Source organism: Mixophyes fleayi, chromosome 6 (assembly GCF_038048845.1).
Source record: "Mixophyes fleayi isolate aMixFle1 chromosome 6, aMixFle1.hap1, whole genome shotgun sequence".
Lineage (NCBI taxonomy): Eukaryota > Metazoa > Chordata > Amphibia > Anura > Limnodynastidae > Mixophyes > Mixophyes fleayi.
The window spans coordinates 126,244,430-126,316,518 of record NC_134407.1 but is presented as its reverse complement, the minus strand read 5'-3'; the positions used below and the strand labels follow the sequence as shown (position 1 = coordinate 126,316,518).

General features: G+C 41.9%; 1 protein-coding gene across 3 annotated transcripts; it reads right to left on the bottom strand.

Moving 5' to 3' along the window:
- Positions 1-15,428: 15,428 nt before the first annotated feature.
- On the bottom strand, positions 15,429-53,032 carry LOC142161578 (zinc finger protein 692-like). Of its 3 annotated transcripts, none has more exons than XM_075217311.1 (12): positions 52,930-53,002; positions 45,602-45,720; positions 39,764-39,915; positions 37,649-37,680; positions 36,210-37,031; positions 35,792-36,004; positions 35,556-35,682; positions 33,563-33,616; positions 25,370-25,448; positions 21,713-21,827; positions 20,056-20,176; positions 15,429-16,189 (listed from the first exon to the last, which is right to left on the bottom strand). In XM_075217311.1, the coding sequence occupies exons 2-12, from the start codon at positions 45,632-45,634 to the stop codon at positions 15,778-15,780; spliced, it is 2,160 nt and encodes a 719-aa protein (XP_075073412.1). In that variant the 5' UTR covers positions 45,635-45,720; positions 52,930-53,002; the 3' UTR covers positions 15,429-15,777. The 3 variants fall into 3 exon arrangements, with proteins under 3 accessions (XP_075073412.1, XP_075073413.1, XP_075073414.1); XM_075217312.1 differs by having other exon boundaries at positions 20,056-20,155; positions 52,930-53,001; XM_075217313.1 differs by lacking the exon at positions 45,602-45,720 and having other exon boundaries at positions 52,930-53,032.
- Between the last annotated feature and the right edge of the window lie 19,057 nt (positions 53,033-72,089).

Below are 72,089 nucleotides of genomic sequence, written 5' to 3'. Positions count from 1 at the left end.
ACTTCTGGCTCACATCGCTGGGGTCATGAGTTCAATTCCCGACCATGGCCTTATCTATGTGGAGTTTGCGTGGGTTTCCTCCGGGTGCTCCGGTTTCCTCCCACACTCCAAAAACATACTAGTAGGTTAATTGGCTGCTATCAAAACTCATCCTAGTCTGTCTCTATCTCTCTGTGTGTATGTTAGAGAATTAAGACTGTAAGCTCCAACGGGGCAGGGACTGATGTGAATGAGTTCTCTGTACAGCGCTGCGGAATCAGTGGCGCTACATAAATAAATGATGATGGTGATGATAGTGCCCCCGCGATTATACCAATGTAGTCCAACATGTAGTCTATTTTACTTTTATTGTTCACCTTATACTAGTAGTTCAAGCAGCAGTGACCCACCGTTAACTATTGGTCCAGTAAGGTGAAAGTGTTACATAGCTTCACACCATTGTTTAAAAGGAGATGATTAGGAAGAGCAGAGGCTGCCAAAAGTGAAATGAGGGCACCAGCTGTTATGCTCCCACAGTTCAATAGAAGAGGAGCTCTCATTCCAGGAAGTAAGAACCTTGTTGGACTGCAGAGACATGGGGCACCGAGAATCACACTCTCACAACTGAGCAGTGCACAGGTATACAAAACTTCTCAGTGGGCCTTACCCGGAACCTGGGATTGTGCAAGAAATTTGGGAGTGTTGCTATGATTTTAGCCTGTATTTCAAAATGAACCCTTCTTACCCTGCCCATCAACAAAATTACTCAATTCTCTTACAGCTCTGCCACACTGCTTTAAATTGTAGCGCTGATAGGGCTGTGCCAAAGGTATATACCCTGGGGGCCTCTGTTGCAATATACAGAAATAACAAGAGGGTGTGCCCACTAGTGGTAGTGATACAATATAACAAACAGTGAAACAGAAAAGAAGCACCATACATAGTGTACCAAAAATAAAACCATCAGTTATTTTTCAGACACAAATAGTGTAGCCTCATACCAAGTAAAGAAACAATGACAGCTTATCTGATGTATGCAATCCCTTCAGGATAGATTTGAAAGGTGAATCTTCTTAGTTTCCACAAATATGATTCCTGGGAATAAAATTAACTAAAACTCAAGAGAAAATGATACCATAGCGTAGTATGTTTAAATCTATAGTTATATAAGATCAAAAAGCAAATGTACCATATTAAAACTTAGTAAATTACATATCAAGATCCAGCTGCAGATAAAGATCATTCCTTTATTACAAAATCTAGGATACCATAAATCAAATGTCTGTATATTAAAATAAAAAGCTAGAGCTTATCTGTGTTCCTCCAAGATGTTAAACTCCTGGCCAGGATGATCCTATTTAGTATGGAGGTCCAAAAGAAGGCTTCTTTCCTCCATTCGTTTTCTTCAAGGCTTCAGATATAAAAGGTTCAGGATACTTTCTCTCCCTGAACCTATCAACATATATTTTAAGTTGCTCATTGCATGTATCAATATTTGAGCAATTGCATTTAATCCTACTAAATTGTGTAAGGGGAATGTTATTTTTTCATTTAGTTAAATGGTTACTACCATAATGGAAATAACTATTAATTCACATTTTTAATAATTTTTTTTGTCTCGATTTTTCCTTCTTTTATTTCCAAAATCAGATCTAAAAATTCAGCACTTGTCTCCCCCATCTTGGAGGTATATCTGAGCTTGTACTGGTTATCTCCTATGTAGTTTAAATTTTGTAAAAAGATATCTGTTGACCCAGTATAAACAGAGCTGTATACAAGGAATTCTACAGTCCAGAGATCATGCAAGTAATAGTTGTGCAGGATTTCTGACTTGGAATAGTAGGTACTGGTACAACCAGCGCCGGACTGGCCCACCGGATACCAGGAAAATCACCGATGGGCCCCGGTGTCTTACGGCCACACCCCCTTTTCTTCATTCATAGGAGGGGCCCATCCGGCTCTACTGGGGGCCCACTGCCCACTGTGTGACATATGTGAATTTCGGGTACTACTGCGTGGCATAATGTGATTTGGGGGCACTACAGTGTGGCATAATGTGAATTGGGGGCATTACTGTGTGGCATAATGTGAATTGGGGACATAAAACTGTGGCATATGTGAATTTGGGGCACTAATGCATGGCATAATATGAATTGGAGGAATTACTGTATGGCATAATGTGAATTGGGGACATAAATCTGTGGCATAATGCGAATTGGGGGTAACATTGCCTGGCATTATGTGAATTGGAGCACTATTATGTGAATTGGGGGCACTACTGCATGGCATAATGTGAATAAGGGGCACTACTGTGTGGCATAACATTGGGGCACTACTGTGTGGCATAACATTGGGGCACTACTGTGTGGCATAACATTGTTTGGGGGCACTACTGTGTGGCATAATATTGTTTTTGGATCATTACTATGTGGCATAGGGGGGCTGCCTATATATTCTAAACTATAGGGGGGCTGCCTATACTAATCTATAGGAGGCTGCCTTTCTATACTAAACTATACTAAACATTATGTACGGCGCTGCGGAAACCTTGTGGCGCCTAACAAATAAATGATAATAATAATAATAATAATAATATAGGGAGGGGGGCTGCCTATACTAAACTATAGGGAGGGGGGTTGCCTATGCTAAGTTATAGAGAGGGGCTGCACAGAGACCACTATAGGGAGAGGAGCTGCTATAATATGTGAGGGAATGGAGGGGCTGTCTTAATAGTATATGGGTGGAAGTTTGGCTATTAATTTAGTGGTGGAGTTTAGGTAATGGGCTAATTATTTAATGGATTCTATTTTATTTGTGAGGTGATAGTGGGGCAATTTAATTTATTGGTGGGGCCTATTAAAATAAGATGGGGTGATTGGACCTTTAATTTAATTCTGGGGTGGTTTGGGTCTATAATTGAATGTGGGGCTAAGTGTGGGGAGGAGGGCTCTCTATTAAATGTGAATATTTATTATTTAATACCAGGAATGGTCGTGGGAAGTGGATGTATTAAACGTAAATGCTATTAATTTATTGCTGGGGCTGTTTGGAGAGAGGTTAATAGGTTTATTTATTCAATGGGAATACTATTAATTTAATGTTGGGGTCGGTTGGAGGGAAATAGATCTATTTATCAAATGTGAGTACTATTACTTTAATGTTGGGGCTGGAGAGAGGCCTAATTATTCAATGTGGGTGCTGTTGATTTAATGGCAGAGATGGTTGGAGTTTTCTAGATTTCATGTACCCATTTTATTCCTCCAATAGGGCCTCCAAGCAACAAGCAGCAGCTGATCTAAAGACACCAGCAGCCACAGGTGGTGAAAGTGAGAAGTCAGGTAGGAGAGAGCAGGACAGTCTGCCAACTGTCCTGAATCTGGTGGGGAAGTCCGGAATTTGGGTGACTGTCATGCTTAGTCAGGATTTGGTCTGACTACAAGGACAGTTGGGAGGTATGTCCTGCTTCACACCGTACTGCTCGTGAAGGCAGAACTGCATGCACCTAACAGCAGTGCACACAGTTTTGCCTGTGTATTAGTCTAAAATTTGTCTAAAATGATAATAAATGTCTTAAGTGCACCAGGCTCCCCAACACCCCCTTTGAAGCGCTACATGGTATTAGGTGGTCCCCAGTCATTGGTTTCCCCAGTGGGCTCTTCATGCCCCAGTCCGACACTGGGTACAAACTGTTGAGCGATGTTAGAACATAATGCAGAAACAGAAAGGAGATTAGCATCCAGATCTAATGTATCAAATAATAATGCAGCAGGCAAGGTAGAACTAAATTTACAGGAACCTGTGAACAGCAAATAAACTGTCAACAGTCCAGAACTCAGATAACAACTAGCAGCAGTTATGTTCCAGAGATAGAGCCTGATATATTAAGAAGGAATAAACAATGAGCAAACAGTAGCAGAAGTCCAGTATACAGTAAAAGATAGCAGCGGTCAAGTTCACAGCTGAAGTTCAGTTTGCAAATATTAAATGAGTAGCAGTCAGGATTGCACATAGATTGTAAGCTTGCGAGCAGGGCCCTCTTTCTTCTCTGTATGTATTACCCAGTATCGTTTTGTTACTGTTTGCTCCAATTGTAAAGCGCTACGGAATCTGCTGGCGCTATATAAATAAATGTTGATGATGATGATGATGATGATGATGATGATTATATAAGCAACATTCAGAATTTGCAGCCATAAACTGAGATAGAGAGAACACAGCAAAGTCCAGTACTTAAGTACTTAAAGTCAGTGGTCAAAATCCCGGTGAATATCCAATTCACAGGAACAATGGGGCAGTCAGAGTTACATGCTGAAGTTTGGTTTTTCAGGAGACAGATAAGTAATAATCAAGTTCACAGCTAAAGTGCAGTTTTTCAGAAAGGATTAATCAGTGGTTATATTCACAGCCAAGGATTGAATCACAGGTAATGGAAAGCAATGGTCAGGGTTAAAAGCCAGGGTATGATACACAGGAGATGAATAAGCAATAGTCGTGTTCACAGCAGAGGTCTGATAATGCAGGAAAACTGGAAATGGTAGACACTGATCCAAGGGACTCAATAATCTGGCAAATTGTGCTTGCCGTTGCCAGATACTTATAGACCCTGCTGAATGTCCAGCAGCTGTGATGACATCACTACTTGTTATTATTATTATTATTATTATTATTATTAATTTTTATTTATAGGGCGCCACAAAGTATCCGTAGCGCCGTACAAGGATGGCACAGTACAAGATGAAACAGCACAGTACAAGTAACAGTAAGCACTATAACTCTGGGGGCTCAGGCACAGCATGAAAGAGAGGGAGGGAGGATAAAAGTGAGTATAGGCAGGTAACTATGGCCCAAGAGGGTGGGCACGGATGATAGGTTGAGAGTCACTGAGGGGAGCGGAGAGAAGCGAGAGGAGACAGAGGGCAGAGGGACTGAGAGGAGGTGAGCTGAGTAGCTGGAGAGCGCAGTTAAAAGTGATGGAAACAGGAGGTAGGAGAGCCCTGCTCAAAGGAGCGAACAATCTAAAGGGAGGGGAAGACAGACAGACATATGGATGAGACGGAGAGGCGGGAGAAACGGAACGGAGTCGAGGAAGGGGGAGAAGGGAAGAAGGGATGAGAAAGAGAGGTAGCCGACCAGTGGGAGTTTAGGCATGAGACTGGAAGCCTTTAAGGAAAAGGTGGGTTTTTAATGTTCGTTTGAAAGAGGACAGATTAGGGGAAGTTCTGATGGAGCGGGGGAGCTTGTTCCAATGGAGGGGAGCGGCGCGGGAGAAATCTTGGATACGTGCGTGAGAGGAGGTAATCAGAGGGGAAGAGAGGAGACGATCGTTGGACGATCGCAGTGGGCGGGAGGGAGTGTGAATAGAGATAAGGTTAGAGATGTAGGGAGCAGTGGAGTTGGCGAGGGCCTTGTAAGTCAGAGTGAGGAGCTTGAAAAGGATTCTGTAGGGGAATTGTTAGGAAACCAATTGCTAACCTGTCCCAATCTGGAAGCTAATGTAACAAAGGGATATGACTTACACCTTCTGGACAGTATTCTGCAGGGCCGGACTGGCCATCTGGCACTTCTGGCATTTGCCAGAAGGGCCGATGGTCAGTTGGGCCAGTCCGGTCCCCTGCGCAGCGATCATGATCGCGTCGAGGGCAGTCAATATCGGACAGCCTGTCACCGACAGGCTTCCTGGTGGCTGGGTCCTCCCCAGGAACCAGCTACCAGATGAAATGTGGCGCGCGCAGCGCTGCACATGTCCTGGCCGGGTCATGCAAGCTGTCAGAGGAGCAGACAGCAGAAGAAAGCAGAAACAAGTAGAGAAATGAAGGTTAGTGCATTAAAGGGGGGGAGGAGGATGTCACATAGAAAACAGGGAGAAGAGACAGGATGCCACTCAGGGGGGAGAAGAGACAGGAGCATGCCATTGGGGGTGGGAGGAAGGATGCAGTATAGTCCATAATTATTCCTAATGAATATATAAACTCACAGTGTATATCAATATAATTTAGTGGTGTCAATATGTTCACTCTGTGGCATAATATGATTTGGGGGCACTACTGTATGGCATAATATGATTTGGGGGCAGTACTGTGGTATAATATGATTTCTGGGCTCTATGGTGGCTTAATATCAATTGGGGGCACGTACTCAGGCATAAGGGAAGGGGGAGAGTGTTCATATAATGTGGGAGGTAGGCTATTAAATTAATGGTGCAGTTTAGGTGGAGGGCTAATTATTTCATTGGTGCTATTTTATTTGTGGGGTGATGTGGATCACTTTAATTTAATATTGGGGCCTAGCAATTTAAGAAGGGGTGATTGGACCTTTAATTTAATGTTGGGGTGGTTTGGGGGCTATTAACTGAAAGTGGGGCTCTTTGGGGAAAAAATAATGTGTATTTATTAAATGTGAATATGAATTATTTAATGGCAGTGATGGTTGCGGGAAATAGGTATATTTCTTAAACGTAAATGCTATTTAATTTATTGCTGGGTTTGTTTGGAGGTAGAGAAATAGGTTTATTTATTAAATGTGTATACTAGTATTTTAATGTTGGCCGGAGGGAGGCCTAATTATAAAACATGCGTTGTATTGATTAAACACCAGGGCTGGTTGGAGTGTTCTAAATTACATGTACCCATTTTTTACCCAAATAGGGCTTCCAACATTCCAGGATCCAGACAAGCAGCAACTAAAGACACCAACAGCCACAGGTGGTGATAGTGACAAGAACAGGTAGGAGAGAGCAGGACAGTCTGCCAACTTTCCTGAATCTGGTGGGGAAGTCCCAAATTTTGGTGACTGACTCGTTAAGCGAGATTTGGTCCAACTACAAGGACAGTTGGGAGGTATGTCCCACTTCACACTGTACTGCTTGTGAAGGCAGAGCTGCTCGCAGCTAACAGTATTGCACACAGTATTGCCTGTGTATTTATCTACAATTTGTCTAAAATGATAACCATGTTACATAATAGGGGCTCCCTGTCTTAAATACCCAAGGCCCGACAAGCGTTAATCCAGCTCTGGTTAGCAGGAGGGAGAGGATAGCTGTTCCCAGTCCCTGGATAGGACTCAGCCTGCAGAGCAAGCTGTGGAGCTCTAAGTCTCACAAGATTTGGTAATCTGCTAAATCCCTGCTCACTCTACAGGAAGTTCCCACCCTGATGGATGTCAGCAGCACCAGAAGCATAGATAAGTACAGTGGGCTGGGGGTGTCATAATGTGTTGGGGGGATGGCGTGATGTGGCTGGGAGGGCGTGATAAATGTTATGTTTTATTATGTATGTAACACACCCACAACACAGTGTGGCCACGCACTTGTCGGCGCCGCTGCGTGGTGGCACATCGTTTCTTTCCTGCTGGAACTGAGGTGGGCCTGCGTACTTTAAATTCTAGGGCTGATTTTTAGTCCCAGTCCGGCCCTGGTATTCTGTATATACTTTTAACAACATAAGTAGCCCTATCCTTTTGTACATGCACAGGAACTACTATTGCCATGGTTTGTGACACCCTGAATCATTCCCTCTTTCCCTGAGTCCTCCCACCAGCCAAGTCATTCAGGCTGATCACTAGCTTCACTTATCTCCCGATCTGTCTTTCTAATGATATGATTAACTTCATGTTGCTTTATCCCTTCCCACTCAAAAACTGAGGACACTCCTCTACAAAGGAGATGAAGATTGAATAAAATAAGATGCTCAGGCCCTAGTCAAACTCACCATCTTTATACATGGCACTGCTGCAAGGGCATAAGGTGTCAGCTAGTGGTGGTTTCAGCCTTAGTACAGAGTTGGGTGCAGGTACTCTTATATTCTCAAAGTATCTTGAACCATGACTCTGTATACTGATGAGTCTTGTGGATCTTGTGCAAGCCTAATAGCTAAGAGGTACGTCTGACCTGTTTACACATTAACAATGGGAGAGAGGGAAGAGACACACCAACCAATGTTGTCAGTTGGCACTGTGCAGCTACACAAAGGCTCTCTTTTGTGTTGTGGGAAAAGGACAGGAAACAAAGCAATCTTGGCTTTTAGACTTAAGGAAAAGGAGTGACATTTACAGTTTACTGTCCCTGTTATATGAGGAAGAAGCCTCTTCCTGCTCAGCTTCTGTTTCCTTACCCCGGTGAAGATGCTATAATATGTGCACATATGTCTTCTTCCAACTGCAAAAATAAGTCCCAGTGACACCAGAAGAGATCCGATTGCTCAGCCCCAGTGCCACCTGGCTGGATCTCTTCCAATTAAGCCTTATATTTAGTTACAAATTCTAAAGGAGGCAATGTTTACCAGAAATTGGGATCAATGAGTAATGATGTTATGAGCAGGTAAAGTGAGGTTTTGAATGTAATGCCCAGGGCTGTAATACAAATGTCTGGAGTAGCTGTGATGTGTTCTGGTAAAAATACATAACATGACCACTTAATGCATGGCACTGAAAATGTTTGTGTGATAAGACACTAAAAGCAATATAAAAGTGATAATGACTAACAAGAAAACATTATATGACAATTGGTGTCCATTTGTCAGGTAAGCCTACAAGTCAATGTTCAAAAGACTGAGCGCATAGTGCCTGAAGCTTTCCTTTATGCACAAATAGCAGCTGACATTCATTTTGCTGGCCTGACATGCACTCACTATTCATTGTAAAAATCTAAATTTACATACCTCTATATAGCTCATGCTGTCTGACCACCAACCATAAACAGAGTCACACAAACAAATGTCCACTTATTCCTGAAATACAATTATGAGCAATGAAGGAAGTTGTATCAGCTGGAGAGATGAATCCACAATCATACTATCAGAATAGACTAGCTGATGGTGCTGGTCGTCATCATTATGGGAGTGTATTTGCACCTGCCTTATAGCACCCACAGTAGATACAGCTCCTGACAGCATGTGTCTCCGTGCTGGTCTGCATTGGCTGTATACGCCTGTACTGTGCTCAGCCTCATTTAGACCACCACTCCCTTCCCCTGTTCCGCCTCTCCAGTTGTAAAGAGGCGCAAGTGTCAGATGTGCGCAACTTTGCAGGTGCGCATATGCGTGCTCTTGTTTGTGGGCATGCACAGTGCAATTTTGTGGTTTTTTTACGCTAAGCAAACACGCATACATCCAACACAGCATCAGGCCCTTAATCTTTATAATGTTTAGTGCAGATCCACATTTTCCCTTCAGAGCTCCACGATGTGTTTGATCATTGCGCCTTTGAAGGAGAAACTGTAAGTGTATGGAAACATCACCTTGAGCATGACATGCTCCTTGTATATTAAAAATGTTCTTTTTCTCCCAACGTACTGCTCATTGCTCATTTATTCTTTATAAATATCACAATTCATTTTAGATGACTATTTTGAGAAATGTCTGTTCTGTATTCTCCTTCTAGTGAATGCAGCACAGCGCATTGTACTACAGACTGCACCTATGACTATGTAGCCTTATATTCCGCTAGTGTCTGTGTGGTCAGTGAATGCATGTGGTGGTATAATGTTATCTTGTTTGGATACAAAACAGACTCAGCCTCCTCAATCTTCTACAAGACAGCTCTCCTGCTGAGATGGTAATTTCTTTCACACATCCTAAAAACACAAACTTCCTCCCTTCTGCTACATGTAATCCTTTCTAGCAAGGAGGCAACTAACCATTTTGCAACCTGTTGTGACAACTATTGTGGCACCTTCTTCATTCTTTGTACAAAACACAGATTGCTTTGTGGAGTACTATCAAATGAGGGGGATGTTATTTTATTCATTTTTAAGTCTCTCAACAAAGGGAGAAATCACTAATTCAACCAATGCTAGAAATAAAATATTGCATCTTGGGTCAGAGGTATCAAATATTGCTGTATAATTTTTCTTCGCGTTCTGATATCATTATACCTACATGACTTCTGTTTTATATATGTTGTATTTTTTCCTTTTGAAAATTCAATAAAAAGTTTAATTAAAAAAAAAAAACCAACAAGAAAATATTGCATTTTACAAACATAATTTACAACAAATACTGATGTCTTAGTAAAGGACCTATCTGGCCTCCTTAGTGCCCACTTACTACTACATCCTGCATATGTCTTCTTCCTGAAATATGTGTGTGAGCAATTGCATGGGGTGTAGCAACTATGGAGCCCAGTGGTGAGGGGGCACTATGCCAATTCGCCCGCTGCAGAGGCCCTCGCTCTGTTCTTCTGAGCAGTGGCGGATCCAGGCGGGGGGGGCGATCGGACCCAGGGGCTTGCTGCCGACAGCTGCACACTGTGCAGGTCCGTTCAGCAGTGACAGTATGCTGCCCGGCCGCTCTGATTGTGTTTTAAACACAATCAGAGCAGCGGGACAGCACACTTTCACTGCTGAACGGACCTGCACATACTGTGCAGCCGCCGGCAGCCTTAGAACACAGAAAGGGGGCGGGGCCTAAATCCCCCCCCCCCCCCCCCCCCCCCTAAAATCGCCCCGGGTAGGGCAAATGTCTGGGTCCGCCCCTGCTTCTGAGTATGTGTGGAGCCAGCACATGTGCAGTGAAGCCCATTTGCACTTTTGACTCCAGGGCATCCGGAGGAGATGGACACGTATATATATCCAAATAAGCTGCACAAAGCTCTAACACTCATTTTTGAGTTTCATTGGCTAAGTTTTTTGAGACCATTTTGCAGGAAGGGGGGGGGGGGGGAGAGGGTATTATTAAAATTGTGGCACAGATGAATGGGAGAACATTCAGTTCTTTCCCAGAATGGGAAAGAATCTGATTGCTGTGGTTTAGAGCACTTTTTCCCTTTATCGTTATACGTGCACCAGTTTTCATAAATGCCCCCAAATGTTTTACACAAGCTTTGCTACATAAACAAATTGTGTAAATAAATCAGTAATTCTTGGTATTGCCATGAAAACATCAGCATTTTTCCATGATTTGGATCCATTTAAATATACAGCAATATGCCAATGTGGAGCTGTTTTATTATGTAGTGATATTATGTTTCATTTTGGCAGAAAACCTAACATGGCAGCTCCCATTCATGTTCGTTTATGCTGACTAGCAAATACTTCTATTGGATGCAATCATTTTCTTCTCATCAATCACTCCAACAAAAGTTGTTTAAAAGTAACAAAAATCATAGAAGCTATTCAAGACCAGTAAGAATGTAATAATTGGTTTAGTTACATACTTATAGTTATATATGCTAAAGAAGTAGAAAGTGAGTTCATTTTGCAGAGACACAAAGGTGTTGTAATGTATATCCAAACTAACCAGGTGTGTAGGAACCAGGGGGTGGAGTGGCCAGTTACCTCCCCATGACTTCTATTGGGTGGACAAAGACTATGTTTTGCCCCCCATGAACCTCTACACAAAAGCATTCATGCTACTTTCCGAAGTCATGGTATCTGTTCTAAACTTGTGAAACTTTTTTAAATTATAGATTGTCTTAGTATAATTACCAAATGTTCTTTAATATAGATTGCCTTAATATAGATTTAATACAGACTGATTGATTTTTTTATTTAAAAAAACTCTAAGTGCTTCATTCATAAACATTTAAGAAATAACCTGTATTGATGATGAGCAACTATTCACTTTACGTTTACCCTGAATTTCGTGCAGTCTGTCCAGTAATAAACATGAGATTTAGCAATTTAAATTTATAGCACATACTATAACCAGAGAGGCAGTGACTATAGATTTAAAAATTCTCCCAATCAAATGAGATTAGGCTGTCAACTAAATCTGAATAAAAACTAGGTTAAGGACTATTAAAAATTTAAATTTTTAATATGAACAATTGAATTTATTTATCTTACTAACAGCTATTGTACTAATTGGTAGTTAATATTAATAATAAAGTGTATTTAATAATGTATAAATAAATTGTTATAGTAAAATAAAAAGGAAACTGGGGTTGGCCAACCCCTGAATCACTGACAACAATTAACATAGAATTGAGAGTCTTTGTATATGTAGTCACTGTTACAACTGTCTTGAACAGGGCCGGTGCAAGGTTTCTTGGTGCCCTAGGCAAAATTTCAAACTACCCCCCCCTTCAGCCCAAGACACACCAGATACCCACTTCCCAGACCCTCACACACTTTGCTTTTGTTAAAAAAAAGAAAAAAAAATATAAGCCTAACCTCCTCCAGCAGTCTGGGTGCAGTGATGTTTCATATAGAACGCTGTCCAGGCTCCACTGCTGTCCAGGGGCGAACAAAGGATTTCTAGAGGGGAAGTATCCAAGTGTTAGATATGGGAACAAAAAACTGAGAATGACCCATCACACTGCTCGCCCTGCAGCACACTGCCCTCCCCCTGCTTGACCATGTCCCCCCGACAGCACACCACCCCCCACTTGACAATATCCCCCCGCAGCACACCACGCCCCCTGTTTGACAATGTCCCACCCTGCTTGACAATGCCCCCCCTGCAGCACATTGACCCCACTTCTTGACCATGTCCTCCCCTGCAGCACACTGCCCCCCCTGCTTGACCATGTCCCCACCCTGCAGCACAGTCCTCCCACAGCACACTGCCCCCCCTGCTTGACCATGTCCCCCCCGCAGCACACTACCCCCCTGCTTGACCATGTCCCCCCCTGCAGCACACCGACCCACCTGCTTAACCATGCCCTCCCCCCCGCAGCACACCGCCTCCCACCTTGTTGAACATGCCCCCCCTCCCCCGTCCCCTGCAGCACAACACACACACACACTTGTACTTACCAGGAAGTTTTCTCCATGCTGCTGCTCTGCTCCTCTCTGGCAGGTCCCTCACTGACTGTCGGCACGTGATGATGACGTCACTCCGACAGTCAGTGAGAGGAGAGAGGGGCTGGAGGTAGTACGTCCCAGCGTTAGGGGGTGGGCGACGGTGATCGGTTGAAATCGTGCACATCTATAAAGCTGTGCGGCGGCCGCTGAGTTTAACTTCCATGCCGCTGCACAGCTCTATAGATGTGCACGATTTCAGTGGCGCCCCCCCAGAGCCCGACGCCCAGCTGCCTAATGGTAGCGCCAAGCCTGGTCTTAAAACAAAATACCAAACGCGAGATAAAGGAGCTCCGAGTCCTGTAGTAGTCCATGGCATTTCTGCCCTTCCCATGAACATTTTCATTCCTATAGCCCAGTGGCGCACGCAGGGGGGGGTTTCTGAGTCTCTAGAAACCCCCCCCCTGCGCTAAGTGGCCACTGTCCTATACAGCAGCCGCGGCGCTGTCAAAAAAGCGTCCGCAGCGGTGCTGTATTGTATACAGCACCACCGCAGACGCTTCTTAGACAGCGCCGCGGCTGCTGTATTGGACAGCGCTGCGCAGCAGCTCTCTCTCTGGTTTTTTTTGGGGGGTCGGGGGGGGGTTTCCTCTGTGCGCCCCTGTAGCCCTGAAAGTAACATATTTTGATCACTGTTTTGATATTTTGTAAGGGTTGTTTAAGCAAAAATAAGTCCATGGGGTAAATTTATCAAGCTGCGGGTTTGAAAAAGCGGAGATGTTGTCTATAACAACTAATCAGATTCTAGTTATCATTTACTTAGTATTTTCTACAAAATGATAACTAGAATAAGATTGATTTCTATAGGCAACATCTCCACTTTTTCAAACCTGCAACTTGATAAATATACCCACTAGACTTCCCAAATGAAGGGCTAATACTGCGTCATTGTACACCTCAGAAACAAGGCAAGCAGTAGTCATTGTTCAAATATTCACAACATTTATCTGCTCCTAATTACATGTAGTCAAATCAAGAGTGCATAATCTGTGGTAACAATAAAAGAATTTATACCATTGCACAAATGTGCACCACAATTATTAAGGGAGATGTATAGCTTTAGATTTGTATCTGTATGTTTATGGGAGAATGTGGCAAATGTGGCTGCTGAAATAATGTCAGTATTAAATATTGTGTTTCAAAGGGGAAAATAAAAAACTAAATTGCAATACATTTTATTTAGTGTAAGCAATACTAGATTCCTGTTCCATAAAAGTTTCATTATTTCAATTCACAAGTTTTTAAAGTGTTTTATTTTTTACTACTTTTATATATCAACACATGTACTATTGTTTGTATCACTTTGTTTCCATAAAAAGTTGAAATAAAACTTGTAGTTCAAAAACATTCTGAGCCCTCCTATGAGAAAGGAAAATGGAGAATTATCATGAGCTGTGGACTGGAAGATCCTGGCTGTACCACTTTCTCCCTCAGAGAAAACAAATATCATCCAGACCACCAGCTGTTACTTGGTATCTTTATCTTCCTGTCCTTGTTTATGTTGTGAGGATTGTGGTCGGGGGTTGAGGTCACTCTCCTATCCCAGTGAGATGTCCTTCTATATTCTACCATCAAGATTCCTAGCAGTTGATTACAACAATGTTGGTGCATGTGTTGACAGTGTACAATAAACAATGTATTACATTGCTTAAAGTAGTTAAGTGATGGATATTTAAATAAAATATCTCTATACTCTATACTGTTAACGGATGACGGAAGAAATATTTGTACATTATAAAACTGAAGTTAGTAAGATTGCTGTGATTATATAGTATGAAACTAATGTGCCCTCAAATGCATAGACTTTTCTTCTTCTAGTTCAAGCTGTGTAGATCACTAGGTCACCAAAGCACAAGTTGCCTTCCACTGGGTTACCTAAGTACAAGGCCTGAGTTGTCTGTCACTGGGTTACCTAAGTACAAGGCCTGAGTTGCCTGCCACTGGGTTACCCAAGTACAAGGCCTGAGTTGTCTGTCACTGGGTTACCAAAGTACAAGGCCTGAGTTGCCTGCCACTGGTTTACCTAAGTACAAGTCCTGAGTTTCCCGCCACTGGTTTACCTAAATACAAGGCCTGAGTTTCCTGCCACTGGGTTACATCTTAATATAATTCTGTGTCAACAGAAGCATGTGCCATGCTCTGAGGGTAAAGCCTTGACCAAAAAATGCTACCATATAATGGCTTTATCCAGAAGTCTATTTTCCTGAATGGTAGTGGCTTATCTCCATTTTGTCCAAGGCAATGTAATTAAAGACCTGCCTAACTTTTCTTATTGTTTCAGTGAGACCAGCTTAGTATAACAATATTCTCCAGCTGGTGACAAGGACTCCCCAGCTACTGCTGAACTACACTGGTAAATATCATCCAATTTGTGGATTACCACAATAAGCAGATTATGTGAGAAATTCTGCATAGAGATGGAATTTCTTGAGCTCACAAACCGTGAAAGGCAGTTGGAACAAGGTAAATGTTCTGCAGAACATTAGACGGCTTAGTTAAAAGAAAACAATTAGTGTAAAAGGCTTATTCTGCAAAGATGGAAATATGGTTCGAATGGATAACTTGATATTTTTTACATCTTAGATAGAAAAAAAATGGCTCCATATCATTAAATCTGTTTTGACAGCAATGATGCGAGCACATCTGTCAACGGTTACTGTAGGCACTCTTTGGACAATACAAATAAGAAATAAATACACTGCACGGTGACAAATACTATAAGAGTGATTGCATTTTTATTTTATTTGTTCAATCCAATGCCAATTCATTCAACAGCTGACTCACTAACGTAAGTCTTTATATGATATCTTGATAAAGATCTGTCCTTCAGACACAATGAAATGGCAGTGCTCCTACTTTATGTCCTCCCGCGATGTCTGTGTGAGGGCAGGCCATGGTGATTGGCTCCCGGAGGCAGGCACATAATAATAATAATAATAATAATAATAATAATAATACTTCTCTCCAGATGATAGAGATTGTGTGATGAGTTTCACTTGCTAAGAGATCACTTGTTGTCACAGGCTGGAACAATATGAGCTGTCGGGTCTGCTCTAGAAAAATTACAAGACAATCACTAGTGATATCTCTGAGTTCCCTGAAACTTGAGCTGGAGGTTGGGGTGCTCCTTGGACGTTTTCTGTCAAGTCTAGATACTCTGGGAAGAGAGTCTCTCTTACACTTTCCGGAGGGGTCTGCACAATCTCCTCTCTTTCTGGGCAGTCAGCCTTACAGCTTGCTTCAGTTTCACATACATTTTCTATGGAGGGAGTGTTACAGTGGGTAGTGCATGAGATAACGGTCACTTGGGAGGCTGGATGCTTGCGACTCCTGTGTGCTGCAAGATTATCTCTCTTCTCAAACCTCTGGCTACATATATCGCAGGGGAAGTTGTACAGTGAGTCAACATTGTGTTTCTTCATATGCCAGTTCAGTGAGGCCTTCTGTCTGCAGGTGAAACCGCAGAACTCACATCTACAGGGGAGAGGAAGGAGACATAAAAATTGTGAATGGTTCTGACCTGTGATGGATTAATGATAGCCCACGAGATATATATATATATATATATATATATATATATATATATATACATACACATACACACGCACATATACATATATATATATATATACATACATACACACACATATCTCAGGTTAGGGTTGCCATCTCCTGGGGTAAACAGCAGCAATTCTCATGCAGCAGCCAATCGATAGCACAACAGTCCAGTGCTGCAGTACAAGTAGCTGCAGCTGGTTTTATTTAGCCAAATAAAGTAAACAAAACAAACAAATACAAATCCTAGCCTGTCTGTCTGGCTCTAAAGAACATAATCAGAGAATTCCCTCTTTAAGGTGGAAGGACCTAATGTCCCACTAACACAGAGGACAGAAGTTACATGTAATAGTGGCAGTGTCTCTCAGCAGGCCTCTGACCTGTTCCCCAGGCAGTGAGAGAGTAAGGGAACAGCCTCACAGCCTTTTAACTACACCTCATAGGTGCAACTCCTGATTATTCAGCAAAGTTTCTGTTAAGTTGGAAGCCATAAAATGGACCTAATGAATGGAGCTTGCCTTTCTATCTCCATTCACAACCCCAGGGACCCTACTCTGGCTCTTTCTGCAGTCGAAACTATGTTTGGGAAGTTCTTTCCCAAAACAAAAGCTAGGGTTTTAAAACACATAGAACAGAAACCTGGGATACATACTCCAATCAGCCACAACATTAAAACAACTGACAAGTGAAGTGCATAACAGTGATTATCTCATTACAATTGCACCTGTCAATGGGTGGGATATATTAAGCTGCAATTAAACAGTCAGTTCTTGAAGTTGATGTGTTGAAAGAAGGAAAAATGGGCAAGCTTAAGGATCTGAATGACTTTGGCAAAGTGTGATGGCTAAATGACTGAGTCAGAGCATCTCCAGAACAACAGGTCTTGTGGGTTGTTCCCAGTATGCAGTGGATAGTAACTACTAAAAGTGGTCCAAGGAAGGACAACTGCCGAAATCAATGACAGTTATGTGCGTCCAAGGCTCACTGATCCATGTGGGGAGTGAAAGCTACCCCGTCTGGTCAAATCCCACAAAACAGCTACTGTAGCACAAATGAAAAAATTAATGCTGCCTATGATAGAAAGGTGTCAGAACACACCGTGTATTGCAACTTGCTGCGTATGGGGCTTTGACATAATGTGGATGGCTGGGTGCATGTGTCCTTTACCTTGGGAAGAGATGACACCAGTATATACCATGGTAAGAAGGCAAGAGGCAATGTTTTGCTCTCGGCAATGTTCTTCTGGGAAACCTTGGGTGCTGGCACTCATTCTGATGTTACTTTGACACGTGCCACCTACCTAAACATTGTTGCAGATCAAGTACAACATTATACCCTGATGGCAGTGGCCTTTTTCAGCAGAATAATGCGTCCTCTCACACTGCAAAAAATGTTCAGGAATGGTTTGAGGAACATCACAAAGAGTTGGGCAGCACAGTGACTTAGTGGTTAGCACTTCTTCCTCACAGCACTGGGTCATAAGTTTGATTCCCGGCCATGGTCTTATCTGTGTGGAATTTGTATGTTCTCCCTGTGTTTGCGTGAGTTTCCTCCCACATTCAAAAAACATACTAGTAGGTCAATTGGCTGCTATCAAATTGAACCTAGTCTCTCTCTCAATGTTTGTCTGTCTGTGTGTGTGTGTATGGTATGGAATTTAGATGGTAAGATCCAATGGGATAGGGACTGATGTGAGGGAGTTCTCTGTACAGCACTGTGGAATTAGTAGCTGTTATGAATCCCAGTGCATTCACGAAGAGCAATGGAAGTGTAAGGCAAAGTGTCTTTATTCAGGTAAATATATTAACAAAGATAACTCAAATCCACGTATAGCAGGTTCCAAAAGAGGCTGTATAGTAAAATGGCACGAACAAGTATAATAAGTTTACCCCAGTCCAGAAGGCACAAGGCTGTCTAGGAAAGCACAGAGTCCAGGGATCAAATAGAGACCAGACAAATAAAATCAAAATAGCCAGGCAGAGATCAAGCAAATAGGCGAGGTCCAGAAGTCTGTCCAAAAGGTTAGGGCAACAGGCAAAACAGCATGGTCCAAGGTACAGGCAAACGATTCGGGGTCTCAGGCAAGCAGGCAAGGTCCAAGGTACAGGCAGGGGTCATACACAGAAATACAATCCAGCAGGTATATACCAAACAGAACAGGAGCAGGTTATCAGTAGCCAGGAACAACGGATGAACTGCACAGAGCACAGCTAGAGGCAGGTACTTAAAGCAGTGCAACAGGTGCAGTTCTAATTAGCATCAGACAAGGAGATTAACTCCTTCAGGCATGTTGCAGAGTTCAGGAGCAGGACAGCAGCACCTCTGATGGATTATAGGTACTGCTGCCAGATACAAAACAAAGGCAGTCATAACAGTAGCGCTATATAAATAGCTGCTGCTGATGAAGATGACGGTTTTTACTTGGCCTCCAAATTTCAAAGATCCCAATCCAATCGAGCATCTGTGGGATGTGCTGGAAAAACAAGTCTGAGCCATGGAGGTCCAACCTCACAACTTACAGAACTTAAAGGGTCTGCTGCTAACATCTGGGTTTCAGATACCACAGGACACCTTCAGAGGTCATGCGGCATCCATGCCTCGACACACACACACACACACACACACACAAACACACACACACACACACATTGTATTAAATGACCTTATTACCATCTTTAAATGAGCTATAGTGATTTTGATGTTGAAAACTGAAGTTTTTAAAGTAAGGACTGGTTCTGTCTTGCACAGCAAGTTAAGCAATGCACTATAATTTAACTGGACAGAGAAAAGGAAATGGGATAGGAAAAGGAAGGGATGGGAGTGTTTAAAATAGGTGCTGCAGGGCAATGTGTTTACCTCTCAGTGGCATAGGTGAGAAACATAAGACACAATGATCCTGGGGCTCCATATCTTTAGAAAAAACTCTTGGGGGGAATTCAATAAGCGTAATGAGAATACAAATAGTAAAAAATAAAAAAACAGGTGATTAATTAAATTGAGAATATCTGCATTTAATTTCCCCAATAATTATTAGAATTAGATTTTAATTAAATTAATTAGGGGGTTGCTTTCTTGTTAAAATTGTCCTGTAAAAACTGTACACGTATGAGCACTAGTAAAAAAATTATTTAAATGAACATAAAAACTAAAATGCAAGCCCTTATAAATCACTTATAACATTTATAAATATATGTGTAAAATTTTAAGTGGAAAAGGGTAGCTTGTAGTCAACTACATATTAAAAGTAAATTAAATTTCCAATAACTTAAATTCTGTTGTGCAATGGAATCTTTCACATTGGCATGTGTGCCAATCTAACAAGATGTCTTTCGTACTGGATCAAAATATATGCCAACTGCTCAGCAATATTATGGCAAAAATGAATGTCACAGTGGTTAGCATTGGGTAGGCCCTGAAGGGCCTCAACTGTGTGGCGTCTGTTATGTTCTCCATGTGCCTACATGGGTTTTCTCTGGTGCTCTGGTTGCTTCTCACTATAGATGAATTGGTTTCTGACAAAAGGGACCCTAGTTTGTAAAGGAGAATTTAGAGTGCACATCCCACTGGGGATGTATTATGTAAATTAATGACAATAGGAATTGTTGATAGCAATTCAAATGAGCAAAGAAAAATGTGAGTAGATGGAATGAGAATAATTATTATTACAAATCTGTAATTATAATAATAATAGAAGAGAAACGGGGAAGGAAAAAACATCATGGAAGCAATCTGAGTAAGAGACAGAAGAGTCCATGTAAAGTACACGGAAAGCGGCAAGTACTTACTGAAGCGGTTTCTCCCCTGTGTGAATGCGACGGTGGATGATGAGGTTACTACTGCTGCGGAATGCTCGTGCACAGAATTCACAGATGAAGTCTCTTCGATCTATCAATAGAAAGCAAATACCTGTAACGTGAAAATGTCTTTTACAGAATTGAAGTTTCCACATGTAAACACACATACTTTGCATGTATATTCTTTATTTGTATATGAAACAGCAGATCATAGTACATATGGGAGAATAGTTCTTTTCCAGGTCCTGTGCAATGAGCCATAGTTTTGAATCAGTCTCCCTTTCCTTTGGCTGGTCTAACCCTCCTGGAAAAACTGAACTGTTCATTCAAAAGAAGTGAGGTCTGATTTGCTTTCGGGGAGAGGATCACAGAGAGGTAGAGGACCACTGAATTGGTAAAAGATCTGGAAGGGAAGTTTCCCTTTACAAGGCAGCGCCGCTTTAAATTTAAGCGCTGAAGACGCCGAACTCGCGGGTGTTGAAGAACCCGAAGCTTCATACATTTACCCCCAGATTGCAGTTTGTAGCAATAGATATGAGAGAAACTTTATTATCTGTAACCCCCTGTCACTGTGTGCGAGGTTCTTGGGTGCATGGGTGGGGCTTGCACTTTCCTCTGCCCTGAATAGCTTCTGGGTGTGGGCATAAGTGACCTGAGGGTCCCTTGCACAGCAATGTCTGTTAAGTAGTGACACAGGTGTTGTTGCGTGGTGGTACAGTGCAATAGTTGTTGCAGTAATTTGGGTGCCAGACCATCTCAATGCAAAATAGTAACTCTTTATTTGCACTTCTCCTTCAGCACCATACTTGGTTTACAGATAATAAAGCAACTAAATACATCTCCTGTCTCTTCCTCAGCGTACATTCTCTCTCAGCAGTGTTTCTCTTCTGAGTGGGTAACATCACTTGCGTAGGCTCTGACACTTCCTTGCTAGTGTTCACTCAGGCCTAACATCACGTTTGCTGCCTCTCTGCTCCCAGCAAGATTGCTCTGGGTTACTCATTCAGATGCTGTGTCTCAGTCATACCATTATATTCTGAGGTAATGGCTAATATCCCCCCTGACTGAGCTCTCCTCTCTATCATACTTTCTGAGGTCAATTCTCTCTCAGATCTGTCCTATTTCACTCATATTCTCCCCGTTATGTACTTTGGCTCTTCGTGGCAGCAGGCCACAGATTGCCGGATGATCACGGGACATTCTTCCAGCATCCCCGGTCCTTGGCTGTCAGTCTTTAACTACACATTTATGTTAAGCTTATACCAGCTCTATGTTGCTATGCAACCATTCCTGTGGGTAAATGTATTAATCTGTGATTTTAGCAAATTCCCGATATTTGGAGACTTTGCCGGCTAAATTTAAGGCAATGTGTTTAAAGTTTGGCCTTTAAACGAATTGCCCATTTAAATTTTGCCGGCAAAGTCGCCAAATATCGGAGATTTGCTAAAATCACAGGTTAATACATTTAACCCCTGGTATGTCTCCTCTGGGTCCTGAAGCTGGGCCACAACCTTCAGTCACCAGGAGGTGTGAATAACAACGCCAGAGGGGCAGTTACATATATATGACACTTTCAACAATTAATGAAGAAATATTTGAAGTGTCAAATTAGCAGCGAAATTGTAATGTTTAATGTATATAATCTTACCACTGTGTCTCTTTTCGTGCTCCTTAAGATGCTTTTTGAAATTGAATGTCTTCCCACACTCAGAGACAGAGCAACGGAACATGCGCTGGTACATGTGCTGATATTTTTGGTGATACTGAAAAGGAAAATAAAAACAGAGCTTAAAATACAATTGTGTCCCTTTCTTTTAAACAGAACCCCAAAGGATACCTTTAGTACAGTGGACTTAGGTGTCTATGTTGATAGAAAATAACTATTGAAATGATATTTTCATTACCAGATGAAGCTACTCTTATTTTTGTAAACAACTAGAATGTCTACTGAATCTGTTGCTGACAGAGGCAGCATAATGACTTAGTGGTTAGCACCTTTGCTTCACAGTTAAATTCCCGACTATGGCCTTATCTGTGTGGAGTTTGTATGTTCTCCTTGTGTTTGCATGGGTTTCCTCCGGTTGCTTTGGTTTCCTCCCACACGCTGAAAACATACTAGTGCTAATAAATTGACGTGTGTGTGTGTTAGTAATCTCCAATAGGGCAGGGACTGCTGTGAGTGAGTTCTCTGTACAGCGCTGCGGAATTAGTGGCGCTATATAAATAGCTGATGATGATGACATTACAAATGGTTTTTTTGCAGAAAACTGGAGTGATAATTAATAAAAAGAAACTAAAATAATATGCACACAGCAAGCTTGAGTTATAAAATACATTTACATACCATAGAATAAAAAAATATTAACCCTTTCGGTGACTCACAATGCAGATTGCACCTTATGGTTTTTAAAACCTTTTATTTTTGTGAGCTAAAGTTGCTTAGCAGTTTTATTATTATAATTAATCATTGATTTGTAAAGTGATATAGTGCAGCGCAGGGCCAGACAGTGGCGAAGACAGGGATATGCAGGGTAGATTTAAATAATATAGACATGAAAACAAAGTGTAGGGAGTATATTAACAGAGCAGGTTAGTCCCTTACTAAAAAACTTTTTATTTTAGCCCAAAATGGCAAACTGGGTGGAGAAATGTCAGGTTAGATTTAATGCAGTTAAATGTAGGGTTATGCACCAAGCCAAGTGTAATAACAACGCTACTTACACATTAAATGGAATATAATTGAGGAAAACGGAGATAGAAAAGGAGTTGTTGATGGAACGCAGAGTGCCTGGCAGAGGCTGCAAAGCAGAATAAAATCATGGGCTGTATATAAAAGTGCAACTAGTTACTAGGTAGACCCAATCATGGGAGTTACATATACAGTAAATTGTATCAATTTACAGCCTTGTTATATTAAATTAAGGCTAAGTTTAGTCACATAAAATTTGTTTTAAATACTGAACTTATTTCATATCAGTGATGGGGATATACTGTATGTCATGGCCTGTCTCATGCTTTGGTGTGACGTACATTCCTACTTTGATTGGCCGCAGTTATTACAAAGCTGTGACACTAGCTAGCATACATGTAAATAAGAAGGAGGACACCCAGTTGCTAATTAGAAATATTGCATCATAATGGAGTCCAGGGTGACAACAGGAAACACCAGTGAAGTAGTCACTGATGTTTTCTGCAGGAAACAGATGATCTGGGTTTAGTAAGACCAGTGTTTACACTTTCAAATTGCAGATTTCCTGGTCTTGACCTATTATTTCTTGGAAAACCGGGAAAAAAAGGGAGGGGAAAAACCTGTTAGTGAAAAACAAAAGAGTAAGACCCAGATCACCTCTGCCACAGCACCCCTAGTGTAGAGCATGCATTTACATGCTCTACCACAGACTTCAATCATCATCAGCAGCTATTTACATAGCGCCACTAATTACGAAGCACTGTAGAGAGAACTCACTCACATCAGTCCTTGCCCCATTGGAGCAGGGTCGTAACTAGGGCTGTGCGAGAGGAGCGACTGCCCAGAGTGCAACGCTGAAGGGTGGCGCAGTTTATGAATATTTTAGGTGCATTTTCTTAAAATTGAGGGCTAGGGAGGCAGCAGTTTTCCCTCTCATCCCAGGTGCTAATGTTTTAAGTTACAACTCTGCATTGGAGCTTACAGTCTAAGCTCCCTAACATACATACACAGACAAAGAGAAACTAAGGTCAATTTGATAGCAGTCAAATAACCTACTAATATGTTTTCAGATTGTGGAAGGAAACTGGAGCACCCGGAGGAAACCTGTACAAACACGGGGAGAAACAAACTCCACACAGATAAGGCCATGGTCGGGAATCAAACTCATAACACCTGTACTGTGAGGTAAAAGTGCTAATCACTAAGCCACTGTGAATGTCTGTGATTGGGGATGGAGTCGAAATGTCAACAGTAATAATGTCTACACATTCAAAATGTCGACGTCTAAAATGTCTACATATTTAACATAATGGCTATAGAGTTATAATGTCAACATTCAAAATGTCGACAAAAATAAAAAGATGTAAACAAAAACGACAATAAATGTCATTATAATGGCACTATAACAGGGAAAGGCGCAGCGTGAGGTCCCCCTGCCATAATGCCAAACCAGCCCCAGGCTAGCCAGCACGTGGCTGGAATCCATAGGAAGATTGGGTCTGCAAAAAAAAAAAAAAAATGCAGACACCCATCCCCTCTAGGTTTAACCAGCACCGTACTGATAACAATAGGGCTCCCCCCAGAGCCCTGGGGCGGTGGGTGTGGGGTAATATTAATTGCGTAAGTGAAATCCATTTTGTCCCTGGTGCACTACAGGTCCCAGCAAGCCCAGGTTGCCATGAAGTGTTTAGGCATGCTGAACACGTGTAGAACTACAAGCACCAGAATAGCCATGGCTGCCAACAAATGCTTGAACTCAAGCCCCAAGTTCAAACTGGGAAATCCCAAGGAAATACAGCTCACCGGCCTGGGGCTGGTTTGGCATTATGGCAGGGGCACCCCATGATGTGGGCTTCCATGTTAAATAGTGCCATGAGCCCAGGCTGGCAAAGCCTAGTGCTGGCAATAGTAAAATCAAGGTAACCCCATGCTTTTTGACCCTCCGGTTTTGCTAGTAAGGTTGATTAAGCTGTATGTGGGGGGGCACATCGTTTGTTTGTTTATTAACTTGAATTGCATTTCTGTGTACATCACTGTAGACATTATGACAGTGTGTACACATTTTACATGTTGACATTCTGAATGTGTAGACATTATGACTGTCGACATTATGGTATATGCATTTTGAATGTCGACAATATTAATAAAAACATTTCATATCCAATCCTGTGATTGTCCACTTTCCAGTGCTTGACACACTAGGGATTCGTGCCTATTTTGCACATCAGGGGGCCACACCATTATTTGCATTATGTCGACATTGCCAACCGACTTTATTATATTTTTTACTCTTCGCAAGAGAATTGTATTTTTTATTTTTATCATTTATTTTTTGGGGGGGCAGATTATGACCCAAAATGCTGCCCATAAACCCAAGAGAAAACACATAATTGGTATCCCTGTACCCATTAGATGCAGAATAAAATAATGGATGACATTTTTGTGTTGAATTCATATTGTGAATGTAACTAATTGAAGAAAAAATATTTTTTACACAATTTTTGTGACTAATTATCATTCTTGAAGATGGATGTTTTTTACCGTCTGGAAGCTTTAGTCAACATTCGGCACAGGAAATAGTGAATCATTGTAATAGGAACACCTCATCATACTCACATTCAGATACTGCCTTTTAGAAAAGATCTTTCCGCAATCATCAAACTCACACATAAGCAGCTCCAGTGGTGTGGCTTTCCTGCAAAAAAACACAGTTGTCTATTACATGGAGTCATGCAGGCTTCCTGCCAGGCTTAGCGGAGAGAGAGGGTACAGATATCATGAGATAGTATTACGATCACAAAACCATGTGGATAAAACACAAATTTATTTTAAAGGGAGTCTAGTGATTTGTTTAATTGATCCTATCCCATTTGCTTTCTAACGTGGTTTATTCATACCTATTAACTTCTGAGATCTCCCCTCATTAGCGAGTCATAAGAGCGTGCCCACATGGATCATATCATTAGGCCCCACCCCCTCCGCTGAACATCACCATTTTAAGCCTATCACAACAGGGGTCACGAGGATCACGTCATTAAGCCTGCCCTCACCCACTTCACTAACAAAGTGGGCATGATGCGGGAGGTTACCCTGCTCTCCTGGGAGGACTAACAGAAAATCGGGAGTCTCCTGCACATTCTGGGAGAGGAGGCAACTATTGGTGTATTAACAATAGCCATAATTATATTTGTGTTGCTTCAAGCCCTGCTGCTATTCTCACAGCTCTGACTGCGTTCCCTGGTTCTTATATTCCCACCATTTAAATGGCTTGGACTGTGATAGCACTTTATAGTGCAGTTCATATTACAATACAATTCCATAGTATAGCACATTATCATGTCTCCCAACATTTATCTTAAACTGTATCTTATTTAACTGTTTAAATACAACCATGCGGACATTGCACTGGGTAGATGCATAGAACAATCAGGTAAACGGATGTCAATTAAGTCCACTGGAACTGTTCCCACTGATTAATGTAAATTGTCAAATGTTATGTTCTGCCATTGTGAAAAGTGATGCACTTTCCGTAACGACTATGGGAAATGCAGTGACACTACTGGGTATATACTAGGACAAGGCCGAAAGAGAGTGTGAGGAAAGTCAGGATTAGGTATCTCCCACTATTTGGTCCAGTACAATCCGAGTATAAGTAGCAACTGAGATGTCAGCTCCTATTAAATTAAGGTTAAGAACCTTAATTACATTTTATTGAATCGCTCTGCACCTTGCACACTTATTATAGTGTAATTTGCCATCCTCTCTTTGCAAAAATTCATTGTAACAGTCCTGTAAAACTATGGTCTCACTAACCCCTTCTGACTGAAGCCTGTATGATGCAGGGGCATGCGGAATGTTTAACAAAGGGGTGATTCAATCCATTCTATTTATTAAACTAGTGGTCCCTTTATTTGTAAATGTGACCTCATACAGACTAAATAGATGGAATGCACCTAACATATTGCATAATACACATCTTCCTCTGTCCTGAACATAGAGGTGGCACTTTATAGTGATGGCTGTTCTTGTTCTTGCTATAGCCACAGAGTGTAGACCACTGACTGCAAATGCTCTTCTTTTAATATGCATTCAATTTTTTTTCCTCTTTCAGTGGGAGAGTGAGTGTCTTCATTTTATTTTATGGTTGATTACTAGAAGAATAACATTTGTTTTCTACTTTTCCATTATTTATATGTATTGGCAAGAAGATGTAATTGTTTACCTTCTAAACTTGTAGGAGTATAATTTTGCTCCATTTCTGAATATCAATCTGCAGTGATTTTTATTTTTAGTAATTTGACTTACAGTGCTGAGATTCCAGCTAGGTCACTTAGTTCTATTGCAGGTGTGTGCAAGTGATTTATTTTTTGGTGAGACACTGAGTATGTATGTTGCTGTACAGGATAAAGGTTACTTCTGTAACCAAATCACGGTATATTGTAGTTCCAAGCCACTATATATTGCAAATACCACTTGATAGGGCATAATTGTCTGTTGTTAATTTAAGCATTTTCCCTATTACCATAGATAAAGGTAGTCAAGACTTATATGTTTTCCTTTAAAGGGGTGTGCAATTTGTTCAAGCCAAACCTTCTCATTGATCCATTGATAGTTTAGCATTTTATTTAAATCAAAACATAACCGATAACTGTGTTACCCTGTCTCCCAAAGATGGTTCAATCTTTAATCTGTATGTGGATAACCTTCTTATTTGTTCACCTAATTTTGAAATTTCTTTTAGAGATACTCAAGAACTGCTTACATACCCTACACAGAATAGTCACAAGGTCTCTAAAGACAAATGCAGTTATGGCTGAGAATTTTTTTTCATACATTGGTCGCTGTCTATCACCAGGTTAAAAGATAGCAGCCCGACAATATGACCTCAGAAAGTGCACAGCCCCAGATCCAGTCATATACACTAAAGAAACAAAGGGATGTTTTTCTGCACTTAAACAAGCTCTATGCAATTCACCTGCACTGGGTATCCCAACATATGACAAATCATTCTCTCTTTACACTTAGGAGCAGTTAGGACTTGCATCAGGGGTTCTCACACAGAAACACAGTGACAAAGGCCTGTAGCATACTACAGTGCCCCCCTAAATCCTTTTACTAGCGCTCTATCAGCATGTTTAAGAGGTGTAACAGCAGCTGCACTGCTGTTTGAAAAGTCTGCAGATATTGTCCTTGGACAACAATTGTTTGCTAACTTGTGAACAGGCACAAAACATTTCTACTGCTAAGCTTACAAAGAGGAAACTTAGTTTGTTGGTTCCTTCAAATATCATTTTGCAAAGATGTACAGTCCTTAATCCTGCTACACTTTTTTCCATCATTGGGGATGCTGAGTTTTCACTCTCTGAGGGGGAAGTGGGGAGTATACATTATGATTGTTTACAAATTGTCGAAACAACATTTTTCTTCAAGGCCAGATCGAAAGAACTGAGCAAGGTGTTTTACAGTCAGGATATGCGGTAGCCACTGACAATGAAGTAATGGAAGCTAAGGCATTACGACCTCCACACTCAGCATAGGTGGCAGAACTTATAGTACTCATTAGAGCAGGGGTTGGCAAACTTTATCTATGAGTGTGCAAGCTAAAATCTAGTTAAGCCCAGGTGTGCCAGTTGGTTGTGTGTGTATGTATGTATATTTATATACAGTATATATATTTATACTGTATATCTATCTATATATATATATATATATATATATATATATATATTACATTTAATTGTGTCTTATTTTATGATGCTAGTATCATAATATTAATTGTAATGGGATCAACAAGTAAACATTCATGTTCAAATTATGCCACATAGTAGTACCCCCACTTTATATTATGCCACATAGTTGAGCCCCAAATTCATATCATGCCTCATAGTTTGTGCACACAATTCATATAATGCCACATAGCTGTGCCCCCAATTCATAGTATGCCACATAGATGTGCCCCTCAATTCATGCTATGCCACATAGATGTGCCCCTCAATTTATAGTGTTTCTCATACTTACCTTTGGAGACACGTCATCCGTTCCAGAAACCTGGGCGCTGCTTCACTAAAGCAGCCGATGACGGGTGAAACTGAGCTGCTGTGCATGCACGGAAGCTCCGTTTCAGCCATCATCTTCTGCTTTAGTAAAGCAGCTGCAGAGCGCCGGCGTCCCAGACAAAAGTGGTCTGCATGCCACGTCTGGCAAGCATGTTGGGGTATGCCGACCCCTGCACTAGAGCCTGCCAGCTTGCTAAAACCAAAACTTTAAAAATATACATAGACTCGAGGTATGCATTTGGTATATCCCATGATTTCAGGTGTTATGGAAAATGAGGAACTTCCTCACATCAAATGACACACCCATCGCACATGCTAAGGTGGCACAAGAACTGTTGAATGCATTAATGCTACCAAAAGCAATAGGTATCATGAAATGCCAAGCACACACCACAAACACAAACCTGCGGGGTCCCGACATTGCGGCTTTAAATTAACATTGATGGAGGTCACAGTGACGTGAAAGTGTACTGCCAGACACCTGTGTTTTCGTATAAGTAGCTGTCAGCAGGACGGTGCGATCGGAAATCTGAAGGGTCGGGTTGGAGGTAAATATGAATCGATTGCAATCGTTTTTTTTGTAAAATTGGAATTTTTTTGTAGGCGTCCTCTTTGTCGAATTTATGGTAATCATTTAAACGATTACCACCGTACCAGACATACCTACAGGAAATGACTTGACTTAAATACTTGGCTCAAGTGATCAGACAAATAAGGCAGATCCATGATGCAATGCTTTCTACTCATCTGCCTGATAAATGTCATTTTCTAAATCCAGGTGACAATCTGATAATAAAGGTGTTTGTAAGAAAAGGAGGACTGTCTGATCAGTGGGAAGGTTTTTACCAAGTTCTTCTGACATCGTCAGTTTCAGTCAAGGTGGGAGAGAAGTCAACGTGGAAACACGCCTCACACTGCAAGAAGGTAACTGCTCCCCCTACACTACTGGAAAAAGAAGACATCCTCGCAGACACTTCCCACAGTTGTTTTGCGACAACAATTCCAGTTACACCAGCTTAGTTGGGCATAATGAACCCCAGCCTGGAATTGCATCAGTCAGTGTCAGGTAGCTCTGAGGGCAACCAAAAAGGTCGCTGCTGTTAAAAAAAAGTGAGACAAGGAACCTGACAATGAATTTGTAAGAACCCAATCCAAATGAAGGACTTTGGGCATTCACTTCAGCAACAGCCATCTTTGTTGGAGGAATCATCTTTATTTTATTCTTGCAAAGTAAGTAACATGACAGACCTCACAGACCCTCATTTAAATACAGGAAAAAGGGACAAACTTGTTGCTACGCACACACACAATTACTGCACTGGTAACCAATGAAACAAGTTGTTGGGCATGTTTACATATACCTCGCACAGGTGTTAAGACACCTTTTATATGCAGTACCAGTCACTTGGTCTGAGGTAGCAGAACAGTGTGATACTAGAAACAAAACCTGCCTTCAATTTAATATACTTCAGCTACATATCTCCCTGGGAGACAGTATTTGAGATTGGCAGGTGTATTTTTTATTTGGTTACCCTGATATCTGTTATTCAGAGTCCAGTGGGTAAGAAAATTCATTACACAGACCCAGGAAAGACATCATTTAATTTCACGTTAAATAATAAGAATATAGGATTTTCAGATTGTGTCACAACCAGAAGGGTCAGAGGAGTACGCATACAGTCTGCTCATGTTGACACTACCTCCTAGAAGGTGCAGAGTCTAGCAGAGTGGGAGGTGTTTGTCAGAAGCTCCAGCAAGGGCGCTTGGTCTTCGAGGCTACCTGACCGCAGGTCGCGGTTCTCCTAGGAGGTGATGAGCGAAACTGTAAAGAGAACCATTACTATAACTGAAGATGCTTCAGTTATATGGGTAGCACGGTGGCTCAGTGGTTAGCACTTCTGCCTCACAGCGCTGGAGTCATGAGTTCAATTCCCGACCATGGCCTTATCTGTGTGGAGTTTGTATGTTCTCCCCGTGTTTGCGTGGGTTTCCTCCGGGTGCTCTGGTTTCCTCCCACACTCCAAAAACATACTAGTAGGTTAATTGGCTGCTATCAAAATTGACCCAAGTCTCTTTCTCTCTCTCTCTCTCTGTGTGTGTATGTTAGGGAATTTAGACTGTAAACTCCATTGGGGCAGGGAATGATGTGAGTGAGTTCTTTGTACAGCGCTGCGGAATCAGTGGCGCTATATAAATAAATGGTGATGATGATGATGCTTCAGATGAGAAGTACCAGGATGGCTGAGAGATTAGGAGTCAGTAGAGCAGTGTGCTGATTAACACAGGAGGCTGGTAGCAATAACCGGCAGAGCGTTTACCACAAGGATAGTGGAGTAGACACAGAGGCTGTGATGATCTGCGGATAGATGTGCAGAAGACTTAAGAGAACAGATAGCAATAATCTGCAGAGCGTTACCACAGGGTAAGTGGAGTAGTCACAAAGGCTGAAGCCCGTCCAATCCACAAGATACTTAAGCTTACCATGAGAAATCTTCCAGGATTTGACTTATCTCAAATTACTCATCATGTGTAGCAGGAAGAGGTGCTGGAGATGTCCTGATGGGGGAAAATCGATTAATGATGAGAGGCTTGAGTAAGGACACGTGAACGGTGTTGGAAATCCGTAGAGCAGTGGGCAACTTTAATTTCACCGAAGCAGGATTGATGACCTGGATTATCTTGAATGAACCGATCGGGGCGCAAACTTCATACATGGCACCCTAAGTCAGATGTTCTCACAGAGCGTCAGGCAGTGTCTTTTTGTCAGGATCTTTCCTGGAAGTGGGTGTCCACTCGATGGCAGAAAGAAATCAGAGTATCAAGAGAGGTCGGTAATTCCTGGGAGGCGAGGACATCCTTTATACTGTCGGAGAGTCCCTGCCAGAAAGCTGCAACCAGGACTTCGTTATTCCATTGGAGTTCAGATGAAAGAGTACGGAATTGTATTACGTACTGAGAAACAGACTGAGAACCATGGTGAAGGCAGAGGATACTTTAAGCTACAGATGGAACCCGACCTGGCTTATCAAAAAGATTTTCCGGAAGGCCGAAATAAAGGTTTTGCTGTCCCGGAGAATGGGGTCATCTTTTTCCCATAGAGGAGACGCCCACACCAGAGCCTGTCCAGACAAAAGGAAAATGATATAGGCTACTTTATTGCGAATCGAGGGAAAGTTCTGTGGAAGTAACTCAAAGTGAATTGAGCACTGGTTGAGGAACCCTCAACATTTCAGATCAGAATCAAACTTTTGAGGAGTTGGCAGTCTCAGGTAAGGAGCGGGGACAGCCGGCGGTTGGGCCTCGGTATTGGGAGTCGCAGTTTGCGGAGGAGCTGGAGGAGCGACTTTCAAGTTATCCCCACGGGTAATTAAAGAAGAAATTGAAGTAGTTAGACCAGTCACAAAGGCTGTGTTGATCTGTGGATAGATTTGCTGGAGACTTCAGAGAACAGGCAGCAAACAGGAGCAAGGGAACAGGACATCTGAACAGGAGAGTACACCTGAAGATCTGGCAACGTGGTAGAGAAGCAGGTACTTTAAATAGACAGAGCTGACAGGCAATTAGCCAATCAAGAGAATGCAGGAAGTATTGAGCAGACCAGATATGTGCCTGCTCAGTTCAGTCCAGCAAGTGAATGCAGAAAGAGGGAAACAGGTGATAACAGTGACTGTAAATGCAGGTTTAGCTGGTGCGATGTGTGACAGATTGTAGCAATGCTAATGTATCAGTAATTATATCAAAGCAAAGTAATACAAAGAATCAAACAATATTTAATGTTACAATGACATGCCCTGACCTAAGCGTACCTCCTCCTACAAAATTGAATATTTCAATTGGTACAAAGCAGCCCAGGCCATAAGTATGGGGTCTCCTTTTTGTTGCCCCAGGGGCTGTATTTTGTGTGTGTGTAAAAAGGGCTTATAGTTACTGTCTGGGCTAATGGAATTTGTTTCCTTGGCAGAGTTATCCCTGCAATAGTGATAGGATATAGTTTACCAGAAGTATCAAAGAGAGCTAGCATACAAAAACAAAAACAAGCAGTTCTGGTATTCACTCTTTCCTCAAGTAGGGATTGGGATAATGTCAGTTAGACTGCAATAATAATTAGACATTTTAGATAAGGTGATAAATGAAACTAAAGAATCACTTTCCATCATAAATGAAGAATTAACTCAAATAAGGAAAGTGCCATTACAAAACAGAGAAGCCCTTGATGTGTTGTAAGCAGAGAGGAGAGGAGTATGTAAAATTAAAGACCAAGAGAGTTGTACTTTTATTTCAGATCAACATGATGTGATTGAGGAGCATTTAACAAAAATTAGTGAAAAAGGAAAGGGACATTAGCAGACAGACATAGGGATCCTTTCTCAAGACCAGGTGCAGGTTTAGCTCAATGGATATCAGGTATAGTATAATATATAGTAATAGGTCTTGTGTTGCTAGTGATCATTTATATCATTATGAGATTTCCTTCTTATACTCCTTAGTGCCTTACGCAAGAAAGAAAGGAAAATGATTAAAATACAGCTAAGAAGAAATAGGCCTGAATATCCAGCATCTTATGATGACCACACAAACAGGTCAATAGCAGTCATCTCCCAACCACATTTACCAACATGTCCGATAATAATCTGATCAATTTCTATTGGATTATAAGCAGGCATCTTTTGGGGCCAATATGACAGCGTATGGCCAGCATTACCCATGTTTAGGAATATTAATTAAGGAGATGCAGAAAGACGAGTTTACTTGCCTAATCCTCTTCTTACAGATCTGAGCCAGTTCTTCATCTATACGAGGTTTACGCCTAGAAAGGACACAAAGCAGAAAAGATCATTAGACCCCTGATAGACCCCAAAAGTGAAATATTCATACAAAACGCACCTTGCGCTGAGCAGACGGAATAGCCAGTTTAAGTGTGTATTGGAATATTGTAAGAGATATCATACGAAGGAGTAGAATGGGCTCTATCATAAATTCACTGGACTATGTGTAGACAGATGTACAGAACACCACTTACCCTAATTTCTGATGTACTGAATGGCTTGTTGACTTGTTGGATTACAATAAAAAATAACAATAACAACAGTGCCGTTCATTCACTAGATGATTTAATTGATCTTTTACAGTCTTGTTTGATTAATAGCTAAAGTGACTTCTACCTTACCCTCCTTATCCCCTTCATGTTCCATATTAAAAAAAAAACACTAAGGGCTAGATTTACTAAGCTGCGGGTTTGAAAAAGTGGGGATGTTGCCTATAGCAACCAATCAGATTCTAGCTTTCATTTATTTAGTACATTCTACAAAATGACAGCTAGAATCTGATTGGTTGCTATAGGCAACATCCCCACTTTTTCAAACCCGCAGCTTAGTAAATCTAGCCCTAAATCTATAAAGCAAGCTGCCTCATATATAAAATGCGAACAACTGTTTCACAATTGTACATGTCTTGAAGGGCTATTATTTTCCTATGCACACAGAACGTCCTATCAGTTATGACCACTGAATGGCTTACCTGAGCCTGAAATGGCTGATATCAACTCTAGCAATTAGGGACATTTATTCCAGCAACAGAAAAAATAAAAACTGAGACTGTGCACCAAAAAAAGGGTAATTTAATAAAGCGGCAAAACTGTATCAAATTAGAGCAAGTTGTATGAGGTTGTGCCTATTTTTGCACTCATTTAGACAAGTGAGTGCATGCGCCTTCTGAGTTCCTGGATGCATTGGTGCTTGGAGTTAAATGTGAGCCTGTCTCACACTGCACCCACATATAAAAGAGTTTGTGTTTAAGGACAATATATTTAGAAAAATGGATTGTCTCTGTATATTTTGAAATTAGTAAATGATCCATAGTGTCCATTTTAACATTTTAAAAGTGTTATGGTATTCTCTTTCTGTTTCTTCATTTAGTGGACATTTTCCCCATATTTCCTTGGAGGGAGATTGCTTACATGGATCAATTGCTTGCAAGACAGCAAGATACTAATTCCAGTGACAATACCTCAGAGAGAATTAGCATAAATGCTTTAGCATAAGCTTGTGAGCTTTTTAATACTGGCTCGCCCTGTGGCTTTCGCATTGGTTGTCTCTCTGCTCCGGATTCTCAGCTGGGCATGGCTCCTGCAGAGGTGTATGCCCTAGCTCACCTGCTGCTCTTGGCTTCTGACTTGTGCTCCCCTTGTGTCTTATTCCCTGCCTTGCCTGGAAGTGCCTCCTTCTGCTCCCCAACAGCAGCTAAACTGTGAGGAACGATGCATTATATTTAGGCAGCTGGAGAAGTGGAAACCGATGATAGCATACCAAGGGGATATACAGCCTTGTTCACGATTTTCATTTGGTGGACAGTGTTAACTCAAACTATTGAAGATAGTAGCCACCAAAATGCAATTAGAGCTGTTTATCATACACGGGTTGCCTGATACACAGCCTCAATACTGAAACCTAAACTACGATTATTTTAGGGATTTGTGTAAGTTCCCATACCATGACAGAATTCAAGATACATATTTGATTGCAAGTTATTGTTCTATTTTATTAGCCATTGGATGCTTTTTGGCTCACTGCAATGTTTTTCATCAAATTGATAGACAAGAAGTCTGGTATGCATATCAAAATGGTCCCCTCACAATCACAGCCTCATCGCTAATATACTTTGTTTTAAGATATCCTGAAAACTTTTGCATATAGAATAGTAAATGTCTTTTATAGTAAAAGTTGTTTTTTTTTATGAAACTCTCTTACCATTCTAAGTCCTCTGAAGACGTTTTCTGCTCAATACCCTCTTCTGCTATGGACTCTTGTATAAGACATATCTCTGTGGATGTTTCAATATTCTGTTTTGCCCCAAGAGGTGTTTCAATATCGCAGCCTACAAGTAGAAGCTTTATTAAGAGTTTGTTTCCATTAACAGACATATATATATATATATATATATATATATATATATATATATACATACAGTGGTGACTGTTTCTCACCGTGTGTCTCATCAACAACTTTGCACACCCCTATAAACTGAGCTCCTGAACGAGACACTTGTTCCATTTTATCCGCTTTCATCCGATATCCAATGCTACCACGAGAAGAGCGTCTACAGGGAAGAGACAATTCTGTCTTTGGTTCACCTGTTATGGCTTGAATGTTGGACTCTGATACCTGTAGATTGTCTCTCTGATGTTTACCTGCACGACCTAAGATGAAGGTGGAAAATTTCAGAAATGTGAAGGTACAATGGCAGAAAGTGGGACATGGTCAAGTTAAGGAAGGAATAAAGAAAAGAGTAGACAAGAGGGGTGAGAAGAAAATATAACAAAGAAAACAACAGAAGACCATGAAGAGATGGTAAAACTCGCAAGTAGTAAGGAGAACCAATCAAGATTGACGGTTAATGCTCACCTGAATGAAGTAGGTCAGGCTTTCTCCTTACTATGGAGGTGCTCTTCTGTGTGCCCTCAGCATCACCCACACTCTGAGGACTTGTTTCTTCATCCATTGGGTCTCTGTCCTCTGATGCTGAATGCTGTATTTTTTCATGTCCTCCACTATGGTACAGTCCCTTATAATCTATTATACATTCTACTCTCTTCTCAAATATAGTAGTATTCAGAGGTTCAGAATTCTTTCCAGATGTCTTTTGCAGCATCTCTTCTGTTATGTTCTCAGTCAGTTCCATATTTATATTAAAGTTCTCGGACATCCCCTCTACATCATCGGACAGTTCTACTTGTGCATTAACATTCTCTGGACACCTATTAACAGTTATATCACTCTCAGGTTGTCTCTCGGTTATTCTCTCCTGTATAACAATATTATCAGGCTCTATCTCGGGTGTCTGCATGATTACCTTGTGCCTAGCCGTGGCCTCAGGCTGTATTTTTTTACTCTTCACCGGACTCTCCTCTGTATTTATCACTGGAACTTTCTCCTGTTCCTTTGTCTTGTCCTCTACTGTGGATGGACTCTCTTGGATTTTTCCATTACTAGTAGTGACTGCAAGCATTGTTTCAATCTCTGTGGTGCTATCACTTGGATCCCAATGAAAATAGTGATCTTCTCTGCATCCCCAAAATAGTACAGGTGGCTCTGGGGCCTCATCAGAATGTGGCGGTGACAAAATGATGGGGGGAGAAACACAGTTTCTACCATGTTGATGACATGAAAATGCCAGACGGTGGAGAGACGCAGGAGAAACAGAAAGTTGTGTGATCACTTTTGGAACTGGGGAAGAGAGTGAATTGATAAAGCATAAAGGCTATACACAATATAAGATATGCTAAAAAAAGAGAATGAGATAGCATTATGTGCATAAATTATCATGAATTTAAACCATTTTCTCATGATTATTTAATTGAAAACACTCAAATTGCTTATTTGAAATATTTTGTGCTTTTGTTACTGGTGGTGGCCCATTCTACTTTACTATTTAAAGAGTACTGTCACCAAGGGTATACTATTTGTAATTAAAGGTTATATATCATTTAAAGGTGATTTATCACTTAATGGCACCACCACCAAGACTGTAATTTTGTTGTGTCACGGTGCAAGCACGCCTTAATGTATCTCTCTGCCGTAACAGGTGGACTGCTGGATATACGATGACAGGTCCTCTGTAAGAAAGAGAAAAGCACCAGCAACAAACTGCATTGCCAACAATCTGACCCTAATGTACCAAATAAAACTGCCCAAACATGGTGCTCGGACTAAGTGCCTTGTATCCATGATCGATGTAGTACAGATGTTGGGAATAATGGTCATTTTAGGGCCAAACATAAAAGCAATTGGTGGTTTTCTCTGAAGAAATAGCTGGGTGGATAGCAGAGTGGGATATTTCTTACCTGAAGTCCCGGAACTTGCAGTTGTTCTGTAACTGTAAAGAAAGAAAATTGTGTAATGCTTGTCTGGAATTAACTGTGTGACATGCACAGGGTGACCGCAGATCAAATGTGAAGGGGGCTAATGTTCTGTGTCACTGTAAAATAGTCCTTAGAGCTTTATGTTATACTCTTGTGTGATAGACATATAGTGCCTATACAAAATCGTCCCCCTGTCAACATCATTACTATTTGTCACCATGAAAATTTACACCATGGAAATTTAAATAAATTCCAGCTTTATTTACACAGTTTGCCTTACAACATTCAACTAACGCAAAAGAAGCAAATGTCCTAAAAAAAACTAGCATAACAGTGATCAGTCCCCGGATTTAATACTTTGTAGAGCTAACTTTTGCTGTAATTACAGCCATCAGTCTGTTTGGATATGTTTCTACCAGCTTTGTGTACCTAGATTGGGGAATATTTGCCCAATCTTCCTTGCAGAATTGTTCAAGTTCAGTCAAATGTTGTGTGATGGACTGTTCTCTTTAAGTTCATCCAGATATTTTCTATTGAATTTTAGGTCAGGGCTCTTACTTGGCCAGTTAAGGACATTCACCACCACTGCATTGTTTTCTTGGCGCTATGTTTCGGGTCATTGTTGAGCTGGAAGGTGAACCATCTGCCCTGCTCAGCTGTCTAAAAGATGGCCGTACGTATTCCTCAAGAATTTGGGTGTATTTGCCAGCTTCCATCTTCACTTCAATACCAATTGCCCAGTCCCTGCTGAAGAGAAATACCCCCAAAACATAATGTTGCCACCACCATGCTACACCTTAGGTATGGTGTACCTTAGGTATGGTGTGCTGCATATGGCTTGTGACAAATATAGCAGTTGGAGCTCAGTCCAAAAAGTTCTATCTTGCTCTCATCTGACCATACAACCTTTTGCCACATAGCATCAGAATCTTTGTGTGGCACTTTTCAGAAGTGGTTTCTTTCTCCCCCCTAACAAACAGGGTAGCTTTTTGTAAAGCTTGTGAGAAAGTTGTCATGCACACAAACCGACCAATCTCAGCCATAAAGACTTGTAAGTCCTTCAAAGTTGCCAATGGCTTCTTGGTAGCTCCCCTGATCAACATCCTACTGGCTCTATCATCCAGTTTGGAGGAACAGCCCAATCTAGGCAAGATATTGGTAATGACATACTCCTTCCACTTCTTAATAATGCTTTGAACGGTACTCAGAGGTTGAGCAAAAGCCTTTAAATCTTTTTATATTGTTCTCCTAACTTGTGCCTTTCCACAACTTTATCCCAGAGCCCTTTTGAGAGCACTTTCCAACCATGGTGAATTCTTTGTCTTACCATGCACTACTAGTAGTGGAACCCTCAAGGTACAGACAGTTTTATTCTGAAGAAATCAAAACCATTACAATTAACGTCATGTGGTGGCCAATTAGCCTGTTGTGTGATCTGGAAGGTCATTGGTTGTCCTTGAGTAAGTTTATAATGGGAGCTCTAAGGGTACGATTTTGACAGGGTATGATGATTTTCTATAGGCACTGTATGTTGCATGAAAAAGTGGTATAGCTCTAATTATCCATGTATGATGCTATTCGTGCTTTTGAAAGTAATAATACAATTTCATGCTATTATTTTTCTGTGTCAATTTCAGCTCTTGCCTGTTGTGACCGGCCATGATGGTGTCTCTGCGGGGGCTACTGTACTGTATATACTGATAGTGAGAAAAATTATACAGCTGTTAATTTTCATGTCAGTTGAAAAGGGTAAAACACTGTATAGCATACAATGCTGCTAAAATATATGCAGCCAAAATCCGTGATTCAGATCTCAGAGAAATATGGAAACTATTAAAGAGCAAGTACTATTATTATTTACTGAGAAACAGAGCTTTCTGACAACCAGGAAAATTAAGACCCTACAGTTCACTCTCTACTATATAACTTTAAATAGTTTAATTTCAATAAATTTAGAGATTTAGATTTGGTACAAACCAAAGAGAACAAAACTGCTTTGAAGATTCTTGCAGTCAACAGATTCTTTGAATTCTCAAAGTGCCCTAGTGCAAAAAATTGTATGAAAGAAAAGTGTCCCATCAACCCTTTTTTTCTGACCTGTCCAACAGGAACTTGGCAAGCTGAGAATGTAGAGAGAAGCCCAAATGATCTTTTAGCACACACCACTCTTCAAGGTGGGCACCGAGGCGCACACGACACTTCCCTCGCTGTGCATCAAGAAGACGCCTCTTCTCACGCCTAGCAGCTTCCTGTGAGAAAATGGACATTTTTATGCTAGGCCCAAAAGTAATAATCACTTATATGGAAAAATGTGTGCTCTGTTGAATGACAATGAAAAAATTAAGAAAGCTACTCCAGCCAAAAATGAAAATTCAGTTTCGTGTGGAATGAAATAAGCATGAATGCAAAATATTATTTACCTATCCCAGCGATCCACAAAATCCGCCAAGTCACCTGAACCCTAATTTTGGTTGTTAGGGGGTATCCATTACATATGGTTGGGTGGAATGAGGCATTTGGAGAGCCCGGTAAGATGGTTTGTTTTGCTTGGTGTGAGTGGCATAAATGTCCCATCCCACCCATTATAACCTGATAATTGGTACTGGACCACACTGCTTTGAACACTTTTACCAAGTGGTTGCAAGTATCTGATAACAATGGGTATCCCTCACTAGGGATTCCAGTTTTTACTAATATTGAGGTCTATGAACATAGGGGGAAGCCAAATAATTTAATATTGATATTTAGATTCCAAATAGTATGTAGAATAAGAATTATTTCTGGAATTCATGAGTAAATTCAAGTAGAAAGAGATGCTCATCTCTTAAAGGAGCTGCACATTCGGTTTCCCAAAGTGAGTTAGAGGCAGAGGGCCTGATTCATTAAGGAACGTAAAAGGCGATGTTTGCCGTATTTTGCGTACAATTGCACTGCGCATCTTTGAGCCCAAAGGACACTTCCGACAGCCTACGATTTCATGGGCGGAACGGGGGAGGAAGGGGGCGTATGCCCGTAGTCAAAGTACAGTAAGGGCATGCCACAAACGCGTCCTGTTCAAGCTTTAGACATCGCTAAGGTATGTGATTTTTAGTCATATCATTTGCCCTACAAGGCAGCTGCAAGTGTGAGTTATAGTGATGACAGGCACATGTTCACTGACCCCCGTGTTCTGGTTTTGGATCTGGATTAACTTCGTGTTTTGGCAAAATGGCCCTTGTTGCGTGAGCAATGGCACTGAGCAACGTCACTGGAGAGTGACAAGAACACTGCTACCCCTGTTTCTGTGTGAGCAATGACGCTGGATCTCCTGGGGAAGGAGGTACTTATGGAATCCAAAACCCGCGAGATCCGACAACACAACAATGATGTTTTGCCTCAATTGAGATCCGAGGAGGCGCGAAAGTAACAAGCTGGCTCGCGAGCTTACTCGGATCTCCTAAGTTCGGGTGGGCTCGGTTTTCAGAAAACCAAGCCTGAGCATCTCTAGCTAAAACATGACTTTGCAATCAAGAGCAACTGTAAAAATGTGCTTTATGTACTGTAGACATTAATAGAAAAGTATTTCATGGAGAGAAAAACATTTTTTTTTTTTTTAGATTTTTTTCATTAATGACAATGGGCCTCTGATTCATTAAGGAAATTTAAGGAAAAAGTTGAGTAAGTTTTCTGGACAAAACCATGTTGCAATGCAATGGGTAAAAATGATTTTATTATTTTGCACACAAGAAAAATACTGGCTGTTTTTTCATGTAGCACACAAATAATCAATAGTTTATTTGTACACTGAAATTTAAAGTTTATCTAGGACATGCCCTGCCATCAAATTTACCTTCTCCTTCAATGCAACATGGTTTTACCTTACTTACTTTTGCTTAACTTTCCTTATTGAATCAGGCTTTATATCATTAACTGGTGACAATAAATGAATACTTTTTTTCTGTTCTGCTGGGACTTTATACTGCACAATGTATTGTCAATATTCTGCAGTGTGTTGTGTCTGTCAATATGGCAAGTACCATACATGCAAAGCATACCTAGACATTTCTTTAGATCCGCTTGTAATTGAATACGGATGTGCGTATGTCCGAATTACGTGTATTTTAAAAAAAACGCTCAATATGTTTGCTTTGCATGCCTTAATGCATGTGGTCAAGAAAGAGGATCAGGGTTAACTTTAAGTGTTAGATCCACAAACTACCAATCTTACACATAGTTGCCTACTCTCTCGGAATGTCCGGTAGACTCCCGAACTCCCAGGAGAGCAGGCAAACCCCCCAGTTCCAGGCCGACCACTAGTTTAGTGGCAAGGGCAGGGCCTTGCCCCCCCTCCCCCCTGCTGTAGTTGGCTAAAACTGTGTGATGTAATTGTAAATTAGGGGGCAGGGCCAAAGACACGATTTAGTACATTCTACAAAATTGTAGCTAGTATCTTATTGGTTGCTATATGCAACATCTCCACTTTTTCAAACCTGCAGTTTAGTAAATATACCTCTAGGGGTTTGATGGTGCCTTCCTCTGGATAAACACAATTAGAATTTATAAAATTCTCTTAGATCTCTCTGCTGCATTTGACACTGTTGACCACACTCTCCTCATACAAACGCTACAATCCCTAGGTCTGAAGGCACTGTCCTATCCTGGTTCTCATCCTACCTATCTAATCGTTCTTTCAGTGTTAATTTCTCTGGATCCACCTCTGCTCTGCTTCCTTTATCAGTTGGAGTACCACAAGCCTCAGTCCTAGGTCCTCTGCTATTCTCTATCTACACCACTTCTCTTGGAAAACTAATAAGCTCCTTTGGATTTCAGTATCATCTCTATGCGGATGATACACAAATCTATCTATCCTCTCCTGATCTTTCACCATCTGTTACTGACTGTCTTTCTGCCATTTCATCTTGGATGTCTTCTCGCCAACTCAAACTCAATCTTTCAAAGACTGAATTAATAATATTCCCACCCAAAAACAGAAGCTTCCTGCCTGACATTTCTATTTCTGTTGATAACATGACCATAAATCCCACCCCGCAAGCTCGCTGCCAAGGTGTTATCCTTGACTCACAACTATCATTTATTCCCCACATCAACTCCATATCTAAATCATGTTACATACATGTAAAGAACATTTCCAGAATACGCACATATCTCACATAAGACACCGCAAAAACCTTAATTCATGCACTCATCATCTCCCGCATCGACTATTGCAATTCCCTCCTTACTGGTATCCCAAAGTCAGACTTGAACCCCTACAATCTATTATGCACGCAGCGGCTAGATTGAGTTTCCTTGCAAACTGTTCTTCCTCTGCTGAGCCACTCTGTCAGTATCTACATTGGTTGCCTGTATTTCAACGAATCCAATATAAAATTCTTCTACTAACATACAAGGCCATTAACAAAATTGCACCGACATACATTTCCTCACTTGTCTCAAAATATCTCCCAACTCGACACCTCCGTTCTGCACAAGATCTGCGTCTCTCTTCCACTCTCATCACATCCTCCCACTCTCGGTTACAGGACTTTTTTCGGGCTGCACCCACTTTGTGGAATTCCCTCCTTCGCACAGTAAGACTTTCCTCTAGTCTTCAAACCTTCAAGCGTTCTCTGAAAACCCACCTCTTAAGACAAGCTTATGATATTCCTCAACCACCATCTTAATCTCCCCTATTACCACCATCTAAACAGCTAACACAAGACAACAACCCTCTGACCAACATTGGTACACACACAGCCCACTCAGTACTTTTACCTTTGCGTTCTAGCTGGTCCAGTGTGCAATATGATGTAGCACATGTCCTTGTGTTTCAAACTCCCATTGCCCCATAGATTGTAAGCTTGTGAGCAGGGTTCTCTTACCTCTCTGTCTGTATGTATTACCCAGTATTGTTTTATTAATGTTTGTTCCCAATTGTAAAGCGCTACGGAACTTGCTGGCGCTATATAAATAAATGATGATGGTAATGAAATGTTGAATTTGATGGACCAGTGTCTTTTTTTTCCGACTTTAACTTTTTTAACCTTAGCAGATATGTAACATAACCGACTGAAACAATTAATTGACTTAGTGGGCTGCTATATGAATGGGATTACACAGAACTATATTTCCCTTTTATATGTGGTCTAACTAGTCACTTATACAGTGACAATACTGTGTTTGCATCACATGCCTTTTAACTCTTTTTATGCATCCCACAAGTTTATTTGCCTTTGTAGCAGATGCCTGGCACTTTGTGCAGCTTTCTGTCAATTAGTAGTTTATATCTCAGTTTTCCCCAACTGTATTCAATTTAATGAGCAATTAGCAACGATATTGCCTAGGAATATACTGCTACAGTGTGCCATTTTTTCTAAATCTTTCTCCAGCAAGTTACTATCATGCTTTGTGCTAATAACGTTGTGTAATTTAGTGTCATCCATAAATATGCTTCTAAAGTTATCCTCAAAGTAAGGAATAAAAGGACTGAATAGGACAAAGTGATACCTGAGGTACCACACTAATATATGTCAATCAGTCAGTCCTTTATGCTCAAAACCATAAAGGACTGTGTCATCAGATGACACTAAACTTTGTAAGGCAATAGAATCAGAGCAAGATGTAGTGTCTCTGCAGAGGGACTTGAATAAACTTGAAGATTTATTGGACAATTGGAAAATGAAGTTTAACATAGATAAATGTAAGGTTATACATTCAGGGATCAAAAACAAGCATGCAATCTATAAATTAAATGGGATAAATTTAGAGAAATCTAAAATGGAAAAGGATTTGTTAGTGCTCATAGACAGTAGACTTAGAAATAGTGCTCAATGTAAAGCAGCAGCTGCAAGGGCAAATAAAGTATTGGCATGCATAAAAAGGGGCATAGATGCAAGGGAAGAAGGTTTAATTTTTCCACTATATAATTTGTCGGTAAGACCTCATCTTGAAGATGCAGTACAGTTCTGGGCACCACTCTATATAAAAAGACATTTTGGAACTAGAAAAGATTCAGAGAAGGTTAGCCAGTTTAGGCATGTTTACTTTAGAAAAGAGGAGTCTAAGGGCTAGATTTACTAAGCTGCGGGTTTGAAAAAGTAGGGATGTTGTCTATAGCAACCAATCAGAGTCTAGCTGTCATTTTGTAGAAGGTACTAAATAAATGAAAGCTAGAATCTGATTGGTTGCTATAGGCAACATCCCCACTTTTTCAAACCCGCAGGTTAGTAAATCTAGCCCTAAAAGGGGATATGATTACTATGTACACTTTTACCACAACGATTGTACACAGAACATGCAGTCACCCCCTAAGGTTAGTGGAGAGAAAGTTTTACAACCAGCAAAGGAAGGGGTTCTTTACAGTAAGGGCAGTCAAGATATGGAATTCACTGTCAGGGAAGGTTGTGATGACAGATTCAATTGATATGTTCAAGAAAAGGTTAGACAAATTTCTAGCGGAAAAGGGTATCGAAGGTTACAACCGTTAATTAAAATGAAGGATAGCAATGGATCCAGAGAGAAATAGGACTGTAACATTGGGTCAGGAGGGATTTTTTCCTATTGAAACAGACTGGTGGTTGTTTCATCTGGATCAATTTCAGATATAAGATAGGGATGGCAGGATATTTAAAATAGGTTGAACTTGATGGGAGTCTTTTTTCAACCTCATCAACTATGTTACTATGTAACCAATTTTGACCTCACAGTTCTGTGGTCAGCTGCAAGAAGCTGTGTCCCAACACTCTATCCAGTTTTTTTGACGTTGAGGCTGCCTGGAAGAGCGCCCTCCACTTTTAATCATGTGACCTTCTGCTCTGCAATGGCCAATCTTCGTACAGGCTGCAACCAGCCATAGCAGCAGAGAAAATGGACAATGACCTCCCCCCCACACTTCCCTCCTGTAGTGCTGCTTTATTGGTGTACAACACCATAACACCTTTCTTCCACCTCGCTTACCACTCGCAATTTACTACTGTGTAGGAGAGCCATGGGTTACGCATGACTGCTGGGTGTGTACCAAGGCTCCAGGAACCTCAGACCAGCTTTCTCTGTTTCCCAGAGATCAGCATCAGGACCTGTTGACAACCAGCATCGTGAGTAAGGGCTATGCACCTGGCTGTACAACATGTGACTAAAGACCAATGTCAATATGCTCGCTGCCTTCTGCTGTGGTCTCCCATGCTTACGAGCCTTTGAAATAGTCACCTGCTTAACAGTTTAGCCTCTATACCAGTGGTTTCCAAACTTTCTCAGTTCGAGGCACCCTTAGGGTCTCCGTAATTTTTCAAGGCATCCCTAAGCCAAAATAATTACCGGGTTGTTCCGGGTTTTAAGTAGTTGAGTCAAAATAATGTAAGAAGTATTCAGGCCCCTTCCCCATCACATTGAGCCCCTTCACAATATCACGTGTCCCTTCACAATATCACAATGTGCCCTTTCACAGTATCACAATGTGCCTCTTCACAATGCGTCCCTTCACAATGTCACGTGCCCCTTCACAATGTGCCCCTTAACACTGTGTCCCCCTTCTTCAGATCACACTTTGTCCCCCTTTCCCAGATCACAGTGTCCCCCGTCACTAGATCACACTGTGTCCCCATCATCAGATCACACTGTCTCCCCCCAATGCTGTTTCCTCTCCCTTCCTTTACTGACCTACTGACCTTCTATCCTCTTTATCTTCAGTATTCTTTCTTGTTGTTCTTTTCTGCTGCTGCTCCTCACTGACACTGTCAGACGTGATGATATCACGCCCGACAGTCAGTGAGAAGAGAACAGTGAGGAGTGCGGAGGATTTAAAGGCATTGTTTTGCCGTTAAAGCCACTGCCGCTGTAAATTTTCCCTGCAAAGTCGCTGATATTCGGCGACTTGCAAAATGCGCACATTGATACATTTACCCCCTAGAGTTCAACAAGATATTCACTGTAGGAGGAAAACCCAAGGGGGTCTTCAACTTCTGCTATTTTCTAAAATTCACCAGGCAATATTGCTCACCAGAATCCTGTAGTGGACCTGGGGGTAAATGTATCAAGGTCCGATTTTTTCAGCGTTTTAAAATGCGCCAAAAGTCATCAAATGTATTAAGCTGCGATTTTTACCCTGATCTTCAAAATCGCTGGTCATCTCTGCAGATTTGCTGCGATGTTAAACACTCCCGTGTTTAGCAAACTCTCCCGTGTTGTCCTTATCTAGTTGCAAGATTAGTAGACACATCACTGTTACACTGTCCCTGCCTATAGAGCCGGAGGTCCCGGCAGCTGTAAAGTGTTAAAAATAGAAAAAAGGTTTTTTTTTTAAAAAAAAAGCGTGGGGTTTCCACGTCCGAACACTAATAACTCTAGTGCTGCCAGCCTACTGCTGGTTATGTGAAAAATCGGGGGAAAATTTTGCATTGGGTCCCCCCAATTTTCACTTAACCAGCACTAGGCAAACCAGCCTGGGGTGGGTGGCACTATAGCAGGGAGACATGCAGCAGGGGTCCCCCTGCCATAATGACAACCAACCCCAGGCTGTTCAGCACTGGGCTGGATTCCCTAGGGAGTGGGGTCCGCCCCAAAAAAACGAGCAGTTTCCCCTCTCTAGGGACAACCAGTCAGGTGTTAAATGCATTAGGGCAGTGGGTGTAAGGTAATAATGGCGATAGAAATGTAAAAAAACAGACACCATTTTGTTTTGTAGAACTACAAGTCCCAGCCAGCCGCGTGTCCCCATGCTATAGTGCCACCAACCCCGGCTGGTTTGCCTAGTGCTGGTTAAATGAAAATCGGTGGTTCCCAACGCAAACTTTTTCCCCGATTTTCACGTAACCAGCAGTATGGTTAATAGAGCTCGGATGGGGGGACCCCACGCTTTTTTTTTGGACCTTTTATCTATTTTTTAGTTTTTGGAGTTTGGAGTTCCGGCTGTATAGGCAGGGGCAGTGTAACAGTGATATGTTTCCTAAACACGCTGCTAGGATGCAGCGTGTTGTATCTGGCTATTTTTAAAGCAAGTTCAGAAGAGTTTGCTTAATCACAGCTTCATACATTTGAGACTTGTATAGATAGAGTGGCAAACAGTCGGGAGTTTCATCTCTATCGATTTTGGAAATAGCGATTTTGACAGAAACACAGCTCTGCCGATTTTACATGAAATCTCAGGTTCATACATCTGCGAGTTTCAACTCTCCGTCGAAAATCGCTAGATTTGCAAAATCGGACCTTTATACATTTACCCCATGAACTATGGATTTCAAACAATGAGTTACAATGGAATGGCATGCTTTGGAGACTCCTCCCAATATCCTTCTTTGGCTCCCCAAGTTGCCCCATATATTCCACTCCACGATTGGCCCTATTCTCCACTGCTGGGTGAGGCTGAGGACACTAAAATGAATTTCTTCCCCATTTTCCCTGATCACTTCTCTGACCCACAATCTGGACTTACCACCAAAACTACAGACATGGATTTTTATGTTGTGGTCAGACAGGAAGATAATCAGGAGTGGCCCGCTGGGGGAGAATGAGAAAGTGTGGATCTTTGATGCAAACCTTATACCCGTGGTTGAGCCCAAGAAGCAGGTTTATGTTGATCTCGATTTCTGTCTTTTTATCTTCTTTTGATGAACATGCAAAAAGACTGTGCTACAAGATTTGAAAGTTGTGCTGACTAACACCCAGATAAACGTGGAGAGATTCCAACTGTGGGCTGTCTGTCTGCTTGGCTGGATATTAAGAAGGGGAGATTTTCCCCCGCAATAGCTATTACTCCTAATCGGGTGAGATCACTACCAATGTCTCTCTTAATATGATTTTTCATTTCAACTTTGTGACAGAGTCCAATATGATGCACAAATAAGATCAGGATTTATTATGACATTTGCATATACTACTGATTTCCATCCCATTAATTAAGTGAACTGGCCATTCACTTTGGAACATAGGATTATGCATTCTGACAGCGTATCAAACAAGATTTGAGCTTGGCCACTTTATCTGTGATCGTGTTTCTGCAGGATTACCTGTCTTTTTAGAGGAACCTGGAATACTTGGATACTAATTTATATTCATTGGTATGATTATAGTCTATAAAGAATTTTTTATTACCTTTGTTGTATATCGTGTGATGTTTTTAACTTTGATGTTGTAATAAATAGTTTTATATAAAGTAATACAGACTCTGCAATATTTATGTTGGTTATTTTTATTTTGACATTTGACATCAGGCGCACCTGTCCATGCATTTTTGATACTTGTGCACCATCCCTGTCTTGCAGGATAGACTGAATCTCCCCTCTTCAGAACTCTAGCTATATTTACAAGCCAGACACTACATCCAAGATAAGATCATTCTTGTGAGGGTAAGGCAAACACTGACCATCTTTGAGGACCTCTGCTGTACACCCCAAGATCCCAGTCACACAATCCCCATTATCTACAAAATGATAATTGAAAACATGAACAGGTCACTGCCCAGTTATACAAGATCATGGGAATGTGAATTGAAGAGGTCAGAAACATGACCAAATTTGGCCAAAAATATTTTAATTCACTATAACTAGCTCTTCTAGCCTTTCTGTGTTTGAAACTCAGTTAAAGATCCTCTCTAGATGGTGTAGGTGTCCCTCCCTACTGTGCATTTGCACCCAGGTGTCTTGGCAACGGTCGGGACGCACCCAGGTGTCTTGGCCAAGGCAACGGTCGGGACGCTCTGTCTGCATAGAGCCGCGTCCCGGCATCTAGGGCAGCCGGGCGTGCGCAAAAAATTTAGGATTAGCTAGGTGGCTAAATCACATTCCATGGGCCCAGTCATTTCCTATTGGCCAGCACTAGTATATAAGGCAGGGAGGAGCAATCCTCCCCTGCCGGTTATAGTCCCTGCTCCTGCATACTTTTCCTGCTGTGTTGCTGTATTAATATATATACTCTCTTCTGTTGCCGACTTTTGCCTGGATTCTGACTCTGATTGATTGCCTGTGACCTCGACCCCCCTGCTTGTATTAGACGCTGCTGATTTTCTTGTGACCCTGTACCCTTTGCCTGGACTTGAACACTGCCGTTCTGCCTGTGACCTTTTAGACCTCTGTCTGGACCTGACGCTGCTGTTGGCAGCCACCAAATATCTCTTGCCGGGATCTTCACTCCACCTCTGTGTGAACACCTGTGCTACGTTCTCAGGTATCAGCTCCTACTACTAGAGTATAAGACCTGGGGGCATCAGAGTACCTGTGAGCGCATCTAGCTCTATGGGAAAAGCGGTTCCTAAAGGCGAAGACCTCTGAAGTAGTTCCAGGAGTTGATGCCTGGGGGCGTGAGCCATAACATACACTGGAGATTATCACCCCTAACCTGAAGCAGTGGCTAAGAAGGGTTGATTTTTACATGTCTATGAATGATATTTCCATGTAAAGTCAACACCACTTCACAAAATTTATGGTAATCTGGTTTAGATAGTTGGAGCTTAAAGAATCTCCTTCCTATTGTTCCCTGATGGAGCAATAAACACTCTGCCGTACACTGGGATACTGAATTACTTTCCTCTCTCTCTTTCCCTGTGGTGGGCGATATGTAAGTAAATGCCACCACAATTTTAATTTTTTTTAAAAAACAGTTTAGGTAGAATTTTGCATTACTTCCTTGTTTGTCATAGTGTTTTTCATCAAGGGTATGTCCAGTGGGTCCTTCTCTCTTCCTCTCCCCTCCCTCTTTTGTGTTTTCATAATAAAACATTTGAGGAATGTTTTTCTTCTACATGTGTGTTAATTTTGATAGTGAAATATTTATACATTCCATCCTCAGTAACAAAAGAATAAACAAACAAAAAAACAAGTTGATCCAAAGGAGAGCAAAAAACAACCAATATCCCTCCAATAAAGTATAAAATATCCTTCATTACTCTATACTTGCAATTGCACAATTTCCTGGATGAACAACATATTATCACATGTGAATGTGCAATCTTTTTTGATTATGTCTACAGTGTCTGCCAATACCCAAGATTGTGGGAGGGAATTCTATAGTTTCACTTCTCAAGTGTTTAAGAAATCTTTATCACAGCTGGAATTTAAATATTTTTACTTCCAACAGTAAGGGGCTAACTCTGGCCCTTTATGTGGGGAACTTATACAGTATGTGCGAATAATGTACTCATAGTACCCATATTCCACCTAAATGCAGCATTCCCTGTTACATGTTCAATGTTCACGGACATCATCATCAGCTACTTATATAGCCTTGCTCCTTCCCATCAGTGAAGCCCTGGGAACTGCACGTAGAATTTGTTTTCAGGGCACCTTTCTATAGAGTAACAAACATTCTGGTTTGACATTCTAAAATAGCCTCTGAGAAAGGTGTGAGAGGTGCAAAAAGAAGCTGCAAGCTATGTATTTGCAGATTTTTATTGGTCCACAAGGTCACACTAGCATAGGCAGAAGCCAAATGGCTGTTTAGTAAAAAAACACATTGGAGGGGTTATTTTCCAAGGATCCAATAAGGGGAAAGACAATTTATTCATTTTTAGCTGTCACTTTATTTCCCTGAGGAAGCTCCATCGTTATTGGGGAGAAACGTGGCAGTCTATTATTAAAGTTGTCTACACCTACCATGGTTTTAGAAAGTGCTATCTATTTATCAAGCTCTCTAAGGATCGGCTTCGTTTATGTACATGTACCCGATTCGGGAAGCAAGTGACAGCTGCAAGCGGGCAGGAGACGGCTATATCACTGAGCAAGCGCAAGCTCACTACATACATAGGATCTACCTTTCTTAGCGTTGGACCTCACACCGCATCTGCAACCTGGATCTTCGGGAGATAACTCAAGGACCACTACGGGATGATCTACCATCCCTCTGGGGAATGCATTAAGCCACAGGGGAACCTTTTTTAAACATAAGTTTGTGCTGTGCACTTCATAAAATGGAGATCAGTGACTTTGTATTATTACAGTTAAAAGTTTATCTGTATCACCGACCGGACTGCGGGATTAATTATGACATCTGTCATAATCAATCAATTCGATTACTACTATTGGTACTGCGTTTTGAACTACATCATTGGACTATTGTCTTATACCAAGGTCTTGCTTTCTTACACATCAATATTGTTTTTGGCCAGAATCCATTTTCTAATATTAAGGTGATCACCTTTTGACCTTGTTTATATGTGCTGTTTTTGTGGTTTTATTACCCATTCATTCATAAATATTTCATCATTTACACATGGTGGCTTAGTGGAAGCACTTCTTCCTCACAGTACTGGGGTCATGAATATGATTCCCGACCATGGCTTTATCTGTGTGGAGTTTGTATGTTCTCCAAGTGTTTGCGTGGGTTCCCTCCCACATTCCAAAAACATACTAGTTGGTTAATTAGCTGCTATCAAATTGACCCTAGTCTCTCTCTCTCTCTCTCTCTGTGCGTATGTTAGGGAATTTAGACTGTAAGCTCCAATGGGGCAGGGACTGATGTGAGTGAGTTCTCTGTACAGCACGGTGGAATTAGTAGCGCTATACAAATACCTGATGATGATACCATATTGTATGCGGTATATACATTATTCATTTGCGCCTTAAAAATATGAAATCTGTTTCTACACAAAAGGGCGTGTCTGGAAGCAGATGGTAATGGAGAATTTGGGGTATAACAGAAGAACAATTGAGATGTATGCATATATCTGCAATTTTTAGTGTATACATTGATATTTCATGAGCTCCGCTGAGAGGTCAGACAGGCTACTTATATTTGCAATGCAAGAAATTATGACTGACCAGGAAGAAATACCCCCCAAACAGCCTAATATAGTTTCAAGCATCCAGACAGATGGAAGATTACATATTAGAGAATATCATCAACAACTCTTTAGCATACTGTTATTTTTCAGATATCTTAGTGGCAGTCTGAAGAATTAGCAGCAAACCACTGCCCTGGAGAGTGATTTCTCTCACCAATAATTTAATGAATTAATATTTTTGGGAAACAGAAAATACAACACATTTCAAAAAGACTTAAATAATAGACAATGGCCTTCCAAATAATCAACTATTATGGGAAAAGTCATCGGAAACCCCAACAATAAAAGCAAGGAGGTCATGTGCATTTCGTAAGGGTGGCCCTTCAGAACAGAAGCTGTGACCTCGGGCACCCAAGTTGTTATGGAACTAAAATACCACAAAGGCTAGATAGCCAAACAAGAGAAATGTAGTCTAACAGTGACGTCACACACTGTGGAAACCCGTCATCTGGCTGCCGATGAGGAATCGAGGGAACCTCTTAAGGAGGTCGCACATCTCAAACCACACAGCCCTCACCTGCATCGCCCTTTTAAGAGGGGGTCCGCAGCTCCAGAGCCTGGCGCGCCTCTCAGCTCGTTGTTGATTCTTCCCTAGAACGTCACTACGTGGGCGTCAGGAGCTTCAATAATCTGTCATGCAAAAGCGGCGTAGTTGCGCCATCTTAACTACGGGAATCCCTACTCCGGTTTCAGGAGCATTGGTATTGTAGCTCAAGCTTTTGTGCTAAGCAAGCTGTGACTTGACTCACATCCACTCCTGGCTCCAATGCATAAAGGAATTATATTAAGTTCTTTACAGCCACTAGTTGCTTATAATTACAATACTCTAATATGTAACACTTAAATATGTGTTCTAGCCATTGGAAGCCCTATAGAAAGCACATACTCAGGACACTGTACAGACATCATCATGTCACAAACTGTTTTACTCATTGCATGTCGTGTTAATTGCCATTTCAATATTATTACAACACAGAACTTCAAACAGCAAAGCGAATACAGCGTTGACACAAAAAAGTATATAATTAAATAAAATCAGATTAAATAAATTGAAACAATCCTAATATTCATGGGTATTGTCAGGAACAGTAGGATTGTTTCAATTCATTTTATTTGATTTAATTGATATATTTTTTTGTGTCAACGCTGCATCGCTTTTTTGGGGGGATTTCTTTCTCGTTAAGGACATGTAGCTATGACTTTCATAGATACAATTGGCTTTTCCGGATTAATCGTAGTTGCCTACTTTCCCGGAATGTCCGGGAGACTCCTGAATGGACTCCTGTGAAAGCAAGGCAACCTCCCGTTTCCTAATAATCACAATAGTAAAGTGGCAGGGGGAAGAGCTTAGGACACGAATCTTGTGTCATTGTGGCCCCGTTACCTGCTGTAATTGACCCGGAAACCGTGGTTTATGTTTTGGGGAGGGGGTACAATTGACGTAACTCATCGGGACCCGCTCTCAACACGCCCATTCCCCCCTGATCTCCGGGAAGAGCAGGGGGGCATCTGCCGCCCGGGCCAGTCCCATAGTGGGCCACCTTGGGCTGGGTCACTGGACCACCTGCAATTTTATTCCTTTAAAATAGGCTGCTGAGTCGAGTCTTGCCCCCCGGGCTAAAATTTGCCAGCCCTCCCCTTAATTAGCCCAGCGCCAGTTTCTTTTGTTTCTTTAGTTAATGCACAACTCAGAGAGGACACACAGCAGGGCTAGACTGGGACTAAAAATCATCCCTGGTATTTTAAAGCACACAGGCCCACCTGCTGCGGGTTCTATGCATCATATTGTTGCATGCTGATGTGGTGTTGCTGGTGCAGTACAGCACAAACTTATGTATCACGCTTGGTCTTCTGCCCGCCCTGATCATTTCCCTTGTTGTGCAAAGTACCTGGAGCACAAGGAAAATGCATAAAACCATAATAAAAACAACATTTTTATTATATACGGTTAAAATACAATGTATAATGTGTCCATGCTACTTCCCCCTGAACCATGTAAGACAGTATTTTTTTTTAGATGAAATGGCCATAGTAATTTATTGAACGATAATGTAAGCCACAGCATCAAATCAAACTTAAGTATTTTATATAACAACTAAAATTAACATTTAAACTCTTTATTTTTGCAAGAACATGAGTTCCATACAGCAGACAGTGGAAATATTGAAACAGAAAGTCCAAAACATGTCAGTAGAAATACGGAAGGAGACTCAAGCATAAGACATATTATTACACAATTTTCTTGTTATGAATAAACAATGAATTATCCTATGAGAAAGAAATAAGCTGGTCTAGCTATGGACAATAAAAGACTCTACTGCTATGGAACTCTGTGTCTGTCACGGGCACTAGGAGTTTATACCCGAGTTTCACCTGATGTTATAACTGACAGAGGGGCGGTGTTGACCACGGACCTCAGGGCAGTTAGGTGAATGATTGGAATGATGATAACAGCAGGAAAGTAGAGAATGTCTTATAAAGTCAATGACTTGCAGCTGTTGATGGTGGAAGGTCAGCGACTTGGAACTGTAGAGAAGAAGCAATATAGCTTCAGACGAGATGAGAGGACGTGAGTAGGTGAAGGTAGCTCGTGGAGGAGTCAGTGGTCTGCATACAGCAAGTACCACTGTAGTGATGAGGTTGTCCTGGTGCAGGTAGGTAGTAGGGTAGTCGGTGGTCTGCGTATAGCAAGTTGTACCACCGCTGTGATGAGGAATGTCCAGGTGTAGGTAGGTAGCAGGAGAGTCAGTGGTCTGCGTATAGCAAGTTGTACCACTGCTGTGATAGGAGGACTTGTCCAGGTGCTGGTAGGTAGCAGGGAAGTCAGTGGTCTGCGTGTAGCAAGTTGTACCACTGCTGTGAGGAGGAATGAGGACTTGTCCAGGTGCAGGAGAGTGGTGTGGAAACGGCAAACTGTAGCTGTGTGGAAACAGCGCGAGTAGAAAGGAGTTTTGTAAAACACAAGTGGGTAAGTACAATGAATAGTCTGCCAATATAGTAGCTGGCTCTGCAACGTTGAGAAGCGGGTCAGCGCGGATATGCAAGTAACAACAAAGTCAATATGATGAGTGAGAAGCTTGTCCGGGTAAACAGGCAATGTAGCATAGACAGTCTATCATAGGTAACTGTACCTTAGTGCAGTAGTCACGTATAGTTCAATAGGTATGCAAGTAAACAATAATAGTCAATAGTGGTTATGCATACCAAGTAGAGCAGGAATCAGCTGGGAAGCTGAAGAAACGATCAGCTGAGTAGACACGCTGTAGCGGGTATGGGAACCGCCGGTGAGTAGAGCAGGAAGCAGCTTGGAAACTGCAGACGATCAGCTGAGTAGTAATGCTGTAGCGGGTATGGGAACCGCCAATGAGTAGAGCTGGAAGCAGCTTGGAAACTGCAGACACGAGTAGAGCTGGAAGCAGATTGGAAACTGCAGACACGAGTAGAGCTGGAAGCAGCTTGGAAACTGCAGAAACCTATAGAGAATCACTGGGAATGAGACTCCAAGATCAGGCCACTACCTAAGGCTGCAGGTGCCTTAAGTAGGGTGAGGTGATTGATCCATCAATCACATTAGTGGTCAGGTGTAGTTGTTAAAGGGACCTGCGCATGCCCAGTGCGACAGGATGGCGGACGGCCGCGGTTCAACACAGGTGTGAGCGGGAAAGATGGAGAACCACGTACCAGAGTGGAGGCACTCACACTCCGGTGAGTGACAGTGTTCATTCTGTTTCTTTTTCTCTTTTAGGAAGAAAAGATAGAAAAGTAAAGGGAGGAGGTCTAGTATATAGAAACATATAAAAGCATGGAGTGCATCCAAAACGGTAGCGTGTATTGAAAAAAAACAGTCATATAAAGATTACCTCGTAAATAATGTCCCAAAGGTATCCAAAGGATCCAGAAGTCCATTAAATTTAATGAGACTGGCACCGAAGACTCCCTTCTTTCAACGGCGGTGCACCGCCAGCCTCAGTTTGTAAACGATAAACTTCTCTGACACTTCCTCCACCTTGGAACGCAAGCATGCGTGTCAAAAGCCGAACTCCCGGTTTTTGGCTAAGAGGCACAGCCGCGTACTCATGCTGCTGTGTAAAAGTAAAAAGTATAACGCTGTCGCGTTTGGGCTCTCTGCAGCTGGCTTGGCACTCGGAACAACGGATTAGGTGGGGGCGTGGCTTACCAGCATCGGGGCCTACTGGTGGATAGCCCGGCTTCCCGGCAGGCCAGTCCGACGCTGCCACTGGCCATGTGGCTGTGTGCTGCAGCAGCTCATCTCCGGATACAGGATAGGTCTGACTCATAGATTGTATTACAGGCTTTATCTCAAACTAGGACCACTAGAGTGTGACCCTCCTGACCCCAAGACAATATCAGGAGATAAACTTCTGGCCAAGAACTTTATGAGGTCTTTTCCTCCAAGGGGATTATTCTCAATTATTTTTAGTTTTATTACTTATAAACAATGAAAGGATTTGTCATAGGTTCTCTGCAAGAATATCTGAGGTCAACTGCTATCACCAATGTGTCTCCGCTTTATTACCAGTGTTCACTTTACACTTGATTTAAAGGGAAAACCCAATACCTAGTGGTGTAATTACAGACATAGCAGTCCTTAACTTTTCCACCACATGCTGCAATTTTGTCAGCTAACTTGTCTGGTTTAAACCTTATTTGGTACAGTTCTCAGCATGAATAGGCCCATAATGTTCATTTATCCCGATCAGTATCTATCAAATATTAGTCTAAATGAACAGTAAGTGTAGTCAGGCAATGATGACATCTAATTATGTATGCTGTCATCATCCGACCACACCAATGATGATTTTAGATTATGCTACATGTGTATGTACATGTAGGGACAGATATGACAGATGTGGACACTCTGCGGTCAGGCCCAGCGACCTAACCAACTTATCATATCCACTATCAAGACTCCATGCTGTTTATTATTTATTTTTTATTTACTACTGCTAAACCTACATTTTAGATGTTTTTATTTAAATACCCCCTTCCTAAAATGTAATTTTAAATTGTTTGAATCTGGGATGCTACTTAGTAAATGACTGATGTTGTTGGAGGTTTTTTTTTGCAGATTTAAACCCCGATGACACATTAATTTTGCTAGGAAAATAACACTGATTTGCTTAGCCCTCATCCAAAAAGTCATGTTCATACTACAGGAAAAATAAATAACAAGGTGCTAATTTAGTTTAACCAGAGCATAATTGTGGTGTAACATTCTACCTGGGTTATTTGAATGAGATGCAAATGAGCTAATTAGAGTCTACACTCTAGATTGTCCAGCTAGTTTACCAGTCAGTGATTATTGAAATTCAACACAAATTAAACACTAAGAATTATTTCAATCACTAAAAAATACAAGGAGATGGGGGTGCTTCCATGGTGTATTACCATGAATACAATTTATTCAATAAAACACAGATGGACACGTACCAAAAATTAAAAGAAATAGTGCATATCTGTATTACTTATCGACAAACTCCTGTAAAATCTCTCACCCCTCCTGACGAATTCGCCACAGACAAAATGCGTAGAGGGTTTTTACTAGGATCACTATCTGTGAGTTTGGCTTCGATGAGATGAGAGATATTACAGGAGTTTGCTCACGAAGATAGGGACAAAGGTAAGTATGAACACGGACGGGAGTCAGAGGAGATGTATCCCTATCAGGTAGGGTGAACTGACACCCATAGAAAGGAGGAGGACCCTTATAAATGGAACTGGCTGGTGATCCTCCTATAACCGTGGAGCAGAGGTTTTAAAAGGTTCCCGGGGTTGCGCATGTGCAGAATGCTTGGCAAGATGGCATCCGAGGATAGAGAAATGCCAGGCTGTACAACAGATAGGAGTAACCACGGGAAACCCATGTATGCAAGGCTCAGAATGGAACTAAACCGGTGAGATGCGTGATAAATATACTGACTGCATGTGATCTGAGCATCTGTTAGTAGGTGCCATACGGACTATTAACTATATGGTATGTGTGTACGCACTGTGAAAACCTCTAATAATTTAATAATTATTTCAGTCTGGGAGTGTGACCTATAAATGTATGTCAGGATCCAATTCCTCAAGGCTTGTCAACATGTACAAAAAACAAATGCATGTTTATATTGAATGCATATACTTTTTGGGGGTTCCTCCTTTGATTTTGTTGTTTACATTTGCAGTGTGAAGTGAGTCTATCTACGTTTTACAATATTATAACTAGGGATGAGCGCGCTCGGATTTCTGAAATCCGAGCCCACCCGAACGTTGCGGATCCGAGTCGGATCCGAGACAGATCCGGGTATTGGCGCCAAATTCAAAAGTGAAACTGAGGCTCTGACTCATAATCCCGTTGTCGGATCTCGCGATACTCGGATCCTATAAATTCCCCGCTAGTCGCCGCCATCTTCACTCGGGCATTGATCAGGGTAGAGGGAGGGTGTGTTAGGTGCTGTTTAGTTCTGTGCTGTTTAGTGCTGTGCTGTTTAGTGCTGTGCTGTTTAGTGCTGTGCTGTGCTGTGCTGTGCTGTGCTGTGCTGTGTTCTGCAGTATCAGTCCAGTGGTGCTGTGTGCTGTGCTCTGTCCTTCTGAGGTCAGTGGTGCTGCTGGGTCCTGTGCTGTGTCCTGTTCAGTCCAGTGGTGCTGTGTCCTGTGCTCTGTGCTTCTAAGGGCATAGTTATTTCCCCAATATTCCCCTGTGTTTAAAAAAATAAAAAAAAGTTTTTTTTATAAAATACCAAAAACTACTTTAATATTTTTTAATTACCACAAAATTTTCACAACCAATCCTGCAGTATAAGCCCATTGGTACTGCAATATTACCAAGTTCACACATTCAGCAGTAAAAGTCCAGTGGTACTGCAATATTACAAAGTTTACACATTCTGCAGTATCAGTCCAGTGGTGCTGTGTCCTGTGCTCTGTCCTGCTGAGTTCCGTAGTGCTGCTGGGTCCTGTGCCGTGTCCTGTTCAGTCCAGTGGTGCTGTGTCCTGTGCTCTGTGCTTCTAAGGGCATAGTTATTTCCCCATTATTCCCAAGTTTGTAAAAAATAAAAAAAAAGTAAAAAAAAATAAAAAATTAAAAAAAAAAAAAATATATAATAATTATAACCAAATTTGCAAAACCAATCCAGCATTATAAGTCCATTGGTACTGCAATATTACCAAGTTCACACATTCAGCAGTAAAAGTCCAGTGGTACTGCAATATTACAAAGTTTACACATTCTGCAGTATCAGTCCAGTGGTGCTGTGTCCTGTGCTCTGTCCTGCTGAGTTCCGTAGTGCTGCTGGGTCCTGTGCCGTGTCCTGTTCAGTCCAGTGGTGCTGTGTCCTGTGCTCTGTGCTTCTAAGGGCATAGTTATTTCCCCATTATTCCCAAGTTTGTAAAAAATAAAAAAAAAGTAAAAAAAAATTAAAAATTAAAAAAAAAAAAAAATATATAATAATTATAACCAAATTTGCAAAACCAATCCAGCATTATAAGTCCATTGGTACTGCAATATTACCAAGTTCACACATTCAGCAGTAAAAGTTCAGTGGTACTGCAATATTACAAAGTTTACACATTCTGCAGTATCAGTCCAGTGGTGCTGTGTCCTGTGCTCTGTCCTGCTGAGTTCCGTAGTGCTGCTGGGTCCTGTGCCGTGTCCTGTTCAGTCCAGTGGTGCTGTGTCCTGTGCTCTGTGCTTCTAAGGGCATAGTTATTTCCCCATTATTCCCAAGTTTGTAAAAAATAAAAAAAAAGTAAAAAAAAATAAAAAATTTAAAAAAAAAAAAAAAATATATAATAATTATAACCAAATTTGCAAAACCAATCCAGCATTATAAGTCCATTGGTACTGCAATATTACCAAGTTCACACATTCTGCAGTATCTTGTGCTACATATAATGGAGACCAAAAATTTGGAGGATAAAGTAGGGAAAGATCAAGACCCACTTCCTCCTAATGCTGAAGCTGCTGCCACTAGTCATGACATAGACGATGAAATGCCATCAACGTCGTCTTCCAAGCCCGATGCCCAATCTCGTAGTACCGGGCATGTAAAATCCAAAAAGCCCAAGTTAAGAAAAAGTAGCAAAAAGAGAAACTTAAAATCATCTGAGGAGAAACGTAAAGTTGCCAATATGCCATTTACGACACGGAGTGGCAAGGAACGGCTTAGGCCCTGGCCCGTGTTCATGACTAGTGGTTCAGCTTCACCCACGGATCTTAGCCCTCCTCCTCCTCCCCCCCCCTACAAAAAATTGAAGAGAGTTATGCTGTCAGCAACAAAACAGCAAACAACTCTGCCTTCTAAAGAGAAATTATCACAAATCCCCAAGGCGAGTCCAAGCGTGTTGGTGGTTGTCAAGCCTGACCTTCCCATCACTGTACGGGAAGAGGTGGCTCGGGAGGAGGCTATTGATGATGTAGCTGGCGCTGTGGAGGAACTTGATGATGAGGATGGTGATGTGGTTATTGTAAATGAGGCACCAGGGGGGGAAACAGCTGATGTCCATGGGATGAAAAAGCCCATCGTCATGCCTGGTCAGAAGACCAAAAAATGCACCTCTTCGGTCTGGAGTTATTTTTATCCAAATCCAGACAACCAATGTATGGCAATATGTAGCTTATGTAAAGCTCAAATAAGCAGGGGTAAGGATCTTGCCCACCTAGGAACATCCTCCCTTATACGTCACCTGAATAACCTTCATAGTTCAGTGGTTAGTTCAGGAACTGGGGCTAGGACCCTCATCGGTACAGGGACACCTAAATCCCGTGGTCCAGTTGGATACACACCAGCAACACCCTCCTCGTCAACTTCCTCCACAATCTCCATCAGATTCAGTCCTGCAGCCCAAGTCACCAGCCAGACTGAGTCCTCCTCAATACGGGATTCATCCGAGGAATCCTGCAGCGGTACGCCTACTACTGCCACTGCTGCTGTTGCTGCTGTTAGTCGGTCATCTTCCCAGAGGGGAAGTCGTAAGACCGCTAAGTCTTTCACCAAACAATTGACCGTCCAACAGTCGTTTGCCATGACCACCAAATACGATAGTAGTCACCCTATTGCAAAGCGTATAACTGCGGCTGTAACTGCAATGTTGGTGTTAGACGTGCGCCCGGTGTCCGCCATCAGTGGAGTGGGATTTAGAGGGTTGATGGAGGTATTGTGTCCCCGGTACCAAATCCCCTCGAGATTCCACTTCACTAGGCAGGCGATACCTAAAATGTACAGAGAAGTACGATCAAGTGTCCTCAGTGCTCTTAAAAATGCGGTTGTACCCACTGTCCACTTAACCACGGACATGTGGACAAGTGGTTCTGGGCAAACGAAGGACTATATGACTGTGACAGCCCACTGGGTAGATGCATCCCCTTCCGCAGCAACAGCAACAGCTGCATCAGTAGCAGCATCTACAAAATGGCTGCTCATGCAAAGGCAGGCAACATTGTGCATTACAGGCTTTAATAAGAGGCACAACGCTGCCAACATATTAGAGAAAATGAGGGAAATTATCTCCCAGTGGCTTACCCCACTTAGACTCTCATGGGGATTTGTGGTGTCAGACAATGCCAGTAACATTGTGCGGGCATTAAATATGGGCAATTTCCAGCACGTCCCATGTTTTGCCCACACCATTAATTTGGTGGTGCAGCATTACCTCAAGAGTGACAGGGGTGTGCAGGAGATGCTTGCGGTGGCCCGCAAAATTGCTGGACACTTTCGGCATTCAGCCAGTGCCTACCGCAGACTAGAGGCACATCAGAAAAGCTTGAACCTGCCCTGCCATCACCTCAAACAAGAGGTTGTGACGCGCTGGAACTCCACCCTCTATATGCTGCAGAGGATGGAGGAGCAGCAAAAGGCCATTCAGGCCTACACAGCCACCTACGACAGGCAAAGGAGTGGGGATGCGCCTGAGTCAAGCGCAGTGGAGACTGATTTCCGTGTTGTGCAAGGTTCTGCAGCCATTTGAACTTGCCACACGAGAAGTCAGTTCCGACACTGCCAGCTTGAGTCAGGTCATTCCCCTGATCAGGCTGTTGCAGAAGCAGCTGGAGAAAGTGAGGGAGGAGCTGGTAAGCCATTGCGATTACAGCAAGCATGTAGCTCTTGTGGATGTAGCCCTTCGTACGCTTTGCCAGGATCCGAGGGTGGTCACTCTTTTAAAGTCAGAGGAATACATTCTGGCCACCGTGCTCGATCCTCGGTTTAAAGCGTATGTTGTGTCTCTGTTTCCGGCGGACACAAATCTACAGCGGTGCAAAGACCTGCTGGTCAGGAGATTGTCCTCTGAAGAGGACCGTGACATGCCAACAGCTCCACCCTCATTTTCTTCCACATCTATGGCTGCGAGGAAAAAGCTCAGTTTTCCCAAAAGAGGCACTGGCGGGGATGCTGATAACATCTGGTCCGGACTGAAGGACCTGCCAACCATTGCAGACATGTCTACTCTCGCTGCATTGGATGCTGTCACAATAGAAAAAATTGTGGATGATTACTTTGCTGACACCATCCAAGTAGACATGTCAGACAGTCCATATTGTTACTGGCAGGAAAAAAAGGCAGTTTGGAAGCCCCTGTACAAACTGACTCTATTTTACCTGAGTTGTCCCCCCTCCAGTGTGTACTCGGAAAGAGTTTTTAGTGCAGCGGGGAACCTGGTCAGTGAGCGGCGAAGGAGGTTGCTTCCTCACAACGTTGAAAAAATGATGTTTATAAAAATGAATAATCAATTCCTCAATGAAGTACAGCACTGCCCTCCAGATACTACAGAGGGACCTGTGGTTGTGGAGTCCAGCGGGGACGAATTGATAATGTGTGATGAGGAGGAAGTACACACTGTAGGGGGAGAGGAATCAGAGGTTGAGGATGAGGACGACATCTTGCCTCAGTAGAGCCTGTTTAGTCTGTACAGGGAGAGATGAATAGCTTTTTTGGTGTGGGGGCCCAAACAAACCAATCATTTCAGTCAAAGTTGTTTGGTAGGCCCTGTCGCTGAAATGATTGGTTTGTTAAAGTGTGCATGTCCTATTTCAACAGCAGACCTCTCAACTGCAGCTCATCCCTTCTCTGCGGGGATAATGTCTCCTGTGCTCTGACACGTCACTCTGTGTACTCTCAGCCTCAGGATCTGACACTACAGCTACCATGCCTCTTGTAGCAGCCCTCACTCCAGGGCCTCTTCCATGTGCAGTGTCCCCCTCTCTCTTGGGTTCACTATAGTGGCATGGAGTTCTCCCCCTCATCCAGGGCACACATTCCTTGCCCTGGCTCAGTCACCACGCTCAGACTTCCAGGCAATGCTGGGGGAGCCTGGGAGCTTCCACCCCAGGTCCCCAGCTACAACTCTCCTCTCCTGTGTCTTCTCTCTCTTTCTGACACTTGAAAGATCGTGCCTTTAAATGAAAAAGTCAGTCTTGATTGCACGACTATGTGCAAGTGCAACAGGGACATTTTTTTGGGTTTACAAAGTCAAACAGTAACACTACGACCCTGTCTGTCTGGGGTCTGTCAATGACGAATTGTCTGGAGCATGTTTTGAGGAGGTATTGTGGCCCCGGTATCAAATTGGGTACCGGGGCCACCCCACTATGCAGTCCAGATACTTGTTTGGTGGAATTCCGACACGTGGAGGGTTTTTTAATTATATTGTGGCCTCGGTACCAAATTGTGTACCGGGGCCACCACACTACGCAGTCAAGATACTTGTTTGGTGGAATTCAGACCAGTTGAGGGTTTTATTATTATATTGTGTGGACCACTCTATCTATACCACACTACAACTCTATACCACTCTATTTCCTACTTTAATTCTATTTAATTCTATTTCCTACTTTAATTCTATTACTAATTAATTAACATAAAGAGGAACCAAAAAAACCAATTTTACCAAAAGTATAATATGACTTAGACTTACAAACACTACACTTGAAAGATCGTGCCTTTAAATGAAAAAGTAAGTCTTCATTGCACGACTATGTGCAACAGGGACAGTTTTTTTCTTTACAAAGTCAACTAATAACACTTGGACCCTGTCTGTCTTTAACATACTTAATGGGATCTCAATGACGAATTGTCTGTAGCATGTTTGGAGGAGGTATTGTGGCCCCGGTATCAAGTTGGGTACCGGGGCCACCCCACTACGCAGTCCAGATACTTGTTTGGTGGAATTCTGACACGTGGAGGGTGTATTTATTTTATTGTGGCCCCGGTATCAAGTTGGGTACCGGGGCCACCCCACTACGCAGTCCAGATACTTGTTTGGTGGAATTCTGACACGTGGAGGGTGTATTTATTTTATTGTGGCCCCGGTATCAAGTTGGGTACCGGGGCCACCCCACTACGCAGTCCAGATACTTGTTTGGTGGAATTCTGACACGTGGAGGGTGTATTTATTTTATTGTGGCCCCGGTATCAAGTTGGGTACCGGGGCCACCCCACTACGCAGTCCAGATACTTGTTTGGTGGAATTCTGACACGTGGAGGGTGTATTTATTTTATTGTGGCCCCGGTATCAAGTTGGGTACCGGGGCCACCCCACTACGCAGTCCAGATACTTGTTTGGTGGAATTCTGACACGTGGAGGGTGTATTTATTTTATTGTGGCCCCGGTACCAAATTGTGTACCGGGGCCACCACACTACGCAGTCAAGATAGATAGATGCGTATCATAGATAAAGTACATTCAGTGGTGTGGGGCAAATTGAAAAATATTCAAAATGCACTGACATTATCAAAAACAAGAGGTTGTCACACGCTAAAACTCCAACATGTATATGATGGAGAGGATGGAGGAGCAGCCGTATGTGTAGTGTAATGCAGACCTGTTGAAGGTTTTTTATATATTTTATTGTGGTGCCCAGTGCCCACTCCTCTACGCAGTCCAGGTACATTTATTGGTGCGAATCAAACAAGTTGATGGTTTTCTTATTATATATATTGTGGTGACCCACTCCTCTACGCAGTCCAGGTACATTTATTGGTGCGAATCAAACAAGTTGATGGTTTTCTTATTATATATATTGTGGTGACCCACTCCTCTACGCAGTCCAGGTACATTTATTGGTGCGATTCATAAAAGTTCAGGGTTTTTAATATATTGTGGTGACCCACTCCTCTACGCAGTCCAGGTACATTTATTGGTGCGAATCAAACAAGTTGATGGTTTTCTTATTATATATATTGTGGTGACCCACTCCTCTACGCAGTCCAGGTACATTTATTGGTGCGATTCATAAAAGTTCAGGGTTTTTAATATATTGTGGTGACCCACTCCTCTACGCAGTCCAGGTACATTTATTGGTGCGAATCAAACAAGTTGATGGTTTTCTTATTATATATATTGTGGTGACCCACTCCTCTACGCAGTCCAGGTACATTTATTGGTGCGATTCATAAAAGTTCAGGGTTTTTAAGATATTGTGGTGACCCACTCCTCTACGCAGTCCAGGTACATTTATTGGTGCGAATCAAACAAGTTGATGGTTTTCTTATTATATATATTGTGGTGACCCACTCCTCTACGCAGTCCAGGTACATTTATTGGTGCGATTCATAAAAGTTCAGGGTTTTTAATATATTGTGGTGACCCACTCCTCTACGCAGTCCAGGTACAATTATTGGTGCGAATCATAAAAGTTCAGGGTTTTTAATATATATTGTGGTGACCCACTCCTCTACGCAGTCCAGAAAGATACCTTGTTGCAACGTTTTGGACTAATAACTATATTGTGAGGTGTTCAGAATACACTGTAAATTAGTGGAAATGCTTGTTATTGAATGTTATTGAGGTTAATAATAGCCTAGGAGTGAAAATAAGCCCAAAAACTTGATTTTTAAACTTTTTATGTTTTTTTCAAAAAAAATCCGAATCCAATACCTTAAATCCGAACCGAGACCTTTCGTCAAGTGTTTTGCGAGACAAATCCGAACCTCAAAAATAACGAAAATCCGGATCCAAAACACAAAACACGAGACCTCAAAAGTCGCCGGTGCACATCCCTAATTATAACTGGACTAACTGCATTAGGTCCATCTGCTTCCAAATAACTGTGTGTGTTCCACGTCAAGGGTTCAGTGAGTCCTAATTATCCCTCTTTTGTACCAAAACCCTATCCCGCCGCCCACTGCTTTCCTTTATCCTTATAATTTGTCCTTGTAGGTATGATGTATGGATTTTAAAGGACAAAATCATCAATTGCCTTCAACATGTGTTTGTCCACAGTTCCTGTTGGTGTAATGCCGTCCGAATGCTTTTATCCATATAGTGTACTTTCTCCCCCGCACTATTACATAAGCGACACAGTCCAGCGTATGATTCAGAGCTGCAAAACATCTTATTATAATAAAACAAACAATTAAGGATGCCAAACATAAAGTTGTGCAGTTTACACTTGAACTCCTGACTACAGATGAGCAAAACTGAAATATTCTCCAAGTTTGGCTTCAAAAGTTTGCACGTTGGAATTTAACCTGAAATGTTCCCAGTCCCATGCCAACCACACACCACAGCAGAAAGAATTTATTGTTGTCTCAGCTCTGTTCATAGACTAGAAATTCCACAAAATGCAAATTTAAGAATACAGTGCGGAATGGGAAGGAATGGTGGAATGGTAGAGCTTGAAGATTGTATTATAATTCTGCGATACGGCCTGTCCTGCTGCAAAGCACGATTTGCGCAATAGGTCACTGCTCATATCTACAGTACTCCTCAAAAAGGATGGTAAGGATTGAATAAATAGATAAACATGTAAGTAACTCTGGGTACATACTACAGTGTTTTCAGCCGATTATCGGGCCACTCAAACGATGAAAGACCGATATTGCATTAGTGTGTATGCTGCAATAATAAACAATTATCATTCCAAAGCACATTTCATTCTTTTAGTTTGCTTTTTAAACCAGACTAAAAATCTTGTTTAACGGTAGAGCAATGTTGTTCCAATTCTGCATTGTATATGCACTCAATGCCGGCAGTGTCCATAGAACCCTATGGAGTGTGCAGAGTCACAACCTTTTCAGCCAATGGTTATGACGGATAAAGAGAATGGATCATCTGAGTGTACAGCTGACATATAATGTGTTTAATGTGACTTTTATTTTTTAATCGTTGGTAAAATCGTTACGAATATTGCATTGGGAGAAATATTGTATACTGTGTTCCAAGCCTAAAGCTGGGTACACACTACAGAAATTTCGACCAACTTTTTATGCCGAGCGATTTTACATGGTCCGATCGCTCGGTCCATAGACTGCATACACACTAGCCTTGTTTAGGACGATAAAGGGAAGAGCGAATGTCCCTTTAGCGACTTTTTACAGCCATGTTGTCGTGAGCAATGACTGTAATTTCGTACTCACTGTTGTAGATCGGTCGGAAGTTTATACACACTACACAACGGAAACGAGATTGGAACGAAAATATTAAATGGTACGACCAACCAAATGAGGCGACAATCGTCCATTTGGGCAGACTTTCGACCATCGTGTCACTGCACACACTGACCCGACTTTTGAACGAGCGGTCGTATGTCCGCTGTTTGAGCCAATTATTGGAGGAAAACAGTGTAGTGTGTACCCAGCTTAATACAGTGAACACTCCTAGCAATAAAATATTGTCTTGTGTCCTGGCTGGAACTGTTCCTGTGAATTTGTTGATAGGTAGTCTCAACTTTCCTTTACTAGCTTAGATCTACTCCATTAGCAAAGTCATTAATATGTGAGCCTTTCACTGCATAATTAGGACAAATGGCTTATTGGTGGTGTAATTAGCAGCTGTGAAGTCTTGCACAAGAAAGATCATCAAAAGCTATGTCTACAGACAGGAAGATAATACACATTATCATAGACACACAAATAAACACATGTTTTATACTGCAACAAAACCCTAACCACCTACATCTTTGTAAAATAGTGGCAATAACAAAGATAATAGTACTAAAAAAAAACATGAATGCTTATAATATGTATAGTAAGAACACAGAGCCAAATGCAGCGCCAACCAGCCAGGATTGTCAAACCTTTTAAATATTTTTTTTTACATTCTTGTAAATATATATTGAGGAACAATACTGATGAATTTTTAAAGTCTTCTAAAATGTCTCTAAATGTGAAAGTAGTAACAGCATCTACAAGAGAAAGATGGGCTGGGGAGATAAGAAACTTGTTTGCAGTCTTATGCTAGGTACACACTACAGGGTTTTCGTCCAATAATCGGCTCAACCAGCTAACATACGACCGCTCGTTCAAAAGTCGGGTCAGTGTGTGCAGTGACACGATGGTCGAAAGTCTGCCCAAATGGACGATTGTCCCCTCATTTGGTTGGTCGTACCGTTAAATATTTTCCATTGTGTAGTGTGTATAAACTTCCGACCAATCCACGACAATCCTCCGATACTTCCTAGACCTGGGGGGCGTGTGTATGTAAATTTGTGATGTCTGTACCAGTCCCACGTGGTGCGGTATCCGCACATCACAGGCTTGTGTTTTGTATAGATGTATATTGCACCTGTCTGGCTGCAGACCATTACACGTGTATAAAGCATGTGTGTTATTACTCTTTGCATCTATGTTGGCAATCTATTCGCATTTAACCTTTATAAACTTTAACCTTTATAAACTATTAAAGTTATAAAGTCATATTAACCTTTATTAACTAATATTTGTAAAATACCATGAATAAACCACACAGTGTTCATGCAACAGTTTTATTGCAAGAAAAAAGTACAAACATTTTTACAATATGACAGGTGAAAAAAATAGTATTAAAGTGTAATAGTATTACACTTTAAAGGTGCTACTGGTTTGTGGCAGAAAAGGTCTTGATGTCGCTTGGGTTTCTATTCCCTTTGATTTCTTTACTTACGAAACAAGAAAATGAGAAATGTTTACCATTAAAACTTTTATATCTTCATATATCCAATGCCAGAAATACTCTCATTTTCTCACCTTGCACACTGTTCGAGATCAGTTTATGCTTTGGTCCCTGTGGCGCAATCGCAATAATAGCGGGCTTAACCTCCATATATTCTGGAAAACAGGCACCATTTTGATTATTATAACGGTACAGGTATGTGCCCAAAGCATTTAGTTGTCTATACCTGTTCACTGAAATACATTTGTGTCTAACTGTCACTCACTGGACCGTGAGTGCCTCTGCGCTGGTGCGTGGTTCTCTATCCTTCCTGCCGGCGCCTGTCCTGAGCCGCGGCCGTCCGCCATCTTGATGGACTGCGCATGCGCAGCATCCATGAACTCTTATGACTTTGCTTTTAACCTAATTGGTGGATCAATCACCTCTCCCTATTTAAGGCACCTGTGGCCATGGTATCGTTGCCTGATCTTGAGTCTCATTCCCTGTGAGTTTCTGAAGGTGTCTCCTGTGTCCTGCTCGTATCTTCAGTTTCCTGCTGGATTACCTGCTCTGCTCATCGGCGGTTCCCATACCCGCTACTGACTCCTGTGTCCTGCTCGTGTCTTCAGCTGTCTGCTGGATTACCTGCTCTGCTCATCGGCGGTTCCCTTACCCGCTACTGACTCCTGTGTCCTGCTCGTGTCTTCAGCTGTCTGCTGGATTACCTGCTCTGCTCACCTGCGGTTTCCATACCCGCTACAGTCTCTCAGCTCTCCTGTTGTGCCTGCATATCCTCGTTGGACAAGCTTCTCTACTCAGCAGCGGTATCCATACCCGCTATAGACTATTAGCCGTTACGCTGCATATCTGTTTGAACAAGCTTCTCTACTCAGCAGCGATATGCATACTTGTTATTGACTATCAGCTGTTATCCTGCATATCCGCTTTGGACAAGCTTCTCTACTAAGCAGCGGTATCCATACCCGCTATAGACTATTAGCCGTTACGCTGCATATCTGTTTGAACAAGCTTCTCTACTCAGCAGCGATATGCATACTTGTTATTGACTATCAGTTGTTATCCTGCATATCCGCTTTGGACAAGCCTCTCTACTTAGCAGCGGTATACATAACCGCTATAGACTATTAGCTGTGACGCTGCATATCTGTTTGACACTAGCTCCTCTGCTCTCCAATTGTATTTATACAGTTATAGACTCTTATCACTCCTCCACTTATCCGCACCTGGACAAGTCCTCACCTCATCACAGCAGTGGTACAACTTGCTATACGCAGACCACTGACTCTCCCGCTACCTACCTACACCTGGACAAGTCTTCCCTTCACAGCAGTGGTACAACTTGCTATACGCAGACCACTGACTCTCCCGCTACCTACCTGCACCTGGACAAGTCTTCCCTTCACAGTAGGGGTACAACTTGCTATCCGCAGACCACTGACTCTCCCGCTACCTACCTGCACCTGGACAAGTCTTCCTTTCACAGCAGTGGTACAACTTGCTATCCGCAGACCACTGACTCTCCCGTTACTTTCCTTCACCTGTTCACGTCCACTCTACTCTCCTACCAGTACAGCTGCAAGTCGCTGACTCTCCTACCAGTATAGCTGCAAGTCACTGACTCTCATCTATTCCATTGGCATTCTCTCTCCATCTGCTGTTATATACGTTCCTACTATTCACCCTACTGCCAGAGGACCTCTGTGTAAACCCCGCCCCTCTGGTAAACATTATCAACTGGTGAATCCTGGGCAGAACTCCTAGTGCCCGTGACACTAACTTCTTTCATATCTTTTTCTTTTTCAATTTTTTCTTGTTTGATAACAGGTGTTACATTCGTGGTATCAGTGGTATCTAAACAAGCCTTCTCAGCGTTAATTCTTTGTTCTGACAAACAAAAAATCTATGTTACAAATTAGGCGTTTACATTGCTTCGTGTGAAACTAGAATGAAATAAAGTCCTTCAAACAGGTACACTACATGTGCTACTGACCTTTTTTAATGTCGTAGTCATCCTGGTCCAGTACTTTGACCATCATCTCCACCTCTCTTGGGCTCATTGGATTTGCTCTTTTTGAGTATCTCCATCCCCAACCTTAACTTTTTTTTAAAAAAATTGGCCCTTCCAGCACCATCTCTGTCTCCGTCTCCATAGCTGCAACCCCCACTGACACCTTCTCCTCACTAGCAACCCCCACTGACACCTTCTCCTCACCCGCAACCCCCACTGACACCTTCTCACCCGCAACCCCCACTGACACCTTCTCCTCACCCGCAAACCCCACTGACACTTTCTCCTCTCTTGCCATCCTCTCACACTCCTCGGCGCCAGACAGGTTCCTTTGTCATTTTATACACTCAGACATGGGCGTTCGTTTCTGCTGTGGACCAATCAGCGATGATGCCCGCAGAGAATGGAGCATTCCATTACATATGAAGGGATTTTATTATTAGGGAATAATCATTGCATTGCACTTTACCACTTAAATGTTTTTCTAAATTTTATGTATGGTAATAAACTTCTATTTTATATGAATGAATGAAGAGACAGTGTTGCTTTCTCTTTTTATGCGGCTTTGGGTGTTAACTATAGTGAAAGCTCTGCCCCTTTATGCTAATGTCTTTGGTATATCGTTACATGAACCGCAAATGATGCTTCAGTGTGTATGAAATTAAAATTATTGCTCACGACAACATGGCTGTAAAAAGTCGCTAAAGGGACGTCCGCTCTTCCCTTTATCGTCTTAAACAAGGCTAGTGTGTATGCAGTCCATGGACCGAGCGATCGGACCATCAATCGCATGTAAAATC

What these genes read in the sequence shown, in the direction of transcription:
- LOC142161578 (XM_075217311.1), bottom strand. Translation starts at nt 45,634, where the DNA reads ATGGCTCTCCTACACAGTAGTAAATTGCGAGTG. An exon ending in ACAGTAGTAAATTGCGAGTG is followed by an intron (nt 39,916 to 45,601) that starts GTAAGCGAGGTG and finishes ATTTTCTCACAG; the next exon opens with GAAGCTGCTAGGCGTGAGAA. An exon ending in ATCTGTAAGAAGAGGATTAG is followed by an intron (nt 25,449 to 33,562) that starts GCAAGTAAACTC and finishes GTTTTTTTGCAG; the next exon opens with GAAAGCCACACCACTGGAGC.